General features: G+C 42.1%; 1 protein-coding gene across 1 annotated transcript; it reads right to left on the bottom strand.

The window, feature by feature from the left end:
* Window positions 1–14,410: 14,410 nt before the first annotated feature.
* LOC106579845 (anthrax toxin receptor 1) lies at window positions 14,411–61,969 on the bottom strand. The gene is made up of 18 exons (XM_014160125.3): window positions 61,429–61,969; window positions 49,851–49,922; window positions 49,475–49,546; window positions 48,395–48,476; window positions 48,192–48,225; window positions 47,958–48,037; window positions 47,085–47,153; window positions 46,870–46,950; window positions 45,649–45,709; window positions 44,908–45,006; window positions 38,765–38,834; window positions 38,577–38,655; window positions 38,265–38,360; window positions 36,845–36,886; window positions 34,879–34,974; window positions 33,692–33,859; window positions 32,382–32,462; window positions 14,411–17,633 (listed from the first exon to the last, which is right to left on the bottom strand). The coding sequence occupies exons 1-18, from the start codon at window positions 61,587–61,589 to the stop codon at window positions 17,223–17,225; spliced, it is 1,854 nt and encodes a 617-aa protein (XP_014015600.1). The 5' UTR covers window positions 61,590–61,969; the 3' UTR covers window positions 14,411–17,222.
* Between the last annotated feature and the right edge of the window lie 2,116 nt (window positions 61,970–64,085).

The following is a 64,085-nucleotide window of genomic DNA, read 5'->3' as shown; positions in this document are numbered from 1 at the left end:
TTCATTGAGAGGCATTTTGGATTGAGCTGTGGATGGGGCAGCATTGTTTTTTTTAAGCTGTCCCATAAGGTATACGTTTGATGGCAGTACTGTTGCTTTTGTTCCCGGAATCACTATGTAAATAAACACCCTTGCACAGAAGAACTTTTTGCGGCTCCGCCATCTTTTTATTTTTATGGAGGTTAGGTTTTCCAGTTCAGCCTTCTGGCCTACTCTACGTGACACCTTCTCTCGCTCTGGCTGCAGGACCTAGAATGAGTGAACATGGGAAGATCATGAAACACATCAGGCCTACAGTTTGCAATACATGCCAGTGTTGTCTGATAATGTTTTTAATGTAAGGAGTGTATGAGGTACAGCACACCACAGAAATGCATGACTTTTTTATTTTATTGCATTTGCCTTGTAATGTGTCACGCCGGTCCATAGCCCGGACCTGCTGTGGAGTAACCTCTGTGATGGAAATCCTAGAACTATTTATTTGCTTCCATGATAAAATCCTCATTTCAAGTGCAGATGCGTCTGTGTACGAATTGTCTGTATTGCAAGGCCCTCTTCAAAAAGCCAGGGTGGTAGCTTGATGTGTGAAGGAGGCTGTTTTTATCTGTCGGTTGGACATAGAGGGTAGTGTAAAACGAATTGTCAAAAATTGCATGTGTCTAGAAAATGTATCTTGGCAGGGTCCCATTCCAAACTGAAGTTAATAGAATCAAACAAGAAAAGTAGGCCTATCATCCTTGTTCAGCTTTAGTTCAGATAACTGATTGATGAAATCACCTGTGTTTCTTAGGTAGGTAGTAAGGTAGCTTAGTAACAAGATGTCTGATGTGGAAATCAATGAAATTAGACAAAGGTTCGGATAAAGTCATTAATTGCCACAATCGGATGTCCAGGGGGAAACTCCTGGTAATCCTTTTGTGCTTTTGGTAAAAAAAAAAAAATGAATGGCCGTGGTAGGCTGCTTGTTGGTGAGGTAACCCCACTCCTTGTCAGTCAGATAGCCTGCCTCATGAGCTCTGCTGAGAAAATAATAAATGTTGGTTTTGTACACACAGGTAGGGTCACCTTTGAGTTTGCGGTAAGAGTAAGTGATGGACAATTGTCTATGGACAAGCTCACAGAAAGGGACCGCCGAGTGCTGAAAATCGTCTGTCCTCGGTTGCAACACTCACTACCGAGTTCCAAACTGCCTCTGGAAGCAACGTCAGCACAAGAACTGTTCGTTGGGAGCTTCATGAAATGGGTTTCCATGGCATTAAGGTCACCATGCGCAATGCCAAGCGTCGGCTGGAGTGGTGTAAAACTCACCGTCATTGGACTCTGGAGCAGTGGAAACGCATTCTCTGGAGTGATGAATCACGCTTCACCATCTGGCAGTCCAACAGACAAATAAGATTTGGGATCTGACTAGTAGAAGATATTCTTACCTGCCAATACCTAAATCTCCCCATTTGGTGGGTGCCGGGTGTTCATTTCATGCCCTGATGCTGGCCCATGTTGACTCCAATGCTTCCCATAGTTCTGCCAAGTCGGCTGGATGTCCTTAGGGTGGTGGACCATTCTTGATATGCATGGGAAACTGTTGAGAGTGAAAAACTCATCAGTGTTGCAGTTCCTGACACAAACCGGTGTGCCTGGCACGATATTCTGTTCAAAGGCACTTAAATCCTTTGTCTTTCCCATTCACCCTCTGAATGGCACACATACACAATCCATGTCTCAATTGTCTCAAGGCTTAAAAATCCTTCTTTAACCTGTCTCCTCCCCTTCATCTACACTGACTGAAGTGGATTTAACAAGTGACATCAATAAGGGATCATAGCTTTTACCTGGATTCACCTAGTCCGTCATAATGTTTTGTACACAGTGTATGTTGTCCATCACTCAATAGTTTTCTCCTTGCTGATATTACTTTTCATGACTTTACAAGATTAGTCGTACTCTTAGCAATAACAAAAAATGACTGCCCCGATTTGATAATTCCCTTACCCATTTTGTGTGTAGTTGTTTAGCACACATATTTGTTGAGCACTCTCATGGAGTTTTCTACAGAGATAAATTACTTTTGAAAGCTAGTAAACAAGTCGTTCCTTTAGATGTGGTTGTAATATGGCCTGCCTGTGTACTACAATATGTCCAGCTGTTTCAGAGGAGCAGATCTCTGCCATTCCAAACCACAAAGATCCACATTATCCAACTACCCTCTTTCGACGGAAGATAAGATATCCCCTGTCCTACTAAACTAGTCCATCTTTATAAGCCAAGCAGTTATCTCATTGCTGATGATATCCCTGAGATGTTTGCACTCATTATTTGGCATAACTCACTTTTATGCTTGTGGTTAACCAACGTCTATGTGGAAAAATCCTGCTGGATTATTCCTTAGAAATGTGGCAGTAATGGGAGTTTTGAATCGAAAGTATAATTCGCTGTTGATGTGTTGATTATGTCACATTGGCTGGAGCTAAACGTGGGGCACGGACTGGTGTATATTGACCTAGCTTTCTCTGGACTCTATGTCCAAGCAATTTCACTCAATTACAGTCTGTCAATCACTACATTAAAGTTTTTCTGATATAGGATGATTCTTTTTTTTACATACATAGGACAGATTATTTCCTAAAATCTGTGTCTTTTGATGGAGAGCCATAATGTTCTTCAGTTAGGGGCTGGATTCAATCCAAAGTATCGCCGAAGATCTGTGTTAAAGCTTGATTGGAATTTAAAGGAAATGTTACTGCATTCGCGGAAACTGCATTCACGGTAAACCCTGCAAACAGTGCATTCGGAAAGTATTCAGACTTTTTCCACATTTTGTTGTTACAGCTTTATTTTAAAATTGATTAAAACAGTTCTCTCCTCTTCATCAATCTACACACAATACCCTAGAATGACAAAGCAAAAACTGTTTTTAAGAATTTCTTGCCAAAAAAATAAAAATAAAAAATACAATGGAAGTATTTGCATAAGTATTCAGACCCTTTACTCAGTACTTTGTTGAAGCACCTTTGGCAGTGATTACAGCCTTGAGTCTTCTTGGGTATGACTCTACAAGCTTCACACACCTCTATTTGGGGAGTTTCTCCTAGTCTTCTCTGCAGATCCTCTCAAGCTCTGTCAGGATGGATGGGGAGCGTCACTGCACAGCTATTTTCAGATCACTCCAGAGATGTTCGATCAAGTTCAAGTCCGGGCTCTGGCTGGGCCACCCAGTCTGAGGTCCTGAGTGCTCTGGAGCAGGTTTTCATCAAGGATCTCTCTGTACTTTGCTTCGTTCATCTTTCCCTCGATCCTGACTACCCTCCCAGTCCGTGCCACTGAAAAACATCCCCACAGCATGATGCTGCCACCACCATGCTTCATCGTAGGGATGGTGGCAGGTTTCCTCCAGACGTAACACTTGGCAATCAGGCCAAACAGTTCAATCTTGCTTTCATCAGACCAGAGAATCTTGTTTCTCATGGTCAGAAAGTCCTTTAGGTGCCTTTTGAAAAACTCCAAGTGGGCTGTCATGTGCCTTTTACTGAGGAGTGGCTTCCGTCTGGCCACTCTACCATAAAGGCCTGATTGGTGGAGTACTGCAGAGATGGTTGTCCTTCTGGAAGGTTCTCCCATCTCCACTGAGGAACCTTGGAGCTCTGTCAGAGTGACCATTGGGTTCTTGGTCACCTCCCGGACCAAGGCTCTTCTCCCTTGATTGTTCAGTTTAGCTGGGCGGCCAGCTCTAGGAAGAGTCTTGGGGGTTCCAAACTTCTTCCATTTAAGAATGATGGAGGCCACTGTATTCTTGGGGAACTGCAATGCTGCAGACATTTTTTGGTATCCTTCCAAAGATCTGTGTCTCAGGGGTCAAAGGATAATTCCTTCAACCTCATGGCTTGGTTTTTGCTCTGACATGCACTGTCAACTGTGGGACCTTATATAGACAGGTGTGTGCCTTTCCAAATCCTATTCAATCAATTTAATTGATCACGGGGGGCTCCAATCAAGTTGTAGAAACATCTCAAGGATGATCAATGGAAACAGGATGCACCTGAGCTCAATTTCGAGTCTCATAGCAAAGGGTCTGAATACTTCAATACATTTTAGAATAAGGCTGTAACTATAACGACACAGGGTGAGACCCAGATGCAGACACAGGAGGCAGATGGTTCGAGTCTCTGATATTTATTAAAATACAAGGGTCAGGCAATAGGCAGGTCGAGGACAGGTAGAAGTTCATTAACCAGGTCAGAGTCCGAAAGGTACAGGGGGGCAGGCAGGCTCGAGGTCTGAAGAGACCTCTAAACAATTCAGATCAAGTCTGAGAAATTTAAGTTTGTAATGTCGTCTACCCGGCCAAAAACGGAGTCTGCAAGAGCAGGCCACAGCAAGCCCACGCCCTCTCCTGATTTACCCCCGCCACCGGATGTTGCGGCTAATGTCGGCCCCACGGGAACACTGACTGTGGAGCTGCTACAATCCGTGATGGGCACCCTCTCTACCAATCTCAGGTCAGAGATATCAATGGTCAAAGATGAGCTTAAAAATGTATTGAGAATATACAGAATAAGCTCGATGCACACGGAGCGGCCTTATCGGAGCTGGATCGCGGTGCTACAGACCACAGCACTCGTATTAGCGAGTTAGAGGCTAACGTTGGCTCATTAACAACTAGGGTCGCATACCTCGACAATAGATGCAAAGATATGGAAAGTAGAATGCGGAGGAACAACATTTGTCTTCTGGGAATACCGGAAGGAGTGGAGGGCCCAAGACCGACAGAGTTCATGGCCCAGCTGCTTCAGGAGCTGCTCGGCCTGGAGGAGAAGCCGCTGCTAGACCGGGTCCACCGCATCCTGCATAGCTGACCCTGGGATGGAGACCCCCCGTGACCATTTGTCATCAGGGTGCATTTCTTTCATATGCGCATCTCCTCTCCTCTACAAGGGTAAAAGAGTCTCGATATTTGCGGACTACACCACGGCGATTTCATCAACAAGAACGTGAAAGCGGCTGTTGTACCGCATGGTGTGGAACAAATGGTTGGTTAGCTGGTCTTGTTAGCAGGCTAGTTAGCAGGCCGGCTGGCAGACTGGTTGGCTAGCATAGCCAACTTTGCTGGGTTCATTGACACTTGAATGTCATTATTTTTTTCTTTTAATTTCCAACCCATGTTGGTGAGTATACAGTTGACTCCCCACTATAATGTGATACAATGCAGATATGCATATATATATATATTCTTTATTCCACTCACATTATTGCTTTTTATTTGTATCATTACTATTTTATTTTGATCTAAGCCGCCTCAAATGCCAATATCTGGCTGTTTTCATGGTTCAATTGTAGTTTCTCCGCTTTTATTGCTCTTAAACCTCTCTTAACCAAGGTTAGTTTTCCTTAAACTCTATGCACGGCTGGTTTACTCTGGTTAAATGGTCACACATCTCAGGTAGCACAGTGTAAGAGTTATCATCATGCTTTACTCTAAACTTTTTTGTATTTAAGGTTTTGCTTGCATCTCAGTTGGGGAGATGCTTCGGCAAGGGAGGTTGTGAGGGAAGAGGTTTTTACCTCTTTATTTGTATATAGTTTTTATGTTTTTTTGCGCTTTGTTACTTGTCTTTGTTTTTTAAGTTTGAGCTATTTGGGTCAACTAAGATCTTTAGTTTACATTGTACCTTGTCCTTTACACGTCCTCTCTCTCTTAAGACATGACTCAGCCTAGTGTAGTCCATCCAGCTGGAGGGAATGGTTTTAATTTTCTTACTTGGAATTGCAGGGGCATCAATAACCCAGTTAAACGTAGTAAGGTGCTCCACCACCTTCATCAATTGAAAGCTCACATCATCTTTCTCCAATAAACTCATCTGAAGGTATCACAACACTCAAGTCTTAGGTGCAGATGGGTGGGTCAGATGTTCCATTCCTCATTTCAGAGTAAGGCGAGAGGGGTGTCTATTTTTCTTCACAGATCGGTACCTTTTACATGTTCTAATGTGATCGCAGGTCCCCATGGTAGATATAAAATTGTTAGTGGTAGGCTGCTCAATACGAATGTACTTTTTGTTAACATTTATGCTCCTAATTGGGACAAGGGTGATTGTTTTCAAATTGGTTTTCTCTACACTCCCCGATATGTCCTCCCATATCTTGATCTTAGGTGGTCACTTTACCTGTTGGTTAGACCCAGATTTGGATCGATCCTCCACTAAACTTACTACCTTGTCAACCTCAGCTAGAGTTGTCCGAAACTTTGTCTGAATTTGCAGTTTCAGACCCTTGGAGAATGTTTAATCCATCTGGAAAAGAATTAAAAAAATTATCATCGGTTCACCACACTTTTACACGCACAGACTACTTCCTTGTAGATGACAGACTTCTCCATTCCATATCTTCATGTTCATATAATCCAATTGTTGTATATGACCACGCCCCTGTTACTATGGAAGTGGTCTTTCAAACTGTTGACAACCTGAGACCGCCTATGGCGGCTAAAGACTCAACTGCTCAGTAATGAACACTTTGTCAATTTTGTTTTGGGTCAAATCAACTTTTTCATGAGTACAAATAGAACCCCAAACATCTCTGCGTCTACTCTCTGGGAAACTTTGACAGCTTATATCAGAGGTGAAATTATTTCCTACACAGCACATGAGAACAAACTGAAAAAGGATAGGCTATCTATGTTAACACGCTGTATTGCCCAATTAGATCACATTTATGCCGTTTCACCATCTCCAGATATTTATAAGGAGCGTTTAACTTTGCAAGCAGAATTTGACACATTAACAGACCAGGTTACTGAACTGCTTGTCAAGTCTAGAAGCACTTACTACGAACAAGGAGATAAAGTCAGTAAATTATTAGCTCACAAGTTACATCAACTATCATCATCACACCAGATTCCTAAAATTCGTACATCGTCTGGGATATCATTAGACCCTAGGAGGGATCAGTGATGAGTTCAAGAGATTTTACCAGTCTTTATATACTTCTGAAAGTAAAGTGGACATATTGGAATTGGATGATTTCTTCCACTCACTTGTTGTGCCTTCTGTCAGCCGGGATTTGGTCAAAAGAATTGAGCAGCCAATCACTGCTGAAGAATTGTCTAACGCTGTCAAATCCCTTCAATCTGGGAGAAGCTCAGGGCCTGACGGCTACTCAGCAGAGTTTTATAAAAAGCTTCTCTCCAAAATAGCCCCTATTCTAACTGAAATGTACAATGAAGCATTTGCAAATGGTGCTCTCCCACAGGCCTGTTCCTGCTGCCCTTGCCACTTTCACATTCTTCGGTCACTTATCAGGGTATAAACTGAATCTCAGCAAAAGCGAATTGATGCCGCTTAATGTGGCCGCAAAAAAATTCACTTTACATAACTTGCCATTTAAAATTGCTCACAGTAGTTTTATTTATCTCGGGGTGCACGTCACATTCAGATTTTCAAACCTTTTTCAGGATAATTTTGCTCCTCTTTTACCCATACTAATGATGATTTGGAACACTGGACTTTGCTACACCTCTCCTTAGTCGCAATAATGAATTATATTAACATTAATTCTCTCCCTACATTTTTATATCTCTACCAGTGCCTACCGATTTTTCTTCCCAATACGTTTTTCAAAAAGATTGACGGCCTAATTCGACCTTTCATATGGGACAAAAAGCTGAAAGCAGCATTTGCAGAGGCCCAAACCATATGGAGGTCTAGCGCGACCGGATTTCAGATTCTATTATTAGGCCGCTAACCTTAGGATCATTCAGTACTGGTTGCAGAGCAGAGAGATATTCCCACCCACAATTTGGCTAGAGATGGAGGCCGCCTCATCTATACCAGCATCATTGTCTTCCCTCGCTCACTCCTCCGTTTCAGGCCCTCCTCCTTTACCAAAAATATATGTGTCAAAACAACATTGAAGATCTGGAATAAATTTAGATGCCACTTTGGGTTTCAGACAACCTCTTCTTTCACTCAGGTAGCCTCAAACCCAGCTTTTCCCCGATATATGGTTTATGGTGCTTTCTCAACATGGTCTAGTCTTGGTATTAAAAGATTTAGAGATCTCTATATTAACAATACATTTAGTACGTTTGAAAAATTATCAGCTAAATTTGGTCTCCCCAGACATAATTTCTTTAGGTTCTTACAAATCCAGAGTTACGTCCGCTGCATAGATCCCAGATTCCCCACCCTTCCTGGTGAAACACAGTTTGACACACTTCTTATCCCACTTCCTACTCTGAAAGGCACCTTGTCAATAATCTATACTAAAATTTTCTCACTACAAACCACCTCATTAAACAATATTAAATCCTCATGGGAGGAGGAACTGGGTGAGGAAATATCTCATGAACTATGAGAAGGGGCACTTTAAAGGGTACATACCTCTTCTATTTGCGCTCGGCACGGTCTCATTCAATGCAAACTCATTCATAGGGCTCACTGGACCAAAGCAAGATTATCCTAAATTTACAAGGATGTGAACCCTAATTGTGTACGATGTAACCAGTCTCCTACTAATCATGTACACATGTTTTGGTGTTGCCCATCTTTTTTTGGTTTCTAGAAAGACATCTTTAACACACTCCCAGAATTAAGCGGCACACAGATCGAACCAGACCCTTTTATTGCATTATTTGGGGTTTCCTTACCCACATTACAACTGACCAAAATGAATAAGGTAATTGTCTTTGTCACTTTGTTAGCAACACGATTCATTTTACTTAGATGAAATCCTCTGCACCCCCTTCTCATGCTCTTTGGATTAAATCCGTTTTGAATTGCATAAAGTTGGAAAAAATTGCATAAAGTTGGAAACACACACTCAATGGGTCTATAGACAAATTCTGTGCAATGTGGGCTCCATTCTTTTCTTATGTTAAACGACTACATTTCCCTGCAGTTCCAGAGTGATGTATATTTATATATCGGTGATGTAAGAGGCCTGGTATGTGTATACACGGCATCTCGGATGTTAAGGATGACTGTATTATCTGTGCTAGTTGACCTGTAACAACTGTATCAAAATATACATTTTTTGTCTTTGTTTCTTTGTTGGTATATTTCTTTGTTATATGTGTTGTTTTATATTACTACCAAATAACTTGTGCAATTATTTTGTAAATGTTGGTGTTGAAAATCCAATAAACAACGTTTTAAAAAAAGAATGAATACTATATTGGAATACATTTTTTTAAGTTATTCAAGTATAAATCATCAAAGTTACGATAGATTGCCATAGATTCTCTGTTAATTACCAATATTACTGAAGATTCCGGTAACTTTGGTAAATTACAGGTAGCTTTGCAACCCTAGTCCCACTACTGTATATGCCCAAAACACAGCACGCCTTTCCCCCAGTCTCTCCATATTTTCTGAGGATGTCTAATATTTTCTGAGATAGCTCACTCCATTTGTACGTGACATAATTCAACAAATGAACATCTGAATGCTGTTAGCCGCAGTACACATTTTATTTTATTTATTCTATGATTGAGGCAGCGAGGTACAGTCTGTGCACTGCTAGGGACTCAATCACACTCAAGTTCAAAACCGCTAAATGGTGCATTGTTTGTGAACCAAGTCAACCCAATAACAGTCCATTGTCCTGCAGACTCCAACATCCTTAACATTAGTACCATAGGATTTTCAAAAGAAAGGGGATGAAAAACATATTTCTCCAGCTGGTAAATGTAATGTTTCTCTATTGTATTAATTTTAGTAATGAACATCTTTAAGAGAGGCTTTAAAATAGGTTCACTAATAATGGCATGTGGATGTTTTCCAGAATGAGTTTGAAGCATGCTTATGATCCAGCTGGGATTTGTAGATAAGGGGGTGGCTTTATAAAATGTGAGGTAAGTCTTTACAAGTCTCTGATGATGTGTTAAAACTGTGGGTCATTGCCAGTTTGCACCTTGTCACTAGGAGCACCATGAAGTAAATCTAAATAGTACATTGCACAAGGATTTAACCAATCTGCTTTAAATCTGTGATTTTCAACCTCAGACAGTGCTCTAAATGTCCCAAACAAGCGTTATACTGTGTTTGCATAACAACAAATCATATAAAAAGACACCATCTGAATACATTTCTTCAAGGTGTACTTCATCAATTCTAAATAAAAATTGATTTCACAGCAATGACAGGTGACACAGTCTCCAGGCTACACTTCTGCTTATGTCGTGAAAGCCTAGCAGGTACAAGTAAAGAACTGGAAACAAGTCAATAAGTCTGTAATGAAAAAGTGATTTCATCACAAAGGAACACAGAGAGTGACTACACTTAAAGTTTTCTAAAATACTTCCTTTGCTACACATATTCAGACTGCTAAATATTTGGAAGTGCCTTTAACTATACAAAACCAGACATCTGCACATCAACTTGACTCAGTACAAAGTCAACTTTCCATTATGAGTGCCTCCAATCTCCTGCTATGGATAGGTAGAAGGCACAGGAGGTTGGTGGCACCTTAATTGTGGAATACGGGCTTGTGGTAATGATTGGAGCGGAATCAGTGGAATGACATCAAATACATGGTTTCCATGTGTTTCATGCCATTCCATTCACTCCGTTCCAGACATTATTATGAGCCATCCTCCCCTCAGCAGCCTCCACTGGTAGAAGGACTATATTACACCTCATCTGGAGGGATAGAGATGACGACTTGATGCTACAGGGAAGGGGATACTTGGTCAGTTGCACAACTGAATGCATTCAACTGAAATGTGTCTTACACATTTTAAACCAACCCCTCTGAATCAGAGGTGCCAGGGGATGCCTTAATCAACGTCATTGGTGCCCAGGGAGCAGTTGTTGTTGTGGGCTAACTGCCTTGCTCAAGGGCAGAATGACAGATTTTTCCACCTTGCCGGCTCTGGGATTCAAACCAGCAACCATCGCTCCTAACCGCAGGGCTACCTGTCGCCCCGATGATACTGATCCATTGTGTGGACAAGACCACAGTCACTGGACCAAAACCACACGCTAATGCCTACCAATGTGTTTGAGTGTGATAAGACAAAAGTATTCATCCCCCATTGGTGTTTTTCCTATTTAGTTGCATTACAACCTGCAATTCAAATGGATTTTTATTTGGATTTCATGTAATAGACATACACCAAATACTCCAAATTGGTGAAGTGACATGAAAGAAATGACTTGTTTCAGAAAATTCAAATCGGAAAAGTGGTGCGTGCATATGTATTCACCCCCTTTGCTATGAAGCCCCTAAATATGATCTGGTGAAACCAATTACCTTCAGAAGTCACATCATTAGTTAAATAAAGTCCACCTGTGTGCAATCTAAGTGTCACATGATCTGTCACATGATCTCAGTATATATACACCTGTTCTGAAAGGCCCCAGAGTCTGCAACACCACTAAGCAAGGGGCACCACCAAGCAAGACCAAGGAGCTCTCCAAACCGGTCAGGGACAAAGTTGTGGAGAAGTAAAGATCAGGGTTGGGTTATAAAAAAATATCCCAAACTTTGAACATCCCACGTAGCACAATTAAATCCATTATTAAAAAATGGAAAGAATATGGCACCACAACAAACCTGCCAAGAGAGGGCCGCCCACCAAAACTCACAGACCAAGCAAGGAGGGCATTAATCAGAGAGGCAACAAAGAGACCAAAGATAACCCTGAAGGAGATGCAAAGCGCCACAGCGGAGACTGGAGAATCTGTTTATAGGACCACTTTAAGCTGTACACTCCACAGAGCTGGGCTTTACGGAAGAGTGGCCAGAAAAAAACATTGCTTAATAAAGAAAAAAAGAAAAATAAATAATAATAATAATACATTTGGTGTTCGCCAAAAGGCATGTGGGAGACTCCCCAAACATATGGAAGAAGGTTCTCTGGTCAGATGAGACTAAAATTGAGCTATTTGGCCATCAAGGAAAATGCTATGTCTGGCGCAAACCCAACACCTCTCATCACCCCGAGAACGCCATCCATTGTTTTTCCATCGGCAGGGACTGGGAAACTGGTCTGAATTGAAGGAATGATGGATGGCGCTAAATACAGGGAAATTCTTGAGGGAAACCTGCCTCACTCTTCCAGAGATTTGAGACTGGGACGGAGGTTCTAATTCCAGCAGGACAATGACCCTAAACATACTGCTAAAGCACCACTCGAGTGGTTTAAGGGGAAGCATTTAAATGTCTTGGAATGGCCTAGTCAAAGCCCGGACCTCAATCCAATTGAGAATTTGTGGTATGACTTAAAGATTACTGTACAACAGCAAAACCCATCCAACTCGAAGGAGCTGGAGCAGTTTTGCCTTGAAGAATGGGCAAAAATCCCAGTGGCTAGATGTGCCAAGCTTATAGAGACATACCCCAAGAGACTTGCAGCTGTTTTCAATTTTTTTGTCTTGTTTCTTGTTTGTTTCACAATAAAAACATTTGCATCTTCAAAGTGGTAGGCATGTTGTGTAAATCAAATGATACAACCCCTCAAAAAATAAATTTTAATTCCAGGTTGTAAGGCAACAAAATAGGAAAAATGCCAAGGGGTGAATACTTTTGCAAGCCACTGTAGTTCCATCAAGTGTGTTTACGTAAGACTCATTATCTCCTACTGGCAAGAGGAAGCGTTACATAATACAACTGGTGCATTAAATCTTTTGGCCCATAGACTGCCTAAGACTTACATGCTGACCACACTGCTCGCGTCGTGTGTGCGAGCATTGCAATATAAATGTACACATACAGGTTATTCAATCATTGCACCCAGACTGCTCGCACGCGCCAACGAGTGGGTGCGTAACCAGGAACTTGGTTCTATTTGTGATGCTTGACACGCTGCAAGTCCTGCCTCTCTCATCTCCTCATAGTTTTTTAGGAGCATATACCCACGTGGGTGATTGAAAGATGAACTGGGGTCCACACTCCAGTCCAGTTGGTAGTGGTAATGCACCTTAAAGTTGATTGCCAACCGCCATATAAAGTCCAAAGAAGAAAAAGAAGCCTGAAGGAGGAGAGATTATTAGAAACAAACTCGGTTTACCTTTTTATCTGTGGATTAATTGTCAGAGTAGAGGAACTTCAGGTCAAATAACAACCCAATGTTTATATCCCAGGACAAATTTGCTAGCAATAGCAAGCTATCTAGTTAAATTGCCATACATTTTTAATGCTTTTTGACCTGTCCCCAAATTAATGTAGTTGGTTCAGAGTTCGTTTTGATATTTCAACCTGCGTGTCCTTATCCCATCAGGTGTGGGTGGACAAAATCAACATGCGCACGATGGCGCGAGCGAGCGATCTAGTCAGCATGTTAGTATCAATGGGTGAAGTCGTCATAGCCTGGTTTAGAGGCTTACCATCAATATGCTATGGTCTTTTTTGATCAAGGAATTGTGATGAGCAGCAATGACAAAATACCATGTGAACTCTGAAAGGCACAGCTTGAAGAATCTACTGTAAGGCCAAGGATATGTATGTCAGGAATTTTATTGATTTAATTTACACTACATTACCAAAAGTATGTGGACACCTGCTCTTCGAACATCTCATTCCAAAATCATGGAGATTAATATGGAGTTGGTCATCTAGAATGGCATTGTACGCTATAGCATTAAGATTTCCCTTCACTGGAACTAAGAGGCCTAGCCCGAACCATGAAACAGCCCCAGACCATTATTACTCCTTCACCAAACATTACAGTTGACACTATGCATTGGGGCAGGTAGCCTATTTGTCCGTCAGACTGCCAGATGGTGAAGCATGATCCATTACTCCAGAGAATCTAATTTCCACTGCTCCAGAGTCCAATGGCAGCAAGCTTTACACCACTCCAGCCGATGCTTGGCATTGTGATCTTAGCCTTGTGTGCGGCTGCTCAGCCATGGAAACCCATTTAATGAAGCTCCCGATGAACAGTTCTTGTGCTGACGTTTCTTCCAGATGCAGTTTGGAACTCTAGTGAGTTTTGCAACTCGGTAGTGGGTGTTGCGTTCAAGGACAGACGATCTTTACATGCTTCAGCATTTGGCGATCCCATTCTGTGAGCTTGTGTGGCTTACCACTTCGTGGCTGAGCTGTTGTTGCTCCTAGACATTTCCACTTCACAATAAACAGCACTTACAGTTGACCAGGGCAGCTCTAGCGGGGCAGAAATTTGACTGACTTGTTAAGGTGGCATCCTATGACGATGCCACGTAGAAAGTCACTGAGCTCTTCAGTACAGGCCATTCTACTGCCAATGTTTGTCTATCAAGATTGCATGGCTGTGTGCTCGATTTTATACATCTGTCAGCAACGGGTGTGGCTGAAATAGCCAAATCCACTAATTTGAAGGGGTGTCCACATACATTTGTATATATAGCGTATACAAAATGAAACCCAACTATGTCACATAACCATTGATACTGCTGACTGAGGAATTTCACATAATTGTGAGGACTCGTTTGCACACATTTACTTTCATTTATTTGCAATATTTAATTATTTCACCGTGACAACCATACTCCAATGCTGAGTGAACAATACAAAGACACAAAAAGACATTTATACACACTGTATAAAAAAATGTTATGAAAGATAAACTAACAAACACCCATTAATTAATCAAACACTGTTACATGCATTAACAAATTACTTAAACCACCGGAATGTAATTGCTCTCAGATAACATTGTGTTTTTAATTAAAGCCCCCATGCAGTCTTTTGAATTTTTAAATCATCAATGTATGTCTAATAAATCACTGTGTGTTTATTGAAAATAACTCCAAATATACAGTACCAGTCAAAAGTTTGGACACGCCTACTCATTCAAGGGTTTCTCTTTATTTTTACTATTTTCTACATTGTAGAATAATAGTGAAGACATCAAAACTATGAAATAACACATATGGAATCATGTAGTAACAAAAAAAGTATTAAACAAATCAAAATATATTTGAAATTCTTAAAAGTAGCCAGCCTTTACCTTAATGACAACTTGCACACTCTTGGCATTCTCTCAACCAGCTTCACATGGAATGCTTTTACAAACCTCTTGAAGGAGTTCCCACATATGCTGAGCACTTGTTGGCTGCTTTTCCTTCACTCTGCGGTCCAACTCATCCCAAACCATCTCAATTGGGTTGAGGTCAGGTGATTGTGCAGGCCAGGTCATCTGATGCAGCACGCAATCACTCTCCTCGGTCAAATAGCCCTTACACAGCCTGGAGGTTCGTTGGGTCATTGTCCTGTTCAAAAACAAACAATAGTCCCACTAAGTGCAAACCAGATGGGATGGCGTATGGCTGCAGAATGCTGTGGTAGCCATGCTGATTAAGTGTGCCTTGAATTCTAAATAAATCACTGACAATGTCACCAACAAAGCACCCCGACACGATCTCACCTCTTCCATGCTTCACGGTGGGAACCACACACGCAGAGATCATCCATTCACCTACTCTGCGTCTCATGAAGACACGGAAGTTGGAACCAAAAATCTCAAATTTGGACTCATCAGAACAAAGGACAGATTTCCACCAGTCTAATGTCCATTGCTTGTGTTTCTTGGCCCAAGCAAGTCTCTTCTTATTGGTGTCCTTTAGTAGTGGTTTCTTCGCAGCAATTCGACCATGAAAGCCTTATTCACACAGTCTCCTCTTAACAGTTGATGTTGAGATCTGTCTGTTACTTGAACTCTGTGTAGCATTTATTTGGTCTGCAATCTGAGGTGCAGTTAACGCTAATGAACTTACCCTCTGCAGCAGAGGCAACTCTGGGTCTTCCTTTCCTGTGGCGTCCTCATGAGAACCAGTTTCATCATAACGCTTGATGGTTTTTGCGACTGCACTTGAGGAAACTTTCAAAGTTCTTAATTTTCCGCATTGACTTAAAGTAATGATAGACTGGCGTTTCTCTTTGCTTATTTGAGCTGTTCTTGCCGTAATATGGACTTGTCCTTTTACCAAATAGGGTTATCTTCAGTATGCCACCCTTCCTTGTCACAACACAACTGATTGGCTCAAACACATTAAGGAAAGAAATTCCACAAATTAACAAGGCACATCTGTTAATTGAAATGCATTGCATGTGACTACCTCATGAAGCTGGTTGAGAGAATGCCTTTGACAGCTTTGCACTCTTGGCAAAGGATGGCTACTTTGAAGAATTTCAAATATATTTTGATTTGTTTAACACTTTTTTTGGTTACTACATGATTCCATGTGTTATTTCATAGTTTTGATGTCTTTACTATTTTCTACATTGTAGAATAATAGTGAACAAAGAAAAACCCTGGAATGAATAGGTGTGTCCAAGCTTTTGACTGGTACTGTATGTTTTATCAGTTATTTCCCTGAGCTTCATTTTGCCATTGAAATGCTCAGACTGATCGTGTGGGTGTGTAGATAAAAAAAAAAAAAAGGTTTAACAGTTCTTACACAAAAAGGACATTATAATCATTTTCAACATTTCAGAGTGTAATTTCGACATTATAGTGTAGAATACTAAAAATACTGCACTGCCCATTTAAAGGCTCAATAAGGCACTAAAACATCTTCTATGCTGACATTATGCAAACTTGCCATTGACTTGACAATAATTGTGCAGTGCAGCAGGGTGATTGGCACTGGGACTTTGTGATTCATTGAGATATTACATTTACTGGATTTAGTTTGGCAAATCTCTAAAGAAACTACCACTGGCAAAATATCTTTCCCCTGCTCATAATAACTTATTTGTCTGTGAGAAACAAATATTAAATGTATAAAATTCAGACTGATACATTATTGGAATGTCATTTGGAGACATCTCTCCATTTTGTTCTGAATATAATACCTCTGCCATCTCTCTAGAGCCTTAATTTTTTGAAAAAGAGGCAACCATCCAACACTTGGCTTTGCTTTGTCACAACGATATCCATCCATTCTTCTGTTGGTTCTAGAATGGAAGAGATGAGCTTAGCCCTCATGACCTTGACAAAGTAACAGACCTGGCCATCTATGGACAACATAGAAATACATCTATGAGAAAAGCTGTCCATCAGGAGACGTCTGTAGAACCTTAAGTACAACTTATCTTTGTACTGTTGACCTAGATGTGTACATGGGCCACTGTAGACAAATAGTTGACAAGTCATCAGCTGGTTGTTTGTGGTGTGAGCCACACAGATATCCTGACTGGCAGTGGAATGAGGGGACAGTCAAAGATTTAGGGGAGACAGGACAAATTCCTGTTGATCTTCCTTGTCCTAGAATGAGGGGACGTGTCCCTCTCTCTTCCAATCACTACTGAGGATCTACAGATGGGCATGGTGGTGGGCGGGTAGGAGGTGGTGGCAGGGAGCCTCGTCCTGGTGGAGGGGGTAGAGTGCCGGTTGGGGATGCAGGTGGTGAAGGGGAGGGGGGGCACATAGGAGGAGGGGGTATATACAGAGTGGTTGGAGGAAGGGCTCGAGTTGGAGGAGTGTAAGGTGGAGGTATAATGGTAAAAAAAGGAGGGGGTGTTGAGGGCAGTGTGGAGGTGGAGGATGGAGAAGGGGATGCTGGGGGGCTGTTGGGGGGAGGGGGGAGCATGCCTTGGGGAGGCGGTGGACTACATCCTCTTGGAGGGGTGTAGATGGGGGCTGAGTGATGGTTGTAGTGGGGGTAGCGAGGAGGAGAATTGAACTTGACCCGGGTGAAGTTCATGCATCGGCCCTGAAACGTAAGACAGAGACAAGGTGAGAAAAACGCAATGTACTACTTCTGAATCCACTGGTCTGTTGTAGAGGTGGTGTGCTTCATAGTAAAAGGCAATAAAAAGGTATGCATTATCCAGTCTCCATACATATATAAAGCCCCGTTTACACCTGCCGCTAACATGCGTCCTTCATCCTGATCTTGCCCGTTTATACTTATAAGATCTGATCAAAATCAGTTCCCAATGTGTCTTTTAAATCGTCTACACCTGTCTGAAATTGTGGGCACATCAGAATGAGGAAAAGATCAGGGCAAATGACGCATGTTAGAACCAGGTATAAAAGTGGCTTGAGAGACAGAGCTCATGATTAAAATTAGGAAAGTCAGTCACATTGATGTTCCACAGACACCAGTGACAAGACACATCACAGGAGGTTGGTAACACCTTAAATTGGGAAGGACAGGCTCGTGGTAATGGCTGGAGCGGAATCAGTAGAATGGTATCAACTACGTCAAGCACGTTTGACGCCATTCCATTCGCGCCGTTCCAGCCATTATTATGAGCCGTCCTCCACTCAGCAGCCTCCACTGACACAAATTTTATTTTATTGCTTTGTCAGGTGAGCTGGTCAGTAGCATTTGCTATTAAATAAAAAAAAATAAAAGCTGGAGGCATAACAACGTGGAATGGACTGATCGCTACACAAGATGTTCCTACATTATGGCAACCAACTTTTTAAGGGCATGTACATTGTCCGTTGTCTACACTTGTTTCATATCGCTGGGTTGGGGAGACAAACACACATTCTCTGATTCATGTCTGCATAGTGTCAGCGCTAAATCCAAAGAAATATCCTTACTGCAAAAAAATGTACTCAAAAGAAGATATTTGTGATGCTATCCCATGCTAAACAATGTCAAAGTCCTAATCCTTAAAAAGGACAAAGAGCAGAGAGTACCTATGATTTAAGATTCATGTATTTATATTCTAAACAAGGAACATTAGGAAACACCAACATAAAAAAAGTGTCTTAATAGGGTATTGGGTCACCACAAGCCAGAACAGCTTCAATGCACCTTGGCATAGATTCTACACGTTTCTGTAACACTATTGGAATGTCTACTGCTGACTACCAGAATTTTGGTATCTTATGAGGATTTTATGTAATTATCACAAGACATCTAGTGTTTAGTTTATTAATTCAACCATTTAAAAAAAACAAGCAAATACAAAACTTAAAGCCATAAATGCACATGAGTAAAATCATTGAGGATAAAGTCGGACTATTTCCATTGTGGTCTTCTTGAGACAAGATGGCTAGGCAAGATCCAACACGGTTGCACACAGTATGACAGCGAGATGATAAAACAAAAACAAAGCAGAAGAACATATCTCTTCATTGCAATTACATCATATGGTACATTCTAATGGGCACAGAAGGCATCAAACAGTTTTTTACTTATTTTTAAATCTGCACACAATGGACAGTTTTTAATGGGCAGAGGCAATTCCTCTCCGAGGCTCCAGTAAACAAGAAAATACCTTTCCCAGCATTTCTCCTGAACCTGTATAAGCACACATTTGCAACACCTGATCAGATGCTGTGAGTATGCATCCCTAACATGGGGAAAGTAATCAGTTAGACATCTGGGCGCAGAACCATAAATACTCCCGTAAACCAAACCCAGTCCATGGACTCACTTTCAATACTACCCTGATCAGCTTGTTCTGGGCAATCTGAAGCTTCCCCTTCAGAAGCTTAGATAAGCCCCCAAATCAGGAAGTACTAGCGTAGTCAAAATGGCATTGAACGAGGGCAGTGGCTAACACTCATGGAGTCGTTGACAAACCGCTTGGACTTTTAAGCCAAAAACACAGTCCTGGCATTAACCTTCCCTAGCACTTTAGTGGCCATGCTCACACCTCCCAGTCTTACATCAAGGATGCGTCCCAGGTAGCTAACAGAGATTTTAGTAGTCAGCACTTCACCCCCTAACTCCACTCTGATTTCAGAGGACCTACACAATTTAGGTCTGGACCGAAAAATAACTGCCTCAGTATTACTTAAGTGCAGCTTATTATCTCTAAGCCATTTGCTAATGTTAGTAAGCTCTGTGCTAAGTATGCTCTCCAACATATTTTTACTTTTATGAGACAACATAAATGTATAGTCATCCTCAAAGGAAAAGACTGCAAGAACAAGCATCGTTCATATCGTTTATAACAGTAGAGGCCCAAGCACGCTCCCTTGCGGAATGCCACAACTCATTGGTTTTGTCAGAGACAGTGAACCATTAACCTCTTCCACTTGCTCCCTACCTGACAAGTAGGACTTTACCTAGCCTAGAGGGATACTGCTTAACCCTAGGGCCTCTAGTTTGGAGATTAGGAGACCGTGGTTAACTGTATCAAAGGCCTTCTGTTGGTCAAGCACTCCCATTCCACAGAGATTTCCCTCATCAATCTCTTTCCTGATGAAGTCAGTCAAGCAAAGTACATGTGAATAAGTGGAGTATGTTTTTCTAAACCCTGACTGAAAATCACACATTAGACTTTGTTGACATATTCATAAATTTGCTTATGTACAAATCTCTCCAGGATCTTTGATGGTATACTGAGGATAGATACAGGCCTATAATTCCCAGGGTCAGACTTTATCCCCTTATACAGAGGTATAACTTTAGCTTGTTTCGTCCCTGGGAAAGATGCCTTGTTCAACAGAGAGATTAACAATATGGGTAATAATCTCAGCAGAATCTCTAAGAAACCTCGCAGGAATATTATCCAGGCCTGTGGTTTTTGAGCATTTAAGCTTGGCTAGTGTACTGGCTATTTTAGCTGTTGCTACCTTTGCAAAAGAGAAAGTTTGGCTCTGCATAATACTGATTGACTTGGTTGTTTCCATACAAACCAGAACTGGTGGGCAAGCTTGCTTACCAGCTTACTGGCAACAGAAGTAAAAAAATAAAAAGAGTTAAATTCATTGGCAACTTCTGCTTTTCCATCTCCCCCCTGATGTTCAGTCCAATACTGTTTAGTTTGTTTTTGGAAGTACTACTACAGCATAGTTCCTTAAAATGATTTCCAAAGCTTTTTAGGGTAATTTTTGCTCTAAATGATTTTAAAAATCAGCAAAGTAACCCCACTTAGCTTCATCCATCCTTCTCTGTGCTTCATTTCTGTGACGTTTATATAGGAGAAAAATCAGGCTGCTCTTGAGTTCTTAAATTTCTTAAATGCCTTATTCCTTGCTTTGATAGATTCTAGAATGTCATGATTAAAACAAGGGCTCGCTCTGCTTTACCCTGACCCGTCTTAGGGGAGCCATCACATTCACCACATCAAGGAATCTACATTTCGCTTCCCAGGCACTGTCTACCCCTACACTATCCAGCACAGGTGACCAGTCAAGTTTACCCACTTGCTCCCTAAATATTTCAACACAGTTGTCTAACAGTTTAGTGACACCTAAATATATCTTTAAAAACTCTCCTTGTGCAAATTCTTATAAAAATATCTATTACTCTGAAAAATGTTGGATTTATCAGACATCAATATTAAGTCAATCGTACTTTGCACTGTTTTATATACCCTGGTGGGATCTTTTATCATTTGGGTCAGAGCAAATTATCTACAGAAGTGCATAAATACATTGTAGGTTGGGCTATCCATTTTGCAGACATCAGTATTGAAATCCCCTAACAAAATGATTTCCTTCACCAGGGAATCACTACAGTTTGACAATTTAGAGACCTTAATAGAATGCATTCTGATTGGCAGCCCGTAACACACCCAACAACAACAAAAAAATCGGTTTGTTATTGGGAAACCAGACATCCAGCCAGACAATGTCCACGTCATCGATTAAATCCAAACTGACGTTATAAGCAATATTCAAATTTACAAAGGCAAATATACCCCCACCGTTCTGATTCCAATCCTTCCTGACAGAATAATTGCCCATCTCAATTTCTGAGTCACGAACAGATGAATCCCACCGTCTCTGTAAAACATAAGTCACCCACCTCTGATTTGCGAACCAACAGGCATATCTCATCAATCTTCGGTAGTAGGCTTCTGACGTTTAAATGGAAAACTCGCTGAATTCCCGATCCACTTGTAACCGCCTCCCACTGCACTGCCTCTGCTGCTATGGAGCACCCCTCCCCAGGTGCACGCATTGCCAGCTCACCTACCGCTGCTCTGTCGTCCTCACCACCACGTCCCCCGCCTCTGGTGGCCTGTGCGCTGCGGTGGAGCCCCCCTCTGGTGCGCTCTCCATCCTAGGTGAGTCCTCTGGTCCCACTCCACCTTCGATGCTCACACACCCCGCGGTACAGCACACCGACAGCGAAGGTAAGTTTCATTGACCCCATGCCCAAAACTAGGACAGCTGCATTTTAGATGAATCAACTGCACGCATTCCAAACATACCAAAGCTTTGCAGTTAGTCTTAACCCAAAGTTTGCAGGAGGTGCATAGGCCGTTTGATGGTGTTTGTGATAAGCTGAGGTGGAGGGCATTGATGGATATCACTCGATAGGAGAAGGCAGAGTTATTATAAGATCTCCACAATTAATTTGTGATTTCATACTGGCCTCGGATGATCGTTTTGGTTTGTGCCAAGGTCTAATGAAAGTTTGGTATATAACATTCCTTCCAAATCCGAAGTGCTGGATGCCATCAAAAGTATTGGCAGGACTGAGAATTTACCATTCTTTCATCTAGATGCAGATGCAATTATTTCCAGTGACGTTTAAAACAAACACAAAGTAAAAGGGCTGCCACCATGCGAAATTTGCCGATTGCCATCTTGCACACGCAGATTATCACAGGTGTCTGTAATTATCTCTGGCCATCTGTGTGGCCTTATCACATGGAAGATTAAATAAGATGATTTTAAAATAATAGGTATGACAAAGATGTAAAACATTATCCTAAATATAAACCAGCAACTTAGTGAATACAATTGGTAATTGATATGAGGGTTTAAGCATGAAATATCCTTAAAGAAAATGCACATGCATCATGTCAATATGCCTCACACTGGTGGCATTTGTGGAAAAAGTCAATAGTTGAAAGAAAATATTGCCATTGATTATTTCATTAATTAGGCAATTTTCTCTTGAACATATGGTCTATCTACTAGAAACTCATGGACAATATGGACACAGATATAAAAATGAATACTATATGGAAAATATTTTTTTAAAGATTGGTAATTAACAAGAAATCAGTGGCAAAATTACTGAAGATTCCGGTAAGTTTGATAAATGACCAGTAGCTTTGCAACCCTAATGTCACCACATCAATGTTTTCCTTGTCTCTAATTGAAATCACTACAGCCACAACACAGGGGCAGCGGAGGAAGCATGGGCTCAGATCTTTCCCGACTAGCCCTGTCAGGGCACTGGAACATTGGATAAAGGGCATCGGACTGAGTAGGTCATGTCCAGAGGCAGTATTGCTTGTGTCCTGACCAGATTCTGTCCCTCGCAGATGCATTGATATGAGGGGAACTAAAAACAAATGCTTTGACTTGAGATCTTAATTGCAACCAGAGCACCCTTGTTCACTGAGAGTCAACAAGAAAACTAGAGCTCTCCACCTAGCTTCCTGTGTACTAATGAACAGCTTTCTGAAGGTTGAACTCCTACTGTTAATTATGAAAGGCTTAGTGGTGATTAAAGCCAGCAGTCATCTATAGTGTGATAGGCAATAGAGTGTCATTTTTATTTTGTAGCTGTTTTCTCTTGTAAACTATTATTTCCTCTTATGTGCTATCCTTTGCTGAAAGCAATGTCATGAGTCATGACAACGTTCCAAATTTTCTGATGTCTCTGTGTCATTTCCACTGTCTCTCGTCACCATCTTACGGTGGAGAGTGCAGGCCAATGGCGCTGCAGTAAACAGTTCTACCTAAGAGAACTGCATTGGTCTTTGTGTGCAGTCAGTGTCCCAAACCTCTCATGTGCCCCCTGCATGCCCTCGCCCTGCTGGGTACCTTACACTCTTAGAAAAAAGGGTTCCAAAAGGGTATATGTGGCTGTCCCCATAGGAGAACTCTTTTTGGTTCCATGTAGAACCCTCTTTGGAAAGGGAACCCAAAGGATTCTACCTGGAACAAAAATGGGTTATTTTTGGTTCTAGATAGCACCTTTTTTTAGAGTAGAGTAGAGTCTACAGAATCAATATTCCTCTCTGTTCTCCCTCCCAGCCCAGTCACACCGGACCACAGCTCTTATCACAAGCCTGTAACTCTCCAAGGACAGGCTCTGAACAGTAGAGGTCAGCCAGTCTGGGAGGAGGAGTTGTCAAGGGGGGGTTATATTTCATTTACCTTCTCTTAAAACCATCTGAGGTCGATGTCCGTGGCCGAGCGAAAAATCGTTGACATCAACACCTTAAATAAAACCCTGTGTGTTTACACTAGAGACTTCCTGTTTTTGCATGGGCTGCATCGCATCAAGGCCCAGGATTCCGGTCTGGAAGCACACTTTCGAATTCCCAGAGGACAGTTAACTAACCTACGGCCCAGAAAGACAATTCCCATAGACGGCCCCATAGAGAAGTCAAATTAGAAAATTCCTAATAAGAGACTTTAGTCATCACCTTTGTGCACAAAACATGCATTGAATTATTCAAATAATTGTCGCTGATGACCCCCTCCCATCACTCACAGCCGAAGATATGAACATTTTATATTCATAGTCTGACGTTATGAGCCCAGCTGGCGAGGGGGGAAGTGGCGGTTGGTTTGTTTAGCTGTCCACATGCTTGGCACGCTCCCTGAGCTGGCTGAGTTCCCGGAGAATGTTCGCGTGATCCAGCTGTCTGTCCACATGCGTAGTAATCCCAGTAAAACCGGATCTAGAAAGATGGCAGCAAATTGGAAATGGCGTATGTGAGTAGTGTACGTTGAAAACAACGGTTAGTCATCTTGGACGCTGTGTCCATTTCTTTAATAGCTCAATGGTCGCAATCCACTGAATCAGAATGGTTTGAGCTAGTAACTATTTGGATCTCACTATCGAAACCTGAGACTCAGAGGCTCCACAAAAGTCGTCTGAAGGTAACCCAGTACTGGGTGGTAAAAATGAATACAAGTGAATATGGGGTAGAATGTGCCAAAACAAAAAGGGGGTAAATATATGTAAAAAAATAAAAAATAATATCCTGAGCTCTCTCATATCGCTCAGATACAGGACAAACACTTAAAAACAAACATTCTTCCTTTTGATTAGTTTTTTGACTGTTTTCTAATGAATGAATGTGTTATTCAATGCATTTCTATGGGTTAACAGCAGTAAGGCCAAATTCAATGTTTCATCAAATAATGTTTTTATACTTTGTTTATTCCTACAGGGGTTCTAAAATAAAATAGCAAAATGATCAACGGTATAACCATCTGAAAACAATTCCATATGTTAGCTTAGTAGATATCGCCCTCTAAACTGAGTTGAGTGGACGGGGGTGAAATCATTAAATTGGGATACATTATGTTTCGTTTCTGAAGTCAGTTTTCCCTTCAGTTCTCTCTTTCTATGTCTGCTTTATTGCTAACAGGAGTGCCCATTTCGGTTGGTACATTTTCTGTTGTTTCAAAATGTACTTCTGCCAATCCCTATGCAAAGTCTGATTCATGAGTCACCAAATAAAAACAGACTGGCTTTATGGAGGTGGTGGGAGTGATGGGGTTAATTATAGTCTATTGCCTCCCGAGTGGTGCAGTGGTCTAAGGCACTGCATCGCAGTGCTAGCTGTGCCACTAGAGATTCTGGGTTCGAGTCCAGACCGGGAGGCCCATGGGGCGACGCACAATTGGCCCAGCGTCGTCCGGGTTAGGGAGGATTTGGCCGGCAGGGATATCCTTGTCTCATCGCGCACTAGCGACTCCTGTGGCGGGCCGGGGTCAGTGCACGCTGACACGGTCGCCAGGTGTACGGTGTTTCCTCCGACACATTGGTGCGGCTGGCTTCCGGGTCAGATGGGCATTGTGTCAAGAAGCAGTGCAATAATAAAAATGGTCTATTTTCTAACCAATAGACTATACCCTTTACTAAATTACAAGTAAAAAAAAAAATATATATATTTTTTTTTTTTTACTTGTAATATATATATATATATGCTACCGGTCAAAAGTTTTAGAACCCCTACTCATTCAATGGTTTTTCTTTATTTTTACTATATTGTAGAATAATAGAAGACATCAAAACTATGAAATAACACATATGGAATCATGTAGTAACCCCAAAAAAAGTGTTAAACAAATGAACAAATATTTTGTATTTGAGATTCTTCAAAGTAGCCACGCTTTGCACACTCTTGGCATTCTCTCAAACAGCTTTATGAGGTACAGTGAGGGAAAAAAGTATTTGATCCCCTGCTGATTTTGTACGTTTGCCCACTGAAAAATAAATGATCAGTCTATAATTTTAATGGTAGGTTTATTTGAACAGTGAGAGACAGAATAACAACAAAAAAATCCAGAAAAACGCATGTCAAAAATGTTAGAAATTGATTTGCATTTTAAATGAGGGAAATAAGTATTTGACCCCCTCTCAATCAGAAAGATTTCTGGCTTCCAGGTGTCTTTTATACAGGTAACGAGCTGAGATTAGGAGCACACTCTTAAAAACCTCTTGAGGATACAATCCCGATAACGGGATTGGTTGGACAACAACCAGTGAGATAGCACGGTGCGATATTCAAAACAAAATAATCCCAAAATTAAAATTCAAGTATTATACGGCATTTTAAAGATACTCTACTCGTTAATTCAATCACATTGTCCGATTTCAAAAAGGCTTTACGGTGAAAGAAAAACATTAGATTATTTTAGCATAGCACCTCCGCAAAAAAAAAAAAGCCATTTTCCAAGCACGATAGCCATCACAAAACCAGATATACAGCTAAAATTAAGCACTAACCTTTGACAATCTTCATCAGATGACACTCCTAGGACATCATGTTAGACAATACATGCATTCTTTGTTCGATCAAGTTTATATTTATATCCAAAAACCCAATTTTTACATTGGCGCGTGACGTTCAGAAAATGTTTTCTCCCCATAACCTCCGGTGAATAGGCACATTTAATTTATGGAAGAACTCATAAACGTTGAAAAAATGTATAACAATTATTTAAAGAATTAGAGATAATCTACTCCTTTATGCAACCACTTTGTCAGATTTCAAAATAACGTTACGGAAAAAGCACCATGTTCAATATTCTGAGTACAGAACTTAGCCTTCAATGCTAAGCTATACAGTTAGCCTACAAGCACGGCGTCGACAAATCTCGAACAATATGTTCGAAATATTTACTTATCTTTGCTGATCTTCGGCGGAATGCACTCGAATGGGCACCCACTTCCACAAGAAATGTTAATTTGTTGTGCAAAGTCCATAATTTATGTCCAAATACGTCCGTTTTGTTGACCCATCCAGAACACTTTACAATGCCATGTGGCGTGGATGCAAATCCATAGACGAAATGTTCAAAGTTCCATTACCATTTGTAGAAACACGTCAAACGATGTTTACAATCAATCCTTTAGGGTATTTTGTTACGTAAAATTGCGATCATTTTACAACCGGGCAATAGCTATTCATCCCAGAAGAAAAATATAAAAACGATGACGTCACGTGCATCATAAGACACCTCTCCTCAGACTGGCCAATGATTGACTGAGCCAAAATGATCTGCCCGGTAACAGCTGACGGTTGAAACCAGTTCCTAATGATTGTTGACAGCCAATGGAAGAGTTAGGATTTACGTTACACCTCCTATGTCACTGTAGTTTTTCAAGGGATTCAAAACAAAAACTACATTTCTAATTTCTCCCACTTCCTGATTCAATTTCTCAGGTTTTTTGCCTGCCATATGAGTTCTGTTATACTCACAGACACCATTCAAACAGTCTTAGAAACTTCAGAGTGTTTTCTTTTCAAATCTACTAATAATATGCATATTCTATTTTCTGGGCCAGAGTAGTAACCTGTTTAAATTGGGTACGTTTTTCATCCGGCCGTGAAAATACTGCCCCCTAGCCCCTAGAGGTTAAAGGGAGTGCTCCTAATCTCATTTTGTTACCTGTATAAAAGACACCTGTCTACAGAAGCAATCAATCAATCAGATTCCAAACTCTCCGCCATGGCTAAGACCAAAGAGCTCTCCAAGGATGTCAGGGACAAGATTGTAGACCTACACAATGCTGGAATGGGCTACAAGACCATCGCCAAGCAGCTTGGTGAGAAGGTGACAACAGTTGGTGCGATTATTCGCAAATGGAAGGAACACAAAAGAACTGTCAATCTCCCTCGGCCTGGGGCTCCATGCAAGATCTCACCTCGTGGAGTTGCAATGATCATGAGAACGGTGAGGAATCATCCCAGAACTACACGGGAGGATCTTGTCAATGATCTCAAGGCAGCTGGGACCATAGTCACCAAGAAAACAATTGGTAACACACTACGCCGTGAAGGACTGAAATCCTGCAGCGCCCGCAAGGTCCCCCTGCTCAAGAAAGCACATATACATGCCAGTCTGAAGTTTGCCAATGAACATCTGAATGATTCAGAGGACAACTGGGTGAAAGTGTTGTGGTCAGATGAGACCAAAATGGAGCTCTTTGGCATCAACTCAACTCACCGTGTTTGGAGGAGGAGGAATGCTGCCTATGACCCCAAGAACATCATCCCCACCGTCAAACATGGAGGTGGAAACATTATGCTTTGGGGGTGTTTTTCTGCTAAGGGGACAGGACAACTTCACCGCATCAAAGGGACGATGGACAGGGCCATGTACCGTCAAATCTTGGGTGAGAACCTCCTTCCCTCAGCCAGGGCATTGAAAATGGGTCGTGGATGGGTATTCCAGCATGACAATGACCCAAAACACACGGCCAAGGCAACAAAGGAGTAGCTCAAGAAGAAGCACATTAAGGTCCTGGAGTGGCCTAGCCAGTCTCCAGACCTTAATCCCATAGAAAATCTGTGGAGGTAGCTGAAGGTTCGAGTTGCCAAATGTCAGCCTCGAAACCTTAATGACTTGGAGAAGATCTGCACAGAGGAGTGGGACAAAATCCCTCCTAAGATGTGTGCAAACCTGGTGGCCAACTACAAGAAATGTCTGACCTCTGTGATTGCCAACAAGGGTTTTGCCACCAAGTACTAAGTCATGTTTTGCAGAGGGGTCAAATACTTATTTCCCTCATTAAAATGCAAATCATTTTATACAATTTTTGACATGCGTATTTCTGGATTTTGTTGATGTTATTCTGTCTCTCACTGTTCAAATAAACCTACCATTACAATTATAGACTGATAATTTCTTTGTCAGTGGGCAAACATACAAAATCAGCAGGGGATCAAATACTTTCCCCCCTCACTGTAGTCACCTGGAATGCATTTCAATTAACAGGTTTGAGCCAATCAGTTGTGTTGTGAGAAGGCAGAGGTGGAATACAGAAGACAGCCCTATTTGGTAAAAACCAAGTCCATATTATGGCAAGAACAGCTCAAATAAGCAAATAGAAACCATAGTCCATCATTACTTTAAGACATGAAGGTCAGTCAATCCGGAACATTTCAAGAACTTTGAAAGTTTCTTCGTGTGCAGTTGCAAAAATCAACAAGCGCTGATGAAACTGGCACTCATGAGGACCGCCACAGGAAAGGAAGACCCAGAGTTACCTCTGCTGCAGAGGATAAGTTAGAGCTATCAGCCCCAGGAATTGCAGACCAAATAAATGCTTCAGAGTTCAAGTAACAGACACATCTCAACATCAACTGTTCAGAGGAGACTGCGTGAATCAGGCCTTCATGGTCAAATTGCTGCAAAGAAATCACTACTAAAAGGACACCAATAATAAAGAAGAGACTTGCTTGGGCCAAGAAACACGAGCAAGTGACATTAGACCAGTGGAAATCTGTCCTTTGGTCTGATGAGTCCAAATTTGAGATTTTTGGTTCCAACCACTGTGCCTTTGTGAGACGCAGAGTAGGTGAACGGATGATCTCCGCATGTGTGGTTCCCACCATGGAGCATTGCGGTGGTGGTGTGATGGTGCTTTGCTGGTGACACTGTCTGATTTATTTAGAATTCAAGGCACACTTAAGCAGCACGGCTACCAAAGCATTCTGCAGCGATACATCATCCCATCTGGTTTGCGCTTAGTGGGACTATCATTTGTTTTTCAACAGGACAAATGACCCAAAACACCTCCAGGCTGTGTAAGGGCTATTTGACCAAGAAGGAGAGTGATGCATGAGATGACCTGGCCTGCACAATCACCTGACCTCAACCCAATTGAGATGGTTTGGGATGAGTTGGACCACAGAGTGAAGGAAAAGCAGCCAACAAGTGCTCAGCATATGTGGGAACTCCTTCAAGACTGTTGGAAAAGCCTTCCTCATGAAGCTGGTTGAGAGAATGCCAAGAGTGTGCAAAGCTGTCATCAAGGCAAAGGGTGGCTACTTTGAAGAATCTAAAATCTAAAATATACTTTTTTGGTTACTACATGATTCCATATGTGTTATTTCATAGTTTTGATGTCTTCACTATTATTCTACAATATAGAAAATAGTGAAAAACCCTTCAATGAGTAGGTGTCCAAACCTTTGACTGGTACTGTCTATACACAGCTCTGGAATAAATTGAGACCACTGCAAAAGTATCAGTTTCTCTAGTTTTACTATTTATGGGTATGTGTTCGGGTAAAATTAACATTTTTATTTTATTCTATAAACTACTGCCAACATTTCTCCCAAATTCCTATAAAAAATATTGTCATTTAGAGCATTTATTTGTAGAAAATGACAACTGGTCAAAATTTATCAGATGCAGTATTGTCAGACCTCGAATAATGCAAAGAACATTTTTAAACAGCACAATACTAACGTTTTAACTTAGGAAGAGTTCAGAAATCAATATTTGGTGGAATAACCCTGATTTTCAATCACAGCTTTTAATGTGTCTTGGCATGCTCTCCACCAGTCTTTCACATCGATGTTGGGTGACTTTATGCTTCTCCTGGCGCAAAAAAGATCAAGCAGTTCGGCTTTGTTTGATGGCTTACGACCATCCATCTTCCTCTTGATCACATTCCAGAGGTTTTCAAAGGGGTTCAGGTCTGGAGATTGGGCTGGCCATGACAGGGTCTTGATCGGGTGGTCCTCCATCCACACCTTGATTGACCTGGCTGTGTGGCATGGAGCATTGTCCTGCTGGAAAAACCAATCCTCAGAGTTTGGGAACATTGTCAGAGCAGAAGGAAGCAAGTTTTCTGCCAGGACAACATTGCACGTGGCTTGATTCATGCATCCTTCACAAAGATAAATCTGCCTGATTCCAGCCTTGCTGAAGCACCCCCAGATCATCACCGATCCACCAAATTTCAGTGGGTGTGAGACCTGGAGAGGCTTACATGCCAGCGTCTCGCACCCACTGTGAAATTTGGTGGAGGATCGGTGATGATCTGGGGGAGTCACCTCTTCACTTGACATTGAGACTGGTGTTTAGCGGGTACTATTTATTGAAGCTGACAGTTGAGGACTCGTGAAGCGTCTGTTTCTCAAACTAGACACTAATGTACTTCTCCTCTTGCTCAGTTGTGCACCGGGGCCTCCCACTTTTTCTATTCTGATTAGAGCCAGTTTGCACTGTTCTTTGAAGGGAGTAGTACACAGCGTTGTACAAGATCTTCAGTTTCTTGCCAATTTCTCGCATGGAATAGCCTTCATATCTCAGAACAAGAATAGACTGATGAGTTTCAGAAGAAAGGTCTTTGTTTCTGGCCATTTTGAGCCTGTAATCGAACCCACAAATGCTGATGCACCAGATACTCAACTAGTCTAAAGAAGGACAGTTTTAATTCTTCTTTAAATCAGCACAAGTTTTCAGCTGTGCTAACATAATTGCAAAAGGGTTTTCTAATGATCAATTACCCTTTTAAAATGATAAACTTGGATTAGCTAACAACGTGCCATTGGAACACAGGAGTGATGGTTGCTGATAACGGGCCTCTGTACACCTATGTAGATATTCCATAAAAAAAATCTGACGTTTCCAGCTACAATATTCATTTACAACATTAACAATGTCTACACTGTATTTCTGATCAATTTGATGTTATTTTAATGGACAAAAAAAAAATGTTTTTCTTTCAAAAAGAAGGACATTTCTAAGTGACCCCAAACTTTTGAATGGTAGTGTATATAATTATTTTATTTTCATTTCATTGTCATTTAGCAGACGCTCTTATCCAGAGCGACTTACATTAATGCATTCATCTGTAGATAGCTAGGTGAGACAACAAAATATCACAATCGTAGCAAGTACCTTTCCCCCAACAAAGTAGTTATCAGCAAAGTCAGTGCTAGTAGGAAAAGACAAGCACTCAATGCACTTGGGGTAGGTAAAACCTTATTGTTAAATAGTTGAACGTCAGAACCTTTCGGTCTGAGAGATTTAAACAGGTCAATAAACATGTGGTGATATAATAATATAGCTAAAGTACAGTATGTTTTAGAGACTCCTGTACAGAACCATTGTGTTACTGCACATGTCAGTTGGTTCCAGGTTTCTGGATCAGGAAAATTGCAAAGAGAAGTCATTTTCCTGCCATGGAAACCATGACGTGTTTCAGAGAGCACTGGGTTCAATTTGAAGCAGTCAAGAGTTGGCTAGTATAAGTGGGCCTGATTATTGTCCTCACATGAGCCTTGCTCTGTCTACATGTATCCAGCTTGTTGGCTCTTACCTTGTCTCCTGGGTGTGGTCTCAACACAGACACGCGGTCATAGCCTTTTGACAGCAACACCCACAGAGCATCCAATTTGCCCTGCAATCACAGAGCAGTACACAAAACCAATAAGACCCTTTAACATGCTTTTTGTGCATGTTTTTTTTGTGGGTTTGTGTGTATTGTGACTAAGTCGTTATACAACATGTATGTTTACACTCCATAGTCATACTTTCGAACTCAAACCACAACTCCACAATTTTGTCATTGAATGCCTATCTGTCACCAATAAGAGGATTCACTTTGTAGATCGTAATCCAATTTAATGATAAAACATCTGACTCAGATTATTTCAATTTTCCTCCTCAAAGCCAGAGCCTGAACAAATGATATTTGATCATTGTGAATTCTGCATAGACCCAGCCACTGCTAAGAGGTTGGAAAATAATCTGTTTTTCTTAACAAAACTGCTAGCTCTGCAGCCCTTGTCTGTTGGAGGTCAGTCAAGTGTGTATCTGGTTTATATTAGCTATCCCCTGCTGACTGTCAGGATGTATAGAACAATGCCTTTAACTAGCTCCTGGACCTGCATGTAGGGGCACCATGCCAGTGGTCACCTAAGGACTGGGACACCAACACTCAAATATTCCACATGAAATTCCTACATAATCAACTCCAGCTTCAACCCATCCTATCAGTCTATACACAAAATATACAAAACATTAAAGAACACCTTCCTAACATTGAGGTGCCCCCCCGCCCCCCCCCCTCTCTGAACAGCCTCAATTCGTCGGGGCATGGACTTTTCAAGGTGTCGAAAGCGTTCCACATGGATGCTGGCCCATGTTGACTCCAATGCTTCCCACAGTTGTGTCAAGTTGGCTGGATGTTCTTTGGGCGGTGGACCATTCTTGATACATACGGGAAACTGTTGAGCGTGAAAAACCCAGCACCGTTGCTGTTCTTGACACAAACCTGTGTGCCTGGCACATACTACCATACCCCGTTCAAAAGGCACTTAAATATTTTGTCTTGCCCATTCACCCTCTGAATGGCACACATACACAATCCATGTCTCAATTGTCTCAAGGCTTAAGAATCCTTCTTTAACCCATCTCCTCCCCTTCAATAAACTGAGTGAAGTGGATTTAACAAGTGACAACAATAAGGGATCATAGCTTTCACCTGGAATCACCTGGTCAGTCTGTGTCAAGTTCATAATGTTTTGTACACTCAGTGAATATAATATAGGAAGCCATGTTGAGTATGTGATTGAACTTGACAGCTTTGTGTGCAATGCGTGTCTTTTATATTGGCCATGACAATACCTTGATTGGTGAGTACCACTTGTGAGGGCCTGGAGGCTTGCGCATGCCATTGTTGAGAATGCGGGTGGGGGACTGTATAAACTCCTGCTCAGGCATTTTCACCCTGGCATTCTTTGCCTTCTCCAGTTTGGCTCCCTCCTCAGTAGAGCCTTTCTCACCCCAACGCACCTGACAAATAATAACAAGCAGAGATTTTTAAACATTTAATTTCAACCTCGCACATTCAATTTGTCAGGCATAACAGTGAAATGCTTACCTAAGGGCCCTTCCCAACAACGCAGAGAGAAGAATTGAGGAATAATAACACAAGGAACAAATACACAATGAGTAACGATAACTTGGCTATATACAGGGAGTACCAGTACCGAGTCGAGGTGCAGGGGTACGAGGTAATTGAGGTAAATATTTATAGATAATAAACAGTAGCAGCAGCGAATATGAGGAGTCGAAAAAGTGAGTGCAAAAAGGGTCAATGCAGATAGTCTGACTAGCTCTTTGGTTAACTATTTAGCAGTCTTATGGCTTGGGGGTAGAAGCTGTTCAGGGTTTGTTGGTTCCAGACTTGGTGCATTGGTACTGCTTGCCGTGCAGTAGCAGAGAGAACAGTCTATGACTTGGGTGGCTGGAGTCTGACAATTTTTAGGGCCTTCCTCTGACAGCGCCTGGTACAGAGGTCCTGGATGGCAGTGAGCTCGGCCCCAGTGGTGTACTGGGCTGTACGCACCACCCTCTGTAGCAGATCAGGTCAGATGCGGAGCAGTTGCCATACCAGGCGGTGATCCAGCCAGTCAAGATGCTCTCTATGGTGCAGCTGTAGAACTTTATGAGGCTCTAAGGGCCCATGCCAAATCTTTTCAGCCTCCTGAGGGGGAAGAGGCATTATCGTGCCCTCTTCACAACTGTGTTTGTGTGTTTGGACCATGATAAGTCCTTGGTGATGTGGACACCGTGGAACTTTAAGCTCTCAACCCGCACCACTACAGCCCCGTTGATGTGAATGGGGGCGTGCTCGGCCAACCACTAAGTGTGTGCTTGGTTGTTTGCCATTGCTGATCTGTCAAACAGATTTCCTAGATCAACTAGCATGGACAGAACAGCTGTAGATTAACAGGCGAGTGAGGGCAGGTACAATATAATGAAATCAGCTTGTTGGAGCTTAAATACAGCAGGGTTCCAGCGAAGCTCACCTCCATCCTTTTGATTCCACCCACACCTCTGCCCCCATAGTAGGAGGCATCGACCGTGGGCCACTTCTTCTTAGGCATCCCATCTTCTTCCTCATCCTGTGGGGGAGGGGAAGAGATAGTGTAAAGATCCCACTCTTTGCACAATGTCCCAGACAGGGTTAATTCAAATTCGGGGTGTGAGATGATTAATCATTTCATACACACTGGCACTGTTGGTTCTGAGGTACAGCCTATACACCAAGCACTCTGCCTCTCCATCTCTCATATACCCTACTCACAATCTAATATTTCAGGCCCTGGGTATGATTTCCTTTTTATGTCTAAATTAGTCTCCTTCTCCTCTCTCTCCCCCTCGCCTTCTCCCGTCCCGTCCATGGCATGCGCCAGATCAGAGGAAATGACCGAGCCCACAGCCCCCCTCATGTTTCAGCTCTTTAATAGACCCCGATTCAGACTAATCAAATCCATCAGGCCTATGATCAGGGCCTGCCAGAGAGGAGGCGGAAATAACAGCAGGCTGACGCCATCGCCCTCACAGATCGTCACAGAGACACAGACAATGGGCAAAAAGCTTCACAAAAAACTGGAGGAGATACCTCCTGTATGATTTAATTGAATTAGAGGAGTGGGGGAGATGATTACTTCACACTTTTTCTGCATATTCCATGTGCTGGTTAATGAGGGGATTTTATGACAATATCTTACAAAAACAACATCTAAAAAGACTAGTAAATCTTCTGATATACAAGTTGAGAAGAAAAGTAAGTTGGACTGTCACTATGCACCTTTTTGGCTGCTTCTCTATTCTTTCCTGACTTTACAACCAAAGTTGCATCCAAAAATGGAACAAAGGATTTATACTAAAAGGACAATTATTTCAACATTATTAAATGAGTATGGGCTGTAAAAATGCTCAGTGTCATTAAAATGAGTCACATATGACCTGGATAGAAATCTGTTGCTAGTTGAGAATGTTTTCTAACTAGAGTCATTTGTGATGCTGTATTATTGTGAAGAAAATATTATTGAAGAATTATTTGATTAATCAGAATTCCCAGTGGGATCTCAAGAAAGGGACTCCAAAACAGATGGCTCTTAAATAAGGCCTTAATTGAAGCCTTAAACTAAAAAAGGAATCCCATATAGTGATCTAAACAGACAATTATTCTCAGCTTTATTTTTATCATACAGGGGAGGTATAGAAATGGATTATTTAGTCATTTTAGCAGACGCTCTTATCCAGAGCGACTTACAGTAGTGAATGCATACATTTCTTTTTATTTCTTTTTTTTTTTTTTTTTTTTTTTGTGCTGGCCCCCCGTGGGAATCGAACCCACAACCCTGGTGTTGCACACACCATGCTCTACCAACTGAGCTACAGTTTGTACAGTGACCAGAGAAGGGTCTGTTCAAAGAAGCTCTCATGCCTTTTTATCAGAATGTATTTGCTGAGAGTAAGGGTTGGTTTAGGACAAGATGAGCTAAGAGGAAAGACAGGGCTTCATAGTGGGAGGGTGTTGTCCTCATGACATGGGAGGAAGAAACATATTGGTCATATGTCAGTCTATAAAATCAAGGGGAATATTAAAGGTCGGTGAGTTGAGGTTATTGAAGAAAATGGACCATAAGCAATGGGTTCCTAAACCTATTAACACTCCAAATGGATGTGCTACATGTCAGCCAGTCCACTGTCCTTGTAGCCTAGTTTTTTTCTCTCGTGGATAGGGAATATACATCAAGGATAACTGTTGTTCAGTAAATCTCCAAAAAAGAATGTGACTACTTTAACTATAAAACAAATGGCTGCAAGTGTATTTATGTTCTGCTTAATGGCCATTACATAATTTAACAGCCATATCATTGTGTAACAGTGAGTGAATGGAAACATTTCTTCTGGAGACCAATAGCAGATATAAAATATATTAGCCCACACCCCAAAAGTAATCAACATCAAGGGTTTACCTACCGAACTGTCTTCCACTATTGCTGGTGGGGGCTCATGGATAATCTATGGTGAGAGAGAGAGGGGGGGGGGGGTTATACTCGTGACAAGCATGTAAAAAAACAAATGTACTTCAAAAACACATTAAAATATATGTCACAGTAATGTGTGCCAAAAACAGGGTTGCATGAAAACACATGGCTCAGGAATTGTTTTTCTCCCTCCTTTTTCCTACTATTTACAAGGGGGGGTGGGGGAATAGTAAAAGGCATGCGAGTCTATGCCCCACGCTCACTTGTTTTTCTGTTTTTAGCTAGAGGAAATTCAAGAAACCCTGTGTAAAATGTGTTCCAGAAAAAAGGACATCTTCACAGACATGTAGGCTTTTAACTACCAGCTCCTCCTGTTGGATTTTGGCAGAGCCCTGTGATGATGTAGAAGAATATTAAAATCATCGAGATGTTTAGTAAATATTGATCATCTGTATTTTCCTCATTAACTTTGCTCAATCTTTAGGAAAATACATGCTTGGGGTCTGTCCATGGCTAACAAAACATTGAGCAACTATAACTATAATACATTGCCTTAGAAATGAACCCGACCAAGGCAATGAATATTCATTACTTGAAATTAGACTTATTTTCCCCTGTGCTTCTCAATCCCAAAGGCTGGGATGCTATCGGATTTCCCATGGTAACATAGCATTACTCTCCTAAACAGTGCTGGGCAAGGGTTTCCACTGAAAATAACTGACAAGAACTAAAAAGAGAGAGAGATAGGAGACCAAAGCGGTTAAATTGTGATCCATTTTGTCAGGCCTGGCTGGGAGGGTTTGTGTCTAAATACTAGAACAGCATAAAGAAGCTATATCGTCCTCGACCTTGGAGCTGAGAACCACTGTCCTGTGACCTCCAGTGGAACAAACTACTTCAACAGAGGGACTAAGTACTTCAGCACACCTTAACCACTGCACACCTTAACCACTGCACACCTTAACCACTGCACACCTTAACCACTGCACACCTTAACCACTGCACACCTTAACCACTGCACACCTTAACCACTGACCTCTGGTGACCTCTGGGCATAATAGACTAATAAAATCAATTGGATGCCAAAAAGGCCAAGGAGTCTCATCCTTCACTGACTCATATAACCCCTCTCAGCATGGAAATACTGTTTAGATTAGCAAGATGACTTGAGTGTGATTTATTCAGATAAAATACCTCCGTAAAATACATCTGTGATCATCTGTGAGCATTATGCCAGTGTATAAAGTACATAGAGTTCTCTCAGAAAAGACTTACTGGGAATGCTTCAAGCTACACATAGGTCTACCATATAGGGCAATTCGTATTTAATAAAATAAAAAAGTTTAAAAAGGTTCACGCTTGTAAGACACTGTTCATGAGTGTGAATGTGACATATAGTTTATGCGACTCACCACATTGCAGCAAAGAGGCCAGAACCACCAGAGAATCATGAGGATTAAAAGCAACATGAGGATGAGCAGGGCGATGGCCAGGATGGTTCCATCAGACTGGGACAAAGAGAGAGAGAGGGACACAGGTCAAACTCAGTCTCCACTCACCTGCATGTTCCACCACAGTGCAAAGGCTGAGACCCATCAGAAAGTTAAAGTGCCTGTAATCATGTAACTACAGGGGACTAACTGTCATAGTTTGGGACAGTTATTGGTTCATGTGAGTCTTTGATGGGGGTACTGCAACAACATGCACCACCCCACTGTACTTACACAGCCCACTGTTGTAATGGTGACTGAACTGGAGATAAAACTGAGACCTTCATTCATGCTGACATAGAGTTTGGCTGCCCTGGAACACAACAGGGGTGTAAAGAGATAGCGTGTGGTTAGGATGGGTGACAGAAACATCAGCAGATAAAGAGAAAAACTGATATTCTTTCAGTGATTATAGTACTTACATTCCCTCTTCCTGGAGAATGGGTGCAGGACAGAGGAGATACGTATCTTCCACTATTAATGGCTTCACACCTAGGAGTACAGGAGAACAAAGGGTCACAACATTGACTCATACACAAACATATTGGTTATGCTCTAATCAAAGTGTAACTCAGACTGCACGGAACAGAACCCATTGACAACTTCATACCTACCGTACCAGTCAAAAGTTTGGACACACCTGCCCATTCAAGGGTTTTTCTTTATTTTTACTATTTTCTACATTGTAGAATAATAGTGAAGACATCAAAACTATGAAATAACACAAAGAATCGTGTAGTAACCAAAAACAAAAGTGTTAAAATATTTTATATTTGACATTCTTCAAAATAGCTACCCTTTGCCTTGATGATAACTTTGCACAATATTGGCATTCTCTCAACCAGTTTCATGAGGGAGTCACCTGGAATGCATTTCAATTAACAGTTGTGCCTTGTAAAAGTTGAAGTTCTTTCCTTCTTAATGTGTTAGAGCCAATCAGTTGTGTTGTGACACGGTAGAGGTGGCATACAGCAGATAGCCCTACTTGGTAAAAGACCAAGTCCATATTATAGCAAGAACAGCTCAAATAATCAAACAGAAACGACAGTCCATCATTACTGTAAGACATGAAGGTTAGTCAATGTGGAACATTTCAAGAACTTTGAAAGTTTCCTCAAGTGCAGTCACAAAAACCATCAAGCGTTATTATGAAACTGGTTCTCATGAGGACGCCACAGGAAAAGAAGACCCAGAGTTGCCTCTGCTGCAGAGGATAAGTTCATTAATGTTAACTGCACCTCAGATTGCAGACTAAATAAATGCTTCACAGAGTTCAAGTAAGACACATCTCAACTGTTCAGAGGAGACTGTGTGAATCAGGCCAGTATACATTAACCGTAGTAGTTTGTCTATGCACACTAGGAAAGACCTGGGCGGACCATCCCCTGTATTTTGGTTAGTGCACCAGGTGGTGCTAGTTAGTTAAGTAGTGGGTAGGCAGGTAAGGTAGGAGAGGAGGCTTTGATATTTAGTTTCTTTGCTTTGGTTCCGCCCAGCCCCTTTTCCCCAAACTTACCGTGTGAAGGAATAAATTCCCTGTAAACGGTATTCTGCCTTTTTTTCATCCTTACTCACACCTACAGTCCATACATCTTTCACACCACGGAGAGTTAAGTTGTAGCAGGGTGTTGCATTCCCTCTTTCTAGAGGCGTGCGTAACAGTGGTTCCCACAGTGAAGCATAGAAGAGGTGGTGTGATGGTGCTTTTCTGGTGACACTGTCAGTGATTTAACCAGCACGGCAACCAAAGCATTCTACAGCGATATGCCATCCCATCTGTTTTGTGCTTAGCGGGACTATCATTTGTTTTTCAACAGGACAATGACCTAACACACCTCCAGGCTGTGTAATGGCTATTTGACCAAGGAGAGTGCTGAGTGCTGCATCAGATGACCTGGCCTCCACAATCACCCAACCTCAACCCAATTGAGATGGTTTGGGATGAGTTGGACCGCAGAGTGAAATAAAAGCAGCCAACAAGTGCTCAGCATATGCAAGAACTCCTTCAAGACTGTTGGAAAAGCATTCCTCATGAAGCTGGTTGAGAGAATGCCAAGATTGTGCAAAGCTGTCATCAAGGCAAAGGGTGGCTACTTTGAAGAATCTCAAATACAAAAATATATTTTGATTTGTTTAACACTTTTTTGGTTACTATTCCATGTGTTATTTCATAGTTTGTCCTCACTATTATTCTACAATGTAGAAAATGGTACAAATAAATAAAAACCCTTGAATGAGTAGGTGTGTCTAAACTTTTGACTGGTACTGTATATCATGTCCCAAATCTTTCTTCAACTGATGTCTGGAGTTCATTGACTAATGATCATGAAATGTCATCGTCTAAATTGGATTATTGGTATTGGACTGTGACAGGACAATCTGATTAATGATAACAGAACGGATGTCATACAGTATCTGATGGTAACTCAAGACCAACCTAACATAATACAGAGATGCTTGAGGACTGATTTCAACACCTCTAGTTTAGACATGTACACCCATTTGACCAGTGGTGGAAAAAGTACACAATTGTTATACTTGAGTAAAAGTATAGATACCTTAATAGAAAGTTACTCAAGTAAAAGTCACCCAGTAAAATACTACTTGAATAAAAGTCTAAAAGTATTTGGTTCTAAATATAATTAAGTATCAAAAGTAAATGTAATTGCTAAAATATACTTAACTATCATTTCAAATTCCTAATAATAAAGTAAACCAGACACCACCTTTTTCTTGTTTTTAAAATGTACAGATAGCCAGGGGTACACACTAACAAATAATTTACAAACTATGCATGTGTGTTTAGTGAGTCTGCCAGATGACCATGTGTTATCTTGATAAGTGCGTGAATTGGACCATTTTCCTGTCCTGCTAAGCACTCAACATGTAATGAGTACTTTTGGGTGTCAGGGAAAATGTATGGAGTAAAAAGTACATTCTTTTTTTAGGAATGTAGTGAAGTAAAAGTTGTCAAACTATAAATAAAGTAAACTACAGATACATCAAAAAACTACTTAAGTAGTACTTTAAAGTATTTTTACACCACTGCATTTGACAGAGCAAAGAAAATAGATTAAAAGCATAATCTTCCTTTTTAAAGAGAACGTTGATTCTTCCTGTGTCCAACTTATGAAACTTTTGAAAACAGATCCAGTGAGCATCGTCGTTGCCCAAGCTGCCTGTTTATCCTGGCTCAGGTTGAACATACCCCGGCACTGAGGAAATCAACATGAGCACTCCACAGCACATGGATGACAGCTCCTCTCCTCTCCAGTAACACCCCGCAGGATGGAGGGGAGGAGTGAGGAGCAGGAGATCAATACTGCTGCCTGCCAAGCTAAGCTCAGAGCCAACACAAACTCAGACAGATATCCCACTCAGAGTTCAACTGAGCAGTCACCCACCTTACACTCTGCATGGACTTAAACTATCAAATGGGACCGAGAGAGTTGAGAGCCTTTTTTAAGGCAGATTGACTGATTGACTGGCTGGTTGGCTGATTGGCTAGCTGACTGACTACAAAGGACTCTGGTCATTCTCTCAGGTGAAGGGTTATCGGGGCCCAAATCTCTGCAGTGGTCATGTTTCTACCATGCACTCTTAGAAAATATCTAGAACCTAAAAGGGTTCTTCGGCTGTTCCCATATCAGAACCCTTTGAAAAATGCTTTTTGATTCCAGATAGAACCCTAGGCATTCAGGCCAAAGAGTTCAATCTTGGTTTCATTTGACCAGAGAATCTTGTTTCTCATTGTCTGAGAGTCCTTTAGGTGCCTTTTGGCAAACTTCAAGTGAACTGTCATGTGCCTTTTATTGAGGAGTGGCTTCCGTCTGGCCACCCTACCATAAAGGCCTGATTGCAGCACTCCACCAGAGAGGGTTGTCCTGCTGGAAGGTTCTCCCATCTCCACAGGGGAACTATGGAGCTCTGTCAGAGTGACCATCGGGATCTTGGTCACCTCCCTGACCAAGGCCCTTCTCCCCCGATTGCACAGTTTGGCCTGGCGGCCAGCTCTAGGAAGTGTCTTGGTGGTTCCAAACTTCTTTCGTTAAAGAATGATTGAGGCCACTGTGTTCTTAGGGACCTTCAATGCTGCAGAAATGTTTTGGTACCCTTCCCCAGATCTGTGCCTCGACATAATCCTGTCTCGGAGCTCTACGGACAATTCCTTCGACCTCATGGCTTGGTTTTTGCTCTGACATGCATTGTCAACTGTGGGAACTTATATAGACAGGTGTGTGCCTTTCCAAATAATGTCCAATCAATTGAATTTACCACAGGTGGACTCCAATCAAGTTGTAGAAACATCAAGGATGATCAATGGAAACAGGATGCACCTGAGCTCAATTTCAAGTACTTATGTAAATAAGGTATTTCTGTTTTTTTATTTGTGCTAAATAAAATAAAAATTAACAAATGTTTTCACTGTCATTATGGGGTATTGTGTGTAGATTCATGAGAAAAATAAATAATTTAATCAATTTTAGAATGAAGCTGTAACGTAACAAAATGTGGAAAAAGTCAAGGTGTCAATACTTTCCGAATGCACTGTAGAACCCTTTCCACAGAGGGTTCTATATGGAACCCAAAAGGGTTCTACCTGGATCCAAAAAGGGTTCTCCAATGGGGACAGCTGAAGAATGTTTTTGGAACTCTATTTTTCTAAGAGTGTAGGGATCTAAATGCTGGCCAACAGCTTTGCTTCATCTCACACTTTATTACACTGTTTACTCTGTGCACATGAGAAAAGGTCATGCTTTACTGCTGAGTGTAGACATGCTCACAGTTTAATCTTACTCAATACATTTCAGTCTGTGCTGATCAGTAACTGGCCTCTCAGTGAGATGACTAAGTGTTCGGTAGGATCCCTCCGATCAGGCCAAGTCCATTTTACTTGCAGTAATCTATTTTTATCATCTGAATTAATTGCAGTAGTTCATACCATCTCAAAATGTTTTTCAACTAATACTGGGACAATACAACAGCTGGACATAGTTACTGACAATACCATCATGTGGCTGTGAAATAAATCTTGCTGTCAGTCAACACAGATTTCTGGAGGACTATGCAATCTCCATAAAATGACTCGTTTTCCTAATCCACCTCTTTTTAATCACGTCACTAGGTGTGGATTCTCATTCTTCACATATCTCAATGCTGCTGCTCACTAGCCATCAAGGCAACATCTGTCACAGAGAGGAAAGAATACCCACGACGTGTCTTCACTGCCAAAGCTCAGAGGGCTTTGCTCCTGCTGGTTTTCCTGGAGACATCCATTCAGCTGCTGAACACATGTAGCTACACATTGCTCTTTCCTACGAGGTCCCCAAACTTTTGTAGGTTATGGAGAGGCTATAGAGGGGAGATGGTGTTTGTGGTGGTTAGGGGTTCTGCAGATTACAGGAGAGCCCACCATGGGACAAGGTGAATCAGTCATATGAGACCAATGACACTCAACCACAGGAAACAATAATCCAATAGCGATTTATAGGTGGCCCCTGTTGTGTCTGAAATGACTAAACGGTTTAGGGCTAAACATGCTCTACTGGACAGTTGGTAAACAGCTGTCTATCCTTTTTTCCTAAATTGTTTCCATGTCTTCTGCTTGTCTGTAGGGAGTTGTATGTTTATTACATACAAACAATTAACATTCTGAGTCACCGTAAACCACTCTCTTCATCACTCTACTTCAGAGTAGGAGAAATGTGTTAGCAGTCCCTAGGTCATTCATGCTAAGCAGCACCATACTGTAAACGTTATTCAACCGTAATATCGAATGGCGCTGAAGACTGCGCTTTGATCGGCTATCAAATTCCATAGATGAAATCCTTCATTGCAATTCAGACCTTCTGAATGAAGGCCAATAACTTACTTTAGAACGGACATCAACTTGGTGTCTGTGTCTTTTCTCCAGACCCTGTTCTGACATCGAGGGTAAAACCTCTTCCAGCCTAAGCATCCTATTCTTCTCTTCCCTTCAGGCCCAGACTCCAGACTTGCTTATGCATCAGCGCTGGCTATTTTCTATTAGAGCATGGCCTCCCACAGCTACATGTTGGCATGCATCAGAGGGGGCTGGTCTCACACATCCATTAGGCCACTTCTAAAGATCACAGGGGAACTTGGATGTGCCTCTAGGACTTTCCCCCTTACTAACTTCTGTGTGGCACTGTTTTCCCTTGATCTTCTGGCTCTGGCACAGTCCCAGGCCGTTAAAGCACAATGTACCCTTCAAAAGACACAAACCAGTAATACCAGGAACAAATGGCATGAGCACTTGTTCGGGCATAGAGGACCTCTGCTGACTCTGCCCTCTTGAAGAGCACTTTTGGGAAGCATTGTGAGACATCAATTGGTGAACATTGACTTTTTCCGTGTCCAAATCATACAGTAACTCACCACGTTGGTCACACATTTCCTGAGAAATTTTACTCTTGCAGCTGCAGGAATGGCGTCTTTGTGTTTGTTATTACATGATTAGCAAATGCCGTACGCATTATGAACATGCCATTGAAACAGAAAAGACCACTCTTGTCTATTTACTTTCAGTTCATACTCCACTTACTCTTGGTGAGTGTGTCGTTGATTCGGAAACTGCACAGGACCTTATGGACATTCCGAGCATGGAGGAAGCCGTTTCCTCTCACCACCACCTGGAAGGTTTCTGGAGGGAGAAGAGAGGAGCACAGTGACTGAATTTGTCCCACCACATGTAATACTGTAGCTGTTCAGGCTAACATCTGAGTCTATCATCTCAGCATCTCACACTCTGGTTACATTCTGCCAACAAACTGCCCTGACCATAGTAGTTGTTGAAGATAAATGATTTCTCTGGATGCCTGGATAATTGAGATCTTGCAGTCAATGAGACTTCAACTGCAGTTGTTCAGACATGTGGATATATAGTGGCTCTCTGGAGCCAATACCACAGAACCCAGAAAACACGAAGCGTAAATACTTATTTTTACAGTGGGGAAAGTGGTGGGTTGTAAGACTGTAGAATGGACAATGACTAAGCAGCATTACACAGCGGAAAAAGACAAATATGATTTGTGTCCTTAGTACAGTAGTTAAATGGAGTTGAGACCAGGTCTGGGTTGAATCGTTCATGACAAATGAAGTTGCTGCTACTGTGTGTAGGAGATACTGGATGTACTGCACACCAGGCTCCTGGCCCTGCCAAGGTATATTTTTCTTCTCTTCCTGTTGTGAGCTCCAATGTGGGGGGCCTTTAAATGTATGATTTAGTGAAGACCTGAGAGACCAGAGAGGAAAAATGGGTTGGGCCAGAGGTCTATAAACTTACCTCCTGCACAGATACTGGAGGGCTCAGCCGCCAGGATCTCAATACAGGACTTCTTTAATATCTGGGGGAGGGAGGTGAGAGGTGAGAAGGAGGGAGACAAGGGGGAGGGGGTATGGGGCCAAGGTCTGGACATTCTCACAGTAACAGAAGGTTGTGTGTTTATTTGTTGAGAGTATTGGTTTACAATATAATCCCTATACTCCTTTTCCTGTCAATTACAGTAACAGTGTGTACCAGTGCACCTCGATACTATGATCTGCTTGATGTCTCCTGTCTCATCCCTGTGCTCCTCGCTGTCCTTGTGCTCTGGGTGTATATCTCTCTCTCTATACCCCCACTGTCCAGGCAAAGTATGTGTTGTATTCCTGAAGATCAGACTGACTTACAACATGCTGCCCTTCTTCCTCGACTCTGAGCCATGAGCTTTCAGCATGCTGTTAAAGGGATCCAGATGACAGTCAACTGGTCTGACCCCTATCTCTGCTAGAGAAACTCAGAAGCTCTCCTTTTCTTTCATCCGTTCTCTTTTTCAATCGGCATAGCGGATACAACAATATACGTACATTCCTTTGAGGTGGAAGCTAGAAGATATAATGAATTCATTCACTGATCCTGTTTGGTAAGACTCCAGTAGCTTGGATCAAAAGCTGGGAAGTCACAGCATGTTTTCCTGGAATGTTATTCCTGGTGAGTTTTGATGGCCAGAATATTTGTTTGTTTTCATTTGTCCTATTTTCCCTCGTTTGCTATTTGAGTAATGTGTTCATGGATTGAGAGAGATGTACTGCAGTGAGGATATGAGTTCCATGTGGAACCATTTCCTCTGACCTCCTAGAACAGGTATAATTATCAAACACCATCTCTGAATAGATGGCGCAGTGTGCATATTAAAAATGCTGTTTTAAACTGGGTGGTTCGAGCCCTGAATGCTGATTGGCTGAAAGCTGTGGTATATTAGACCGTATACCATGGGTATGACAAAACATTTATTTTTACTGCTCCAATTACGTTGGTAGCCAGGTCATAATAGCAATAAAGCACTTCAGGGGTTTGTGATATATGGCAAATATACCACGGCTAAGGGCTGTGTACTAGCACTCCGCGTTGCGTCGTGCATTAGCACAGCCCTTAGCCGTGGTATTTTGGCCATATACCACACCCCCTCGGGCCTTATTGTTTAATTATTCTAGCTTTCCTTGTGTTAGTAGTCAGGTCTCTTACCGAATCAATGACCCCCTGCAGTGCTTCAAAGCCATCGTTCACTGGGAATACATGGTCCTTGCTATCAGCAATCTTTGCCAGCTGAGGAAGAAACAACGTTTCATTCAGTTCATGCTGAACTTTCACAAACCCACCAACCTCTTTTCCATCTTATGTTTGGGACACAGTGTGAGATGTCAAATCAGAGCACACGGAAGCAAGACGTGTCAACACACCTGTGTCTCATTGAAGTCCTTCACACCCACACAGTATACGGAGGCACCCAGACTCCGCGAGCGGTTGGCCTGTCAGGTATTCACAGAGGAGAGCAAAAACAAGAAAAACTGTCAAGACCTGGAATCTATTAAAGCACTGCATTGCACAACATCAACCAACACACAACCACAGAAAACCCTCCAGATCGCTCCTCTGGACCTGTGGTGACTGAGCCATAGATTTGAGTAATAGTTACGAGATAACGCAGCACTGAGTTCTTGTTGACTGACATTCAATATTGTTTCTAAAAATAATTAAACGCTGATGGAAACACTTGAGTGGCTAGAGTCAACAGAGCTCATGAGTCAAATGTTACATTTCATGAGCATCTGAAAGAAGGCCCTTCAGAGCTGAGCTGACAACTTTATTCAATATGAGTGACAGCATAAAGCTTCAAGCTATTGCTCCAAGGCGCCCTGTTCAGGGTAAGTGGCATTTTCCCCACAACATTTTGAAAGCTACTGAGAAAGATACAGTATCTGCATCACTTCCTCAAGTGTGTCCAAGGGTGCTCAGAACTGATTAAACAGTCCTAGCTTTGCACGCCGGCTGCACCTGCACTCCCAACTAAATCATTGATTCCTTGTGCAGATGTGTGGCGAATGACTCTGCCTTCTTTATTCATGGGCAGATGGGAGACATAAATCTGACAGAAATGTTGACCCCCCTTTCCTTCTCTGAAAATAATGGATCTGCTACTGAGGTGATGTATATGGTGCTGCTGTTTGATCTGTGCCAACAGGAGTGCCACTTCTGTTTACAATTTGTGGGCTCGTCTTTCTCCCTCTGTCTATATTTACTATTTACCTTGCTCTGTCTCAGGCTGTGCTTACCTCTCTCTCAGCATAGTAGAAGAGGTCCTCATGCAACTCTCCATCTGTGAGAGCTATGATGACACTGGCTGTACGGTATCCTATCAACAGACAGAAAACCTCTGATTAGGATCTAATTGCTGCCACAGCGCTATCCAAATAATAATGTAAGACTAACAGATAGACAGGAGAAATTAATATATCATGCAAAACTTCCAGCAGGAAACAATTGAAAAATAAATTTTAACTACACACCTTCTGAGTTTCCATAATATATTTGCTCACTGGCCTATAAAAAAAGATGAATTGGATTGAAACAGTACAATGGCTAAAGTGGTCCTGTGAATACAGTAACTCTTCCATACTGATACAGGTGCCATTTTGGCTTCAAACCATGTTCTTTGTTCTTAAGCCAGAATGGAGATAGATTCCAGCTCAGCTAAAAGCAGACAGCTCACCCTCTGGATGCCCTCGTGCATAAAGGTGTCTCCACCTGGAAGTACCGTCTGGAGCTCCTCCAGACCTTTGCGAATCTGCTCCCTGAGCAAGCAAACAGATGAAAGGGCAGTTCATATTCATCATGTCTCACCCATCACCCTGCAAAAGTCCTCCACTGGGCACAGATGTCAATTCAACATCTATTCCAAGTTGGTTCAACGTAATTTCATTGAAATGTGGAAACAACGTTGATTCAACCAGTGTGCCCAGTGAGTCTTATAGATCTAACTGCAGCTAAAAAGCTATTACAACTAAATGACCTAGATCTTCAAATGAGAAGTAGCTTTAGGTTTTGATATTAGAAGAGTCATAATAGTGATAAAATGATAAATGTGTGACGTCCTACTACCAAATCATAATGACAAACTCAAACATTGAGTACAGCATTGAACTGCATGCATGCACACCCATAATCATGAACAACAAGTGAGTTGTTTTGAGCCCTCAAATCTAACAGATTTTCCTTTTGACTGATTTCTTGTACAATGCATCGTCTTCTCCCTAAACTAAAAGCTGACAGACAGATATGATGTGACAAAGACAATAGGCACAGAAACAAAGACCTATCATGATCTCTCTATTGAAGTGGTATTCCATTTCAGAGAGTAGTGATGGACTTTATGTGTGCTTCAGGTTTTAAGAGTGTCCTATTGGCACAGGACATTGTCTAGCAGATGGTGGGGGAAATGAGTCCTGTGTGAAATGACACAGCAGGAAGACCATAAACATTGAAAATGTTTCAGTGCCTGCGTGGACAATGTGCCTAAGGAAAGATTAGACACATATGCGACACGTAATATATTGTGAGCCATATGCTGAAGCTTACAGTTTGCCAAAGGATTGACAGCATTGTCAGTCAAGCTCAATGTGAGGGTATTGTTCTCTGTGATTCTTATGTCTCTAATTCAATGAACCTTAAACAAATCCTGCGTGTTTCTCTGGATTCTTGATAATCAACTCAGTTCAGAATCAGCAAATACCTGACATCTTGCGGAGAGGTAATACCCCAAATCCTAAGAAAGAAAAGTTTGTTCCCTCACCTGTCCTCTGTGAGCCGCATCAAAATCCTTCCCTCAGTGGAGAACACAATGAAGGACATGCGCAGCTGTGGACTGGAGAGAAATTGACAACATTTATACAGTATATTAACTTTCTTTACATTTTTTATATTTTAATCATATTGCAGACACTCTTATCCAGAGCGACTACAGTTAGCTATCTTAAGATGAATGCACTAGGTGGGACAACCACATGTAACAGGCATAGAAAGTACATTTTTAGTATAGTCAGAGATAGAAGGGGGGGTTAATCTAGTATCTTTATCTCGTAGACATTCATACCCACACACACACGGTTAACAGTTACGTTTTTTTTATATTGACTTTATATCACAGGGTCTTTGTAAACTATTCTCACCTTATGAACTTATGAGCCAGATGTTCCACAAAGTGATAGATTTCAATCCAGTGGTGCTGCACACTCCCAGATCTGTAAAGAGAGATAACATGTTGATGAGTGTTTTGTATAACAGTCTGGAGGAAGTGGAGAGGTTAAGGACTATCTGACAGATGGGGGACAAGAGTCAGGGGAATCAGTGTGTACTGTATCTATCTGTATTGTAGAAAGGCAGCATCTGCTTTAAACATTTTCACTATTATGTGAATCCTATTGCACAGTAAAAGACTGTTTGACACAAAGGGGAAAGGGGATACCTAGTAAGTTGCACAACTGAATGCATTAAACTGAAAGGAGTCTGCCTTAAATTGATGTCTGCATCGTCGGCGCCCAGGGAGCAGTTGTTGTTGGGGGTTAACTGCCATGCTCAAGGGCAGAACGACAGATTTTTTCCACCTTGCCGGGATTCAAACCAGCGACCTTTTGGTTACAGGCCCAACGGTATTAACCGCTAGGCTAAATGCCGCCAGGTAATACATGTACACCTTTCTACAATCTTTTTTTCTGCACTCAGACTTTTTACTCGACTTTGTGCTACTTATTCTGCACATCCCGCTGTATCCTATGCTTAACACCCCGGCCGTCCTACAATCTAAGATAGATGCCCTCAATCTCACACAAATGATCAATGAACCCACCAGGTACAACCCCAAATCTGTAAACACGAGCACCCACATAGATATCATCCTGACCAACTTGCCCTCTAAATACACCTCTGCTGTCTTCAACCAGGATCTCAGCAATCACTGCCTCAATGCCTTTGTCCGTAATGGGTCTGCGGTCAAACGACCACCCCCCATCACTGTCAAACGCTCCCTAAAACACTTCAGCGAGCAGGCCTTTCTAATCGACCTGGCCCGGGTATCCTGGAAGGATATTGACCTCATTCCGTCAGTAGAGGATGCCTGGTTAATCTTTAAAAGTGCCTTCCTCACCATCTTAAATAAGCATACCCCATTCAAAAAAATGTGGAACCAGGAACAGATTTTAGCCCTTGGTTCACTCCAGACCTGACTGCCCTTGACCAGCACAAAAACATCCTGTGGTGTACTGCATTAGCATCGAATAGCCCCCGCGATATGAAACTTTTCAGGGAAGTTAGGAACCAATATACACAAGCAGTTAGGAAAGCAAAGGATAGCTTTTTCAAACAGAAATGTGTATCCTGTAGCACAAACTCCTAAAAGTTCTGGGACACTGTAAAGTCCATGGAAAATAACAACACCTCCTCCCAGCTGCCCACTGCACTGAGGCTAGGAAACACTGTCACCACCGATGAATCCACGATAATTGAGAATTTCAATAAGCATTTTTCTACGGCTGGCCATGCTTTCCACCTGGCAACCCCCACCCCGGTCAACAGCCCTGTACCCCCCACAGCAACTTGCCCAAACCTCCCCTATTTCTCCTTCACCCAAATACAGATAGCAGATGTTCTGAAAGAGTTGCAAAATCTGGACCCCTACAAATCAGCTGGGATAGACAATCTGGACCCTCTCTTTCTAAAATTATCCGCCGCAATTGTTGCAACCCCTATTACTATCCTGTTCAACCTCTTTCGTATCGTCTGAGATCCCTAAAGATTGGAAAGCTGCCGCGGTCATCCCCCTCTTCAAAGGGGGAGACACTAGACCCAAACTGTTATAGACCTATATCTATCCTACCCTGCCTTTCTAAAGTCTTCGAAAGCCAAGTTAACAAACAGATCACCGACCATTTCGAATCCCACCGTACCTTCTCCGCTATGCAATCTGGTTTCCGAGCTGGTCATGGGTGCACCTCAGCCACGCTCAAGGTCCTAAACGATATCATAACCGCAATCGTTAAAAGACAATACTGTGCAGCCATATTAATCGACCTGGCCAAGGCTTTCGACTCTGTCAATCACCGTATTCTTATCGGCAGACTCAACAGCCTTGGTTTCTCAAATGACTGCCTCGCCTGGTTTACCAACTACTTCTCAGACAGAGTTCAGTGTGTCAAATCGGAGGGCCTGTTGAACGGATCTCTGGCAGTCTCTATGGGGGTGCCACAGGGTTCAATTCTCGGGCTGACTCTCTTCTCTGTATACAGTACATCAATGATGTCACTCTTGCTGCTGGTGATTCTCTGATCCACCTATACGCAGACGACACCATTCTGTATACTTCTGGCCCTTCTTTGGACACTTAACTAACCTCCAGACGAGCTTCAATGCCATACAACTCTCCTTCCGTGGCCTCCAACTGCTCTTAAATGCAAATAAAACTAAATGCATGCTTTTCAACCAATTGCTGCCCGCACCTGCCCGCCCATCCAGCATCACATATGTGGACAATTACAAATACCTAGGTGTCTGGTTAGACTGTAAACTCTCCTTCCAGACTCACATTAAGCATCTCCAATCCAAAATGAAATCTAGAATCGGCTTCCTATTTCACAACAAAGCATCCTTCACTCATGCTGCCAAACATACCCTCGTAAAACTGACTATCCTTCCGATCCTTGACTTTGGCGATGTCATTTACAAAATAGCCTCCAACACTACTCAGCAAATTGGATGCAGTCTATCACAGTGCCAGCCATTTTGTCACCAAAGCCCCGTATACTACCCACCACTGCGACCTGTATGCTCTCGTTGGCTGGCCCTCGCTTCATTTTCGTCGCCAAACCCACTGGCTCCACCTCATCTATAAAGCCCTGCCTTATCTCAGCTCACTGATCACCATAGCAGCACACACCCGTAGCACGCGCTCCAGCAGGTATATTTCACTGGTCACCCCCAAAGCCTATTCCTCATTTGGCCGCCTTTCCTTCCAGTTCTCTGCTGCCAATGACTGAAACGAATTAAAAAAAAAAAACATTTTAAATCACTGAAGCTGGAGACTCATATCTCCCTCACTAACTTTAAGCATCAGCTGTCAGAGCAGCTCACACATCAATGCACCTGTACATAGCCCATCTGTAAATAGCCCATCCAAATACCTTATCCCCATATTGTTATTTATTTTTGCTCCTTTGCACCCCAGTATCTCTACTTGCACATTCATCTTCTGCACATTTATCACTCCAGTGTTTAATTGCTAAATTGTAATTACTTTGCCACTACGGCCTATTTATTGCCTTACCTCCCTAATCTCACCTCATTTGCACACACTGTATATAGATTCCTATTGTGTTATTGACTGTACGTTTGTTTATTCCTTGTGTAACTCTGTGTTGTTGTTTGTGTCGCACTGCTTTGCTTTATCTTGGCCAGGTCGCAGTTGTAAATGAGAACTTGTTCTCAACTGGCCTACCTGGTTAAATAAAAGGTGAAATACATTTTTTTTTAAATCCCATCCAACCATTACAGTTTGCCAATATATTCATCTTGGCTGAATGTAGTCTTTCCCTGCCGGTGTGTACTGTGGCAACACTCCTGTAAGCCTCTTCTTTCCCGAAAATGAGGGTATTGCTTCGGAAGCACCCATTCCATTAGAACACGCAAACACCTTGGTTGGAAAGCAACAATGTAGCCTATAACGCTGATTGATTAGATAGTTGCCATCTTTGGACTGCACCAATGATCTCATGCTGATGCAGATCAGTGAAATCCTTCTTCTCAGATTACTGTCAATGTGTTTATAATGCAGCCCCAGTAATGATCTCCATCTTATTGGAGTCAGGTAAATGATCGACCATTATTTACATTTACGTCATTTAGCAGATGCTCTTATCCAGAGCGACTTACAGTAGTGAATGCATACATTTCAAACATTTCATTTCATACATGTTTTTTTTCTCAGTTTTTACCCCCCCAGTGTTACTAGAGTCAGGTAAATGATCAGCCATTATGTGTTACTAGAGTCAGGTAAATGATCAGCCATTATGCCTACATGCCTGAGTTATTATGTATTTCAATTAGGCCAGTCTAACGGGGCTGTAGTACCGTACTCAACATCACTACGTATGCATAGCTGACCGATTCATTACAGAATTTTATGGTTTAAATCTCCTTGTCCTTATTTGATGATTATGTTTTGTTAAAGTGGCACTCCAGTCTCCTTCTCACCTCATTTAACACCTGATTTAGTTAACAAAAGGCACATCTCAATAGGTGGTCCAGGTAAGTCATGACATCACAAGTAGGAGGGTGGGCCTTTCCTCTTTTGTTCTCTATTGCTCCTCAACGGAGGGGGAGGTCGATGACATCACAACTTCCCATCAGACCAACTCATTGAATGCCGTACTCCTTGATGTTTTCAGTTGTGTCTAAAAATATACTTTTTGAAAACACTATTTTGCTCAAAAAAAATAATTGCCCATGAGTATGTACTTTACGGTCTTTATACTTGGGCTGTCACTTTTCAACAGTTCAAAAATCACTGAACTCTAACCTTGATAATTGTTTCTTACAATTACATTTTGTTGACAGTAGGTTGACCGGCCGGCCATATGACTTCGTCTTTCTGTGTGTCATTCTTTTAATTCCTGTCTTTACTCCTATCCTCTTATTTCACTGCCCTCTTCTTTCTCCCTCTCAGAGCATTTCTCAAAACACCTCTTTATCCATTGTTACCAGGATACAAGTCCCAGCACAGACGGCGCAGCCAAAAGGCTGAAACATTGGAACATCTGGACCTAATGGAGAAAGGGTTCTGCAGACACACAGAGGAGTTAATACAGAGAGGAGTGATGATCAGACAGACAGTTATGGTAAAAAGGGATATCAGTTCAAACAAAGAGAGGTAGAGGAAAGCAGAAGGAGAATGACTACATAGACCCATGAATGACCACATGGGACTCTTCCACATCAGCTAATGGAGATCCTAATAAAAAAGAAACTACTACATATAATACAGAATCAGAGGAGACTGTTCAAAATAATGGCTGGAATGGAGCAAATGGAATGTGTTTGATGTATTTGATAGCATTCCACCTATTCCGCTCCAGCCATTACCACGAGCCCGCCCTCCCCAATTAAGGGGCCACCAACCTCCTGGTGTCTAACATTCTCCTTTTTTATGCATTTTCTGTTAGCAAAACATTGTGCACACACACAGCAGTATGTTCATCATACTCCCTACATCAGTCTTGAATCTTACAATTTGAGATGTCTGCCTGAATTTCCACTTAGCTAAAATGTTATGCCACCACAGAAATGTCTGCCTGGAGTTGGCGTTCTGATGTAGGGCAAAAGGAAAAACAATCTTCATCCACGAGTAAGAGATTAAACAATGGAGGAGAGGAAAAGGCAGACCCAAATGAAAGAGGACTGAGCTGAAGCCTGCTCACCCACATTAGACAAATAATCATGCAGGCAATAAGGTAATGAGTTTTGTCATTTGAAAGTATTGGAGGAGTTCAGAGGGTAGCAATATCTATTAAAACCAGAAGAGGCTCTATTTTACCCCATCATTAGGTATGCCCGAAAGATCCACTGCCCTCACCCACCTGGAAAAAGGGAATGCACAAGTGAAGATGCTGTAAATCGACTACAGCTTGGTCTTAAATACCATAGTATTCTCGGCCCTGGAACTTAACTCCTCCATATAGAACTGGGTCCTAAACTTCCTGACGGCCATCCCCAGGTGGTGAAGGTAGGTAATATCACCTCCTCCACACTGACCCTCAACACGGGGGAATAGTTCCAACGCCATCAAAATCGCTGATGACACGACAGTAGTAGGCATGATTAGCAACAACGACGAGACGGCCTACAGAGATGAGGTAGGCACTCTGATGGCGTGGTGCAAGGTAAACAACTCCTCCCTCAAAGTCAGCAAAACAAAGGAGCCAATTGTGGACTTCAGGGGGAACCAGGCTAGGCACGCCCCCATCCACGGGGCTGCCGTGGAGACGGTCAAAAACTTTTAAAGTTTCTCTGTGTACACATCTCAGAGGAGCTGAAATGGTCAAACCACAAAGACGCCGTGGTGAAGAAAGCAGGATGTTTACAAAATTCGGCCTGTTCTCGAGGGCCCTCACAGTGTTGGACAGGTGCACCATCGAGAGCACACTGTTGGGCTGCATCAGCCTGGTACGGCAACTCCTGACCACAAGGTTCTACAGATGACGCACACTGTCTGCCCTCGTGGGCACCTACAACACCAGGTGTCGCAGGAAGACCAAGAAAATCATCAGGGACCTCAGCCACCCGAGCCACAGCCTGTTCTCACCGCTTTCATCACTCAGACGCAGGCAATATAGGAGCATCATGGCAAAAATAAACTGCCCAATAGCTTCTACCCCCTGCCCCCCTAATGGACATTTATCCTTGTAACCTCACACTATGGACAAATATCCTTATTTACACACGTTGCCACTTAACTGCAACAACTGTATAGAATTTAAAACTAGTTGTAAATAAATACACACACACACAAACAAAAATATAAAATGCAATAATTAAGATTTGACTGCGTTACAGTTCTTATAAGTAAATCAGTCAATTTAAATTAATTTATTAGGCCCTAACCTACAGATTTCACATGACTGGCAGGAGCGCAGCCATGGGTAGGCCTGGGAGAGCATAGGCCCACCCACTGGGGTTTCATCAGCTGTCCGGGTGGCTGGTGAAGGAGCCAGATGCGGAGGTCCTGGGCTGGCGTGGTTACACGTGGTCTGCTGTTGTGAGGCCGGTTGGACGCACTGCCAAATTCTCTAAAATGTCGTCGGAGGCGGCTTATGGTAGAGAAAGGAACATTAAATTGTCTGGCAACAGCTCTGGTGGACATTCCTGCAGTCAGCATGCCAATTGCACGCTCCCTCAAAACTGTGGCATTGTGCTGTGTGACAAAACTGCACATTTGAGTGGCCTTTTATTGTCCCCAGCACAAGCTGCACCTGTGTAATGATCATGCTGTTTAATCAGCCCTTGATATGCCACACCAGTCAGGTGGATGGATTATCTTGGCAAAGGACAAATGCTCCCTAACAGGCATGCAAACTAATTTTTGCACAACATGAGAGAAATAAGCTTTGTGCGTCTGGAAAATATCTGGAATCTTATTTCAGCTCATGAAACATGGCACCAACACTTTCCATGTTGCGTTTATTTTTTTGTTCAGTATATATATATATATATATATATATATATATATATATATATATATATATATATTATTTTTATTTTTTATTATTATTTTTTTATTTATTTAACTAGGCAAGTCAGTTAAGAACAAATTATTATTTACAATGACTGCCTATCCCGACCAAACCCGGACAACGCTGGGCCAATTGTGCGCCGCCCTATGGGACTCCCAATCACGACCGGATGTGATACAGCCTGGATAGAGATACATACACACAGCCACGCATTTTTATATTATTTTACTTAGTATTATTATTTGTATTATTGTTTCACTCACTTCTCTGACCTACATTATTGGAGCATAAGTATTTCGCTGTACCCTGCAATTACATCTGCGATCCTGTGCATGTGACTCAAACTCTGATTTGATTTGCTCACAATAATTAGGCCCTTTTGATGGAGGGTAAGGAAGCCAATATATAGTTTGATAATTTGGGTAAACTAACACTAAGGAGAACTAGTGCAGAAGTGACAGGGAAAGTCTACCTACAGTAGAAATACATCTGAGAATATGATAGGGTGGCATAAATGAGATATTATTGGTTGTGGTTGAAATGCTAAAAACTGGGGCAGCTCCATGAAACAGACAGTACCATTCAATCAGTCCAAAGCCAACAACACGGCTGAGTGAAAATGAAAACATGCAAGAATCAGCAAGCTAGTTAGTTGCACGCAGGATTGATTTGTCCACATGTTAGTCACACAGAGATAAACACGGTTCTTGGAAATCTACAGTTCATTTGTAAAGTATTCAGACCCCTTGACTTTTTCCACATTTTGTTCCAGCCTAATTCTGAAATGGATTCAATTGTTTTTCCCCCTCATCAATCTACACACAATACCCCATAATGACAAAGCAAAAACAGTTTACAATTTTTGGCTAATTTATTTAAAAAAAAAAGAAATATCACATTTCCGTAAGTATTCAGACCCTTTACTCAGTACTTTGTTGAAGCACCGTTGGCAGTGATTACAGCCTACAAGCTTGACACACCTGCTTTTGGGGAGTTTCTCCCATTCTTCTTGCAGATCCTCTCAAGCTCTGTCAGGTTGGACGGGGGGAAATCGCTGCACAGCTATTTCCGGGTCTCTCCAGAGATGTTCGATCTGGTTCAAGTCCGGGCTCTGGCTGGGCCACTCAAGGACATTCAGTGATTTATCCTGAAGCCACTCCTGCGTCGTCTTGGCTGTGTGCTTAGGGTTGTTGTCCAGTTGGAAGGTGAACCTTCAACCCAGTCTGAAGTCCTGAGCACTCTGGAGCAGGTTTTCATCAAGGATCTCTCTGTACTTTGCTCCGTTCATCTTTCCCGACTAGTCTCCGAGTCCCTGCCGCTGAAAAACATCCCCACAGCATGATGCTGCCACCACCATCTCTCACCATAGGGATGGTGCCAGGTTTCCACCAGATGTGACGCTTGGCATTCAGGCCAAAGAGTTCAATCTTGGTTTAATTAGAACAGAGAATCTTGTTTCTCATGGTCTGAGTCCTTTAGGTGCCTTTTGGCAAACTCAAAGCAGGCTGTCATGCGCCTTTTACTGAGGAGTGGCTTCCATCTGGCCACTCTACCATAAACACCTGATTGGTGGAGTGCTGCAGAGATGGTTGTCCTTCTGGAAGGTACTCCCATCTCCACAGAGGAACTGTGGCACTCTGTCAGAGTTGGTCACCACCCGAACCAAGGCCATTCTGCCCCAATTGCTCAGTTTGGCTAGGCGGCCAGCTCTAGCAAGAGTCTTGGTGGTTCTACACTACTTCCATTTAACAATGATTGAGGCCACTGTGTTCTTGGGGAGCTGCAATGCTGCAGACATTTTTTGATACCCTTCCCCAGATCTGTGCATCGACACAATCCTGTCTCGGAGCTCTACTGACAATTCCTTCAACCTCATGGCTTGGTTTTTGCTCTGATATGCACTGTCAACTGTGGGACCTTATATAGACAGGTGTGTGTGTGTGTGTGTGTGTGTGTCTTTCTAAATCATGTCCAATTAATTGAATTTACCACAGGTGGACTCCAATCAAGTTGTAGAAACATCTCAAGGATGATCAATGGAAACAGGATGGACCTGAGCTCAATTTCGAGTTCCATAGCAAAGGGTCTGAATACTTACGGAAATAAGGTTTTTCTGTTTTTTCACTTTGTCGTTATGGGGTATTGTGTGTAGATGGATTAAATAAAACATTTCCTCATCAATTTTAGAATAAGGCTGTAACATAACAAAATGTGGTCTGAGTACTTTTAGAATTGTATGTAACTCAAGAAAACAGCGGACAGGTAAACACTGCTTTTGTGAAGAGTTTTAAAGAGGCTCATGTGACCGCCTTCTAAAGTGTGTTGCATTATGGGGATAACATTTTCAGAATTGTCCCAATGCTTGATCAATGCCCCTCAGGGGAAGTAAATACCAGATATGTTTTGTAAGATGCAGGTTTTCAAAGATTAGGTTATATTGTTTTGCATTCAGAATGCCTTCAACATTGTATAAAGTACACATAAATATAGCAATGAGGTTATATCAGATTATTACACCTATCAAATAAACAGACACTGAGAAAACACTTCACATTTTTTTGCCAGCATATGGCAAAATAAAATAGAAATGGTTTCACCAGGGGTCTTGATAATAACATTCCTGAACATGTCCAAGTATCAAGGCCTGATTACCAAACGGGCATGCAGGGCACATGCCCTGGGATCCCAAACCCCCACACAATATGTTGGGGGAGCCCCCATGTAACAAAATGTGTAGAATTTGAGAAAATGTTCTTTAAAACTGCAACATTTTCTCTCTAAACAAAAGCATGAGATGAGCTATAAAACAGCAACAACAAAAACTCTGCCCCATGACAAAGTGTAGAATTGCAGCAAAGTAGCTTAAAACTACAACATTTTATCTTAGCCTCATGACAAAATGTGTTGAAATGCTGTAAGTTAGCTGCCCCCCCTCAGTGTCCCTGGGCCCCAATGCAGTAGTCCAGCCCTGCCAAGTATGACAACATTTGAAAACGCTAGACGCTTTCAAGTGGATCACTTCTGTCAAGCCTTCCAAAGTGTGCTACATTATGGGGATAAAATTGTCCCGTTTTGCGCCTACATGACTACTGCATGAACTTTACAAAAACCATGTGATCAAAGGTAATTTTGACTGCAAGTTTCTGCAGTTGCTCTTTACCAACTTCACCCTGCAGCCATAGATTGCATTGTGGGAGGCTCTATTGTCAACCAATAATTAGGGTGTTTTTATTTGACACACAGAAACGTGACCAAACAGGAACGAACTTTGCCAAGATTCATGTACACCAGTGGTCACCAACATTTGAGTCAAGATCACTATCTCAGTCAAAATGCAAGTCAAGATGTACCACTCAGATTATGATTATTTTTTTTTTTAAACATGATTTACAAAATGTAACATTAACCTAATAAAAACAGTTCTATAAAGAATTTGATTTGTGCAGTAGGCCTAATACATTATCACAGCATATTGGCTATATGCCTGGCCTGCCAATATTGTTCTTCTCAGACAATATTATATTTCAAAACTCAAGCTTTGATAAATTAGATCAGTTGTAGCACTTGCAAGGCACAGCTGAGCATAAATTTAAATAATTAGCTGTTTTATTTTACTGGATTAATGGTACCTGCATCTGTCATGGTGCTTTCAAGGCAACAAGGACAAATCATGACGTCACTGATCTTCAGCTCGTGAAGTCGGAGTTCTAGAAAGATGCCCGAGTTTCCGACTTGGAATTCCGAGTTGGATGACCGTTCAAAATGATTTTTCCTAGTCAGATGTCGGAAGTATGAGGTTTTCAGTTGAACACAGCATTAGTCTCAGCCTCTCATGGTCACATTGTTCTAAAGAGACTTACATGGTTATCAAAACGTCACGCCAGGGTAAGCCTACATCAAACACAGGCCTTATTTTAAGTGTTCCTAAAATCCCCAATGGGAAAAATGATTGGAACCATTTCCCTGTTTGACCACTAGGTTTTATGGGTATTATGACTCATACTGTGGTACTCTACGCCTACCTGGTGTGCAGGGCTTCTGAATCAAGTACACCTTCCACCAACAGCGCAACATGAAAAAAAAAGAGCAAGGCTGTATCGTTGGCTTTTCTACAAAAATGTTTGGTGGTCAACTAGGAACGTTTTTATTTATTTTTATTTCACCTTTATTTAACCAGGTAGGCCAGTTGAGAACAAGTTCTCATTGACAACGGCGACCTGGCCAAGATAAAGCAAAGCAGTGCGACAAAAACAACAACACAGAGTTACACATGGGTGTATTGTCTTGAAGATCGACCGGTTGGTGACCACTGATGTTATACAGTTCATATGTACAAATGAATGTGATATTTGAGTCTCTCTCTCGCCAACTGATAGTACATTGTACACACAGTTATGAACTCTGCCCCCAATAGTGTATGACAAGCAGTGGAGAGATAAGGTGGAAAGAGAATGATGAATGACAAACTCACTTGTCCAGAACAAAGTAGAGGTCAAAGCTCCCGAAGCAGGCTGGTCCAGTGTCCCCCCTGTCCTGGTTGTGCCCGGCGTTACCAGCTGTCAGCACCAGCAGCACACTCACAACACCAAGCAGTACTGGTAACCAGGTGCCTCTGCACCCATATAAAGACATTTTTCCAGTTTGGAGGAGCCTATTTCATATAAGAGGAACAATAAAACCACTTTGGAAAACAGGTGGAGAAAAACCTTCCCTTTGTACAAAAAAACTATTCCTTATTTCTGTATATTCATCCAGTATTCTTCAGCATTGAAAATAAGTTATCTGAAAGGGTGCAGTGGAGGCAGAGAATGCACTGATGCTATGAATCTAGTCCGTCTCAACGGAGTCAGGAAGCTCTTATAACTGGGTAAGAGACAAGCAAGCACAGGCTACATGCAGCAAACTCCTGGTCTTCCTTTGTCCTACTTCCCAACAGTAAGAAAATAGCTACAATATAAGTGCATTCCAGGCAGCTTCACAGAAAACGATGTAATTGTGTCTAACTTACAGTCAGTCCCTTTCCAAAACTCTGACTTTCTTTTTCCTTTTTTTTACGTGGTTGAAGAGGGAATTAAAACAAGTGAGAAAGACAAACTCCACTTCTACTGCCATCTACTGGTTACAATCAAATCAAATTTCAAATTTATTTTTATATAGCCCTTCGTACATCAGCTGATATTCTCAAAGTGCTGTACAGAAACCCAGCCTAAAACCCCAAACAGCAAGCAAAGCATGTGAAAGAAGCACGGTGGCTAGGAAAAACTCCCTAGGAAAAACTCCCTAGAAAGGCCAAAAACCTAGGAAGAAACCTAGAGAGGAACCAGGCTATGAGGGGTGGCCAGTCCTCTTCTGGCTGTGCAGGGTGGATATTAAAACAGAACATGGTCAAAATGTTAAAATGTTAAAATGTTCATAAATGACCAGCATGGTCAAATAATAATAATCATAGTAGTTGTCGAGGGTGCAACAAGCACGTCCGGTGAACAGGTCAGGGTTCCATAGCCGCAGGCAGAACAGTTGAAACTGGAGCAGCAGCACGGCCAGGTGGACTGGGGACAGCAAGGAGTCATCATACCAGGTAGTCCTGAGGCATGGTCCTAGGGCTCAGGTCCTCCGAGAGAAAGACAGAAAGAGAGAAAGAGAGAATTAGAGAGAGCATATTTAAATACACACAGGACACCGGATAGGACAAGAGAAATACTCCAGATGTAACAGACTGACCCTAGCCCCCCGACACATAAACTACTGCAGCATAAATACTGGAGGCTGAGACAGGAGGGATCAGAAGACACTGTGGCCCCATCCGATGATACCCCCGGACAGGGCCAAACAGGCAGGATATAACCCCACCCACTTTGCCAAAGCACAGCCCCCACACCACTAGAGGGATGTCTCCAACCACCAACTTACCGTCCTAAGACAAGGCCGAGTATAGCCCACAACGATCTCCGCCATGGCACAACCCAAGGGGGGGGGGGGGGGGGGCGCCAACCCAGACAGGAAGACCACGTCAGTGACTCAACCCACTCAAGTGACGCACCCCTCCCATGGACGGCATGGAAGAACACCAGTAGGCCAGTGACTCAGCCTCTGTAAAAGGGTTAGAGGCAGAGAATCCCAGTGGAAAGAGGGGAACCGGCAAGGCAGAGACAGCAAGGGCGGTTCGTTGCTCCAGCCTTTCCGTTCACCTTCACACTCCTGGGCCAGACTATACTTAATCATAGGACCTACTGAAGAGATAAGTCTTCAGTAAAGACTTAAAGGTTGAGACTGAGTCTGCGTCTCTCACATTGGTAGGCAGACCATTCCATAAAAATGGAGCTCTATAGGAGAAAGCCCTACCTCCAGCCGTTTGCTTAGAAATTCTAGGGACAATTAGGAGGCCTGCGTCTTGTGACCGTAGCGTACGTGTAGGTATGTACGGCAGGACCAAATCGGAAAGATAGGTAGGAGCAAGCCCATGTAATGCTTTGTAGGTTAGCAGTAAAACCTTGAAATCAGCCCTTGCCTTAACAGGAAGCCAGTGTAGGGAGGCTAACACTGGAGTAATATGATCAAATTTTTTGGTTCTAGTCAGGATTCTAGCAGCCGTATTTAGCACTAACTGAAGTTTATTTAGTGCTTTATCCGGGTAGCCGGAAAGTAGAGCATTGCAGTAGTCCAGCCTAGAAGTAACAAAAGCATGGATTAATTTTTCTGCGTCATTTTTGGACAGAAAATTTCTGATTTTTGCAATGTTACGTAGATGGAAAAAAGCTGTCCTTGAAACAGTCTTGATATGTTCTTCAAAAGAGAGATCAGGGTCCAGAGTAACGCCGAGGTCCTTCACAGTTTTATTTGAGACGACTGTACAACCATCCAGATTAATTGTCAGATTCAACAGAAGATCTCTTTGTTTCTTGGGACCTAGAACAAGCATCTCTGTTTTGTCCGAGTTTAAAAGTAGAAAGTTTGCAGCCATCCACTTCTTTATGTCTGAAACACAGGCTTCTAGCGAGGGCAATTTTGGGGCTTCACCATGTTTCATTGAAATGTACAGCTGTGTGTCGTCTGCATAGCAGTGAAATTTAACATTATGTTTTCGAATGACATCCCCAAGAGGTAAAATATATAGTGAAAACAATAGTG

This window comes from Salmo salar, chromosome 20 (assembly GCF_965601325.2).
Source record: "Salmo salar chromosome 20, fSalSal1, whole genome shotgun sequence".
Lineage (NCBI taxonomy): Eukaryota > Metazoa > Chordata > Actinopteri > Salmoniformes > Salmonidae > Salmo > Salmo salar.
Note: the sequence above shows the minus strand (reverse complement) of the source record. Positions and strands in the feature narration are given on the sequence as shown.

What these genes read in the sequence shown, in the direction of transcription:
- LOC106579845 (XM_014160125.3), bottom strand. Translation starts at nt 61,589, where the DNA reads ATGTCTTTATATGGGTGCAGAGGCACCTGGTTACCAGTACTGCTTGGT. An exon ending in ATATTATGGAAACTCAGAAG is followed by an intron (nt 48,038 to 48,191) that starts GTGTGTAGTTAA and finishes GTCTGTTGATAG; the next exon opens with GATACCGTACAGCCAGTGTC. An exon ending in TCTACTATGCTGAGAGAGAG is followed by an intron (nt 47,154 to 47,957) that starts GTAAGCACAGCC and finishes AATACCTGACAG; the next exon opens with GCCAACCGCTCGCGGAGTCT.